This window comes from Dipodomys merriami, unplaced genomic scaffold (genome assembly GCF_024711535.1).
Source record: "Dipodomys merriami isolate MVZ:Mamm:240054 unplaced genomic scaffold, mDipMer1.0.p SCAF_57, whole genome shotgun sequence".
Classification (NCBI taxonomy): Eukaryota; Metazoa; Chordata; class Mammalia; order Rodentia; family Heteromyidae; genus Dipodomys; species Dipodomys merriami.
In genome coordinates, this window is record NW_027206146.1 from 7142061 (window position 1) to 7212804 (window position 70744).

The following is a 70744-nucleotide window of genomic DNA, read 5'->3' on the forward strand; positions in this document are numbered from 1 at the left end:
TTGTGTGAGAGGGTGGATTTGGGGTTGGGCTTATATGGATCTTAACAAAGAAGCAGAAAATAATAATATTAAAAAAACAGGCTATGGTCTCTTAGGGGCCAAGGGAGTCCCCACTTCTCCCTCCTTGACCAGACTGACAATGGAATGCTCCACCTGGGGTGAGGGAAATTCCAGCTAAACCAAGGTCTGACTGACTTGCCTGTGAAAAAATATTTACCAGCAATATATCAGACAAGGGGTTAATATCCAGGATAAACAAGGAACTCAAGAAACTAATCCCTCCAAACCTAACAAACCAATTACTAAATGGGCAAGGGAACTAAAGAGAGAATTCTCAGGTGAAGAAATAAAAATGGCAAAGAAACACATGAGGAAATGTTCACCATCCCTGGTTGTGAAGGAAATACAAATACAGACAAACTTGAGATACTACCTTCCCCCAGTCAGAATTTCCCACATCCTCAAGTCAGCCAACAACAAATACTGGGGGGTATACGGATATAGAGGGACCCTATTACACTGCTGGTAGGAATGTACACTTATACAACCACTTTGGAAAGCAGTCTGGAGGGTCCTCAGAAAGCTTTGACCTCCCTTATGACCCAGTCATACCACTTCTAGGCATCTATCCTGAAAAACATGACCAGTATATGAGGACATATGTCCCTCCATGTTTATTGCAGCACTGTTTATAATAGATAGGATATGGAAACAACCCAGATGTCCCACCACAGATGAATGGACGCAAATTGTGATATCTATGCACAATGGAATATTATGCAGCCATTAGAAATGACAAAATAATGGCATTTACAAGGAAATGGATGGAGCTAGAAGAAATCATGTTGAATGAGGTAAGCCAAGAGTGAAGAGACAAACGGTACATGGTCTCCCTGATAAGTGGATGTTAAATCCAAAATGTTAGGCGATATGACAAAATTAATAAGACTTAAGAAACAAAGGACTTCCACTCATCTGATCGAATCACTACTAAATAACCCCATGCTGCTGATCACATATATGGTATATATGTGCACACTGGAGGGAAACCAGGAGGACATCATAGAACCAGAAGAAATCAGGGAAAAACATACAGCAGTGGGACCCATCAGCTGCACTGGTCATTGACCAAAACAAACTAAGCAACACAATGGCAGTGATGGGAGGGAGGGAGCAAGCAGGAAAGAGGGAATAGTTGATGCTATGCAAAACAAAAGAAATGTACATATCACCCAATGTGGAAGAAATAACTGTATCGCAAAGCTCATAGAAGTCATAAATATTATAGAGTACAATAGACAATTTGCCCCATGAAGGTCAGAATGTGATTGTGACTTTAAGCATCACTATCCCACAATACTGTGAAATTTGGGGAATTATGTAACCACTCAATCACAATAAAGAATTTGAAACAAACGAATAAAAAAGAAACAAAAGAATAAAAAAGTTACATCCTTAAGTGTTTAGCCTGGACTAAATAAAAAGTGTTAGAATTTGAAAGGTGTCCACAAGTTCTCTATAGGGAACTTTAAAAATAGTGAGAAAAGCCAGGCACTGGTGGCTCACGCCTGTCATCCTCACTACTCAGAGGCTGAGATGTAAGGATCATGGCTCAAAGCCAGCCTGGGCAGGAAAGTCCATGAGAGTCTTTATCTCCAATAAACCACTCAGAAAACCAGAAGTGGCACTGGGGATCAACTGATAGAGCACTTGTCTTGAGATGAAGAGCTGAGGGACAGCGCCCAGGCCCAGAGTTCAAGCCCCATGACTAACAACAACAACAACAACAACAACAACAACAAAAAAGTTGACCCTGCCTGCCTGGCTCTTAGTCCCAGGCCACAGCCACAACCACCCAGGAGGGGGTGGCAGAGTCTGGGTTTCATCCGGGTGCTGAAAGTGGTCATTAACTGTCTTTATCTCTCTGTGAAAGTAACCCGCTTGCTCACCATGGCTGGATTCCTGGCCACCAGTAACCAGCCACCAAGCTGGCTGGCTTCCTTGCCAGGTGCCTGTGAGGAGCTGAGAGTTAATTCTGGCAGAGGAAGCGGGGCTTCAGCAAAGAACTCCACGCATATGGAAGGTAGCGGGGGTCAAGGCGAACATCTGCTTCCCTCAGGCTCAGGCACATGGAGAGTTTCTCAGCCTTCTTTTCTTTGTTCTGACCATGCATTTTTGAGGACTATCAAATACTTGTGTAACATCAATGGGATGGTGTGTGTGTGTGTGTGTGTGTGTGTGTGTGTGCCAGGGCTGGGGCTTGGTCTTAGGTCCTGGGCACTGTGCTAAGCTCTTTTGCTCAAGGTTAACACTCTACCATTTTGAACCACAGTCGCTTTTTGGTGGTTCCTTGGAGATCAGAGGCCCACAGACTTTCCTGCCTGGGCTGGCTTCCAACCTCAATGCTCAGATCTCAGCCTCCCGGGTAGTTGGGATGACAGGTGTGAGCTCATTGCCCGGCTTCACATGCCTTTGAGAGATCAGCTGTACAAGCCTCCCTTCCCCTCAGTCTCCTGAGGGGCTACTCAGCCTAGAGAGTGCTGGGAGATGGCAACCAGCAAGGAGAAGCAGGGACACAACGCTGGCATGACTGTCCCTGGATTACAGTCCCTGGGGAGTGATAGTTCTGAGGTGGCAGCCGCTGTGACCCCATGTCCCCATGCACATTTTCCAGCTGGCAGGTGGGTACACACCCAACCCCTGCAGCCAGCACTGATCCTTGGTGGTGGCAGTTGTGGTCCCCTCTACCCTGCCAGGAAAGAACAAAGAAAGGACCAGAGGTGATGCATGTAGACATTCATGCAAGCATGCATGCATGTATGCAAGCATTCATTCATTCACTCTGAGTGGCCCCTGCCCCACCTTGCCACTCAGCAATACTTCTACACCAGGTCCTGGCTGCAACCAGGGGTCAGGAGGCCCCACTTCCTCCTGAACACCTGGTCGCCCTCAGTGAACTCCTGGTAGATCACATGCCAGTGCCCGAAGGGGAAGATGCAGGGCTTGATGCCTGTGGAAGGTGGAGGTGCTTCTTAGCTGCACGTATGAGCACATGCCCGTGCACACACACACACGCACACATGCATGCTCTGCATTCCCAGTGTTCTCCTTGACACATGACCCCCTGGTCTGCCAGTTCCTTCTATTCACCAGAAGGTTTTTGGTTCCCAGCCATGTTCCATGACCATTCTTCTCCTTGAAATCATGCCTCCATGTAACACCAAAGTCATCCTTTCATTTTAAGATACCATAGAGCTCCACAAAAAAACCATTGTGTGTGTGTGTGTGTGTGTGCGGGCGCGCCCGTGCGCCAGTACTGTGTGCTCTCTTGAGCTTTTCCACTGAAGGCTGGAGCTCTAGCACTGACCCAGCTCTACCACTGGGTCTTCAATAATGAACTACTACAGTGTCCCCAGGCAAGAGGCTGGAGGGGGCACAGGCCTGGTCTTTCTCATGTAGCCTCAGTCCCATCTGCTCACCTGATTTGGGGTAGGTCACCATGATGATGTCCTTGTCCTTCAGCATCAGCTCCTCATGGGCTGCTTTTATAACTTGAGAGTTGAAACCCAGGGCAGGGAAAGGAATGCCCTGGTACCACACGTAGTCCTGAGCCATGAATGAGCCCTGTGTGCCTGGCTCTTGGGCCCAGGCCACTGGCACTGGGGAGGTGGTGACACCACTGACTGAAGCCAATCATTAACTTGTTTCATTTTGTTATGAAAGTGATTTTCTGATTAAAAAAAAACACAAAAGGCAACTGTGAAATTATTCAAGAAGATCTGTGATCTTCTGACTTTAGTTCATGGTAGGGAATCTCAACTACCAGAGGAAATACAAGGAAATAGCCTTGAGGGCTCTTTTTGGTTTTTTGTTTTTGTTTTTAGAGTTTAAGACTAAGAACTGTATTTGGAGCCAGGCACCAGTGGCTCATGTCTGTAACCCTAGCTACTCAGGAGGCTGGAGGTCTGGGGAATCAAGGTTTGAAGACAACCCAGGGAATAAAAGCCAGAAGACTGGTATCTCAAATGAACCAAGACAACTGTCAGAAGTGGAGCTAAAGCAGTAGAGTGGCTAAAGTAGTAGAGCACCAGCCTTGAGTGCAAAGACATAGTCCTGAGTTCAAGCTCCAAAACAGGGGGGAAATATATATATACACAAGAATGAGATTGTGTGGCTTCAGAGTCATATGACCTGGTGTCTGTGAACTGACTGAATGCTGTGCAGTGAATAAACACCTGGTGCACATGGCTCAGTCAGACCAGGAGCTTTTGTCCTCCAGACAGAAGTCCCTACTGCCCTGCCTGCCCACACCAGGCACAATGCACACAGTTGCCTGGGGGTAATGCTACCTAGATTTGTTGGCTTCTGAACCTCACAGGAATGGACTCCTGTGGTATGAACACACACACACACACACACACACACACACACACACACACACACATATGCATGTACAAACTCACCTGTGCATTTTGGTACATGCACACAGCACACACCATCCCAGTGATGTTACAGAAGTATTTGGTGTTGCTCAAACCTGCAAGGTCAGCACAAAGAAAGGAAGTCTGAGAAACTCTCTCTGTTCTCAGGAGCCTGAGGAGTCACAGAGATCCATGACACCAGAGATCGTGGTTGAGATCCCACAGCCGAGAGAGATCCTGGGGGAAACAGAAAGTCACAAGAAAAATGCACTTAGTGTTCTTAGCAATGAGTTTTGGGTGATGTTAGTGAATTGGACTTAGGATGTTGGGCCAGAAGTCCAGCCTCCCTCTGTGCAATTGTTGTGATATCTATACTTATTCCCAAAAGAAAAGATTTGTCAATTTAAGACAAAAACAATAATTTTCCCCCAAGCTTGCTTCCTTCTTCTTCCTCATCTAGTTCAGGTTCCCTGCCGTGAACTGAAAATCTCCCCCCTGAATGATTTTAGAGTTCAAAATCCCCTGGTGACCATCACACTGTGTTTGCCTTTACCAACAACTTAGTTTTGGAATGAAACAACAAGTTAATGATTAATTTTATCACCCAGAATGACAACCCAGAGGCTGCCACCACCTGTCCAAGTACAAGTGGTTTGTGATCTATAACGAGGCACACAGGGCTCCACCATGGCTCAGGACTACATGTGGTACCAGGGCATTCCTTTTCCTTCCAAGGTGTACACCCCTGAATCCATAAAAGCAGCCCAGGAGCTGGTGCTGAAGGATGAGGACATCATCACAGTGACCTACCCCAAATCAGGTGAGCAGATGGGGCTGCGGCTCTGTGGGAAAGGCCAGGCCTGGGCCTCCCTCCTTCCAGCCTCCTGCATGGGGACGGTGTGGTAGCTCATTTGTTTCTTTCCCTTCATGGACGAGTATCTCGCCAGCCCATTTCACAGGGATTGCCATGTGCAAGGTGGGCTGGTGAAAGTATTGGAGCAATGTGGTAGAGTTGAGCCTATGGCAGAATCAGGCATTTGTGACTGTCTGTGGGGCCAGGGGTGAATGATGGAGGGTGAACTCTGCAGAGCTCATAGAAGAATCATATCCAGTTTTTTCCCTTTTAAATATTATCCTTTGTTTTATTTTTATTTATTTATTTATTTATTTTGGGTCCGGTCGTGGGGCCTGAACTCTGGGCCTGGGCGCTGTCCCTGAGTTCTTTATCTCAAGCCTAGCGCTCTACCACTTGAGCCACAGTGCCACTTCTGGCTTTTTTTCTTTTTGCTTATGTGGTGCTGAGGAATTGAACCCAGGGCCTCATGCATGCAAGGCAAGCGCTCTACCACAGAGCCACCTTCCCAGCCCCTTATCCTTTGTTTTAATGTAATTAATTTATTTAGGTTTATAAAAATTACTTTTCAAACAGTCTGATGGTGATTCCTGTCTGTAATCCTACTCAGAAGACTGAGGATCTTGGTTCAAAGCCATCTTGGGCAAGAAAGGCCCTGAGACTCTTCTCTCCAATTAACAAATGGAGCTGTGGTTCAAAGTGGTAGAGCACTAGCCTTGAGCAAAGAGCTCAGGGACAGTGCTCAGGCCCCAAGTTCAAGCCCCATGATGGACAAAGAAACAAAAAAAAAAGCCTAAAAGACGTTTCAGCAGGTGTACCAACGGATTTCAGTGCCATGCTGCATATTTAGCAAGATGAGGTGTCTTGATCAATACCATCTCCTCATACATTTTGGGACAAGTGTTTCACACTATCAGCATGTGTGCACGTGCCAACTACAGCCCAGGTGTTGTTAATTGGGGTGGTATTTAATAATTGAGCTAAATTGGAGGCTGACATATGAGATATGTTGGCTTTCTCAGTCCATGCATACGGGGAAAAGCTTTTGTTTTTTGTTTTTTCAATATTTAAAAAAAATCTACATCAAGCACTCGTTGACATCTTTCCCCTCCGCCTCCCCAGTTCTGGGGCTTGAGCTCAGGGCCTGAACATTGTCCCTAAACTTCTTTTGCTCAAGGCTAAAACTCTAAAACTTGAGCCACAATCTCATGGACATCTTTTAGATATGTAGCAACATTTTTCATTTAGTATATGCCAAACACTTTTCAATTTTTTATGTTTGTGGTGGATGCAGTACTGGGATTTGACCTCAGGGCCTTGTACTTGCTCACCTTGCTCATTCAGCTGGCACTCTACTACTTGAGCCATATCTCCAGCACCTCTTCTTGTTCTTATATGTTCATTGTTACTAAAAAGGTGTTGTACAGAACGTTTCCGTTTCATAGGTCAGGTACAGAGTACATTTGGCTTTTGAGCACGTATCCAGGCCCTGAGTTCAATAAAAAGAATATTCATTGTGGGCAGTAGTTGGGAACTGGCAGAACAGGTTGTAATGGGGGAGGAGGTTTCCAGGGGAGGAACACCAAGTACTAGGATGGGGCACAGCCAGCTCAGAGCACTCAGTGCAAGGAAAATGGGCTGAGAATCAGGAGCCAGGAGCAGTGCCAGGGCAGGAGTTCAAGCCCTAGGAGTGGCACATATGCATGTACATGTGCACACACACACACACACATACACATACACGAATATGGACATTACATGATCAAAGATTGTATGACAGACAAAGATTATTTCGGTAAGGTTTGTGTTATGTATATTTTACCGTCACGGAATTTATACAATTCAGATAGAAATGAGTGACCTTCATTTTCCTTCTGTCTCCAGGAACCAACTGGGTGATTGAGATCCTGTGTCTCATTCACAGCAAGGGGGATCCTGAGTGGATCCGCTCTGTGCCTATCTGGGATCGCTCCCCATGGATCGAGACTGAAGTGGGATTCCAAACCATAAAAGACAGGAAGGAGGCTCCCCCCCTCATCTCCTCCCACCTCCCCATCCAACTCTTCCCCAAGTCTTTCTTCACTTCCAAGGCCAAGGTCAGGCTCAGTGCTCAATAACTACTACATCAATGCTCCTTTTTTTGTGTGTGTGCCTGTGCTGGGGCTTGAACTCAGGACCTGGGCCCTGTTCCTGAGCTTTTCTTCTCAATGTTAGAGCTCTGCCACTTGAGCTCAGCTCCTTGGTTTTTGTTGGTTATTTGGAGACTAACTGTCTCGCAGAATCTCCTGCTTGGCTTAGCTTTGAACTGAAATACTCAGATCTCGGCCTCCTGAGTAGCTAGCATGTCAGGTATGAGCCAAGTTTCCAGGCTCAACTGATGCTTTTGAGTCTTGAATTCTCAAACACATAGACCTGGAGATGAGGCCAAGCTGTGTTGGCCTTTAGCAGTTTTCCATGGCCCTGAAGTTGTGCTCATCTGCTGAGATACGTCAGACCCAAGATACGGACCAGTGCAGATGGGCCCTCACAGATGACCTGGGTGCCAGAATCTTCAAAACCACCATTTAAGCTCAACTAGAACTCACAATTCTCCTTTATAAACAATGCTTGCCTATCTGTTCTTTCAGCTTCATTTCATGAAAAGTGAATACATGCTAGGCACCAATGGCTCATGCCTGTCATCCTAGCTACTCAGGAGGCTGAGATCTGAGGATCATGGTTCAAAGCCAGCCTGGGCAGGAAAGTCCATAAAACTCTTATCTCCAATAAACCACCAGAAATCCAGAAATGGCACTATGGCTCATGTCTTAGAGCACTAGCCTTGAGATGAAGAGCTGAAGGACAACACCCAGGCCCAGAGTTCAAACCCCACAACCAGAAAAAATAAAGCAAATACATTACCTGTGTACCACGGCTCACATCTATAATGCTGGCTAGCTGCTCAGGAGGCTGAGATCTGAGGGTTGTAGTTCGAAGTCAGCTCAGGTGTGATATTCTATGAGACTCCAATTAACCACAAGAAAACCAGAAGTGGGGCTGTGGTAGAGTGAGCAAAAGAAGCTCAGGGACAGCGCCCAGGACCAGAGTTAAATCCCCATGATCAACCAAGAAAAAAGGAAAATGTGAATAAATGAGGCAGACACCAATGGCTAATAGCGGTCACCCTAGTTACTCAGGAGGAGGATGTCTGAGGATTGGAGTTCAAATCCAACCTGGGCAGAAAAGTCCAAAAAACTGTTATCTCCAAGGAACCACCACCAACTTGGCAATGGAGCTATGATTCCAAGTAGTAGAGTGCCAGCTTTGAGAGAACAAGCCCAGAGACAGTTACCAGTCCATGAGTTCAAGCCTCAGGACTGGCATGAACAACAAAAGCTATTAGAGTTCTAATTAGGACAATGAGCAGATAGATGGCTTATCCTTTGATATGGATCCTATCATATAGAACATGGATATGGAGAGATCAAGGCCTTGAATGTCAGAAAGATGGTAACGATTTTTTAGTTTTTGCCTTTCTCACTATAAGGTGATCTACGTCATCAGAAATCCAAAGGATGTCCTTGTGTCTGGCTATTATTACTTGGCTGGAGCAACGTACATGAAGAATCCACAGTCTCTGCAGCAGTATTATGACTGGTTCATTGAAGGCAGCGGTGAGTGGCTTGTGAAGTGAAGGGATCTAAACAGTGTGTGTGTGTGTGTGTGTGTGTGTGTGTGTGTGTGTGTGTGTGTGTGTGTGTGTGTGTGTGTGTGTGTGTACCCGCACCTGCGTGCTGGTCCTGGGGCATGAACTCTGGCCCCAGGCATTTTCGCTTGTTTTTTCACTCAAGGCTAGGGCTCTATTTCTGATGACCCTCAGCTCCACTTCCATCTTTTTAGTGGTTAATTGGGTATAAGCTTCTCAAGGACTTCCTTTCCTTGACTGCCTTCAAAGAAAGCTTCAGATCTCAGCCTCCTGAGTAGCTAGGATGACAGGTGTAAGCTACCAGTGCCCAGCTAAATCTATTTTAATTGGTAAATATGCACAAGATTTTTGCCAATTATACCTGTGAGAAGTGGACAGAGACAAGGGGAAACGTGTGGAGAATATAGACCACATCTGGACGTCCAGGAGTTGATTATGTATCCCTCATTTCCCACCCTGCAGTGCAGTTTGGGTCATGGTTTGCACATGTCCAGGGCTGGATGTCCATGAGGGAGAGGGAGAACGTGCTGGTGCTCAGTTACGAGGAGCTGAAGAAGGTAACGATCCATTTTCCCTGCACCCCACCCCACTGCCCCCTCACACTGACACACATCTCTCCTTCTTCATAGACCCCATTCCACTGGTCAGACTACACAATACCAGCTACTCAGGAAGATGGCATCTGTGGATTACAGTTCAAAGCCAGCCTGGGCAGGAAAGTCCATGAGACTCTTATTTCCAATGAACCATCAAAGTGCCAGAGTGGAGCTGTGGCTCAAGTGGTAGAGCTAGCCTTGAGCACAAAGGCTCAAGATAGTATGCACACACTGAGTTCATCCATACAACAGACACACACAACTCTCTCTCACACACAGCCATTAACAAAATCTGTGTTGTTCAGAAACCAACTGTGGTTCACTGTAGTACCTGGTGCATTGATCTTCCTGTGGTTAACTGTCAAATTATCACTTGATCATTGACCAAATGCCTTGCTCTAGGTCTGGGACATCTCCAGCCTCTGTTCTCTGGTTGTGCTTGGATCAAATCCTTCCAGTCCTCCTTCCTATCCTGTTTTCTCTCTTCCTCCCTCCCTGTGCCAGAGCCTGCCGGCATCGAAAGGGAATCCTGATTTAGGGGACAAGGATGAGAAAAAAAAGACAGAAGACAAAGGATGGGGTGGGGAGGTTTGCAGCTCAAGACTGCAGCACCGTTGATTTTTAGTTTCCTCCTATATATACTGTTAGAAGAAGTCAAGTAGTTGCATAAGGTTAGTATAGTCCAGAAAAACAAGGAATCTTAGGCTTAGTAAAAACAGAGTGCAATAAAAACATGACAAGGCCAACTGGTTAAATATAAAACAGAATCTACAGACATCGTAAAACAATCCCGGGCATCTAGTGTTTTTTAAGTAAGCCAGTTCTTTGTCTGTGCCTTAGAGCAAGCACAAGGGTTCAGATGACCTTTACTGTTGAGCTGTACCATCGGCTCCCTACATCCCTGCTCCCAGCTCAGCCTCTGACACATGAGTCTGTCTTGGAGCTTGGCTGTCTGTCTCTTCTTGTCCTCCCTCCAAAGCTCCCTTCTCCTGAGAGTCGTTCTGTGTTCTCCTTGTCCTGCTTTTCCTTCTTGCAGGACACGAGGAGCACTGTGGAGAAGATCTGTCAGTTCCTGGGGAAGAAGTTGAACCCCGAAGAGCTGGAGTTGGTCTTGGAGAACAGCTCCTTCCAGGCCATGAAGAAAAACACAATGTCCAATTTCAGCCTGCTGAGAGGGGATTACTTTTCTCCTGAATTCTTAATAACCAGGAAAGGTGTGGAATCACTCACTGTGGTTTATACACCTCAGAGACCAGGAAGGGAATTCTTGACAGATTATTGTTTCATGAGTATGGCTTTATCTTTGTTTTTTTTTTTTTTAAGGTTTGTTAGTCCTAGGGCTTGAACTCAGGGCTTGGGTAGTGTTTAATTTTTTTTTTTAATTTTGAAGGTTGGTGCTCCAGACTTGAGCCATACTCCATTTCTGGCTTTTGCATGGTTCCTTGGAGATAGAGTCTCACATTCTTCCCTTCAAACCTGACCCTCCAATCTCAACCTTTTGACAAGCCAGGATAACAGGTGTAAGCCACCAGGACCCAGTGGGTTCTATGTATTTATTAGTCATTTTTCTTTCTTCATATCAGAATAGCTTTTTTTTATTTCATTACTACATTGAAATCCTCTGTTTCTGCTAGGCCTGTGTTTCTTAACTTTGGTGTCTTCACTGTTGCCTTTTTTTTGTTTAGCTTTATTGGGCTCGATTTGCGCTTCTGTTTTCCTGTTTCATCCTTGCCTGTTCTAATGCATCTCCCTGATCTCGGAATCCCGCTGTTCTTTTCTTTTTCTTTCTTTCTTTCTTTCTTTCTTTCTTTCTTTCTTTCTTTCTTTCTTTCTTTCTTTCTTTCTTCCTTCCTTTCTTTCTTTCTTTCTTTCTTTCTTTCTTTTCTTCTTGCTTGCTTGCTTGCTTTCTTGATTTTTTTCTTTCTTTCTTTCTTTTTTCTTTTTTGCCAGTCCTGGGGCTTGAATTCAGGGACTGACCACTGTCCCTCAGCTTCTTTTTCTCCACGTTTTTTTTTTTTTTTTGCTCAAGCCTAGCACTCTGCCACTTGACCCACAACCACTTCTGGCTTTTTCCATGTATGTGGTACTGAGGAATCAAACCCTGGGCTTTATGCATGCTTGGCAAGCATTCTACCACTAAGTCACATTCCCAGCGTGTCCCCAGCCCTCCCCCTCCGTGTTCTGTCTTGCTTGGTTCTCTCTATGGAGGCATTTTCCTCATTGTTTTTAGGGCTGGACAACACCAAATCTATCATTGAATTCACTGATATTCTGGTGAAGTTCTTGCTTGGCCTGCTGCCGATGGCTCATGTCTGTAATCCCAGCTACTCAGGGAGTTGGAATCTGAGGATCATGGTCCAAAGCCCCACAGGCAGGAAAATTCTATGAGACTCTTATCTGCAATTCACCAGCAAAAAGCCAGAAGTGGAGCTGTGTCACAAATGGCAGAGTACCAGCCTTGAGGAAAACAGCTCAGAGATAGCCCCCAGGCCCAGTAATGGCACACCCTCCTGCACCTACACACATGGGCATGTGCACATGCATGCACACACACAAATGTAAGGGAACACCACACCTACGCCACACTGACACTCATGTGCACGCCACACATGGGTAGGCACACACCCTTACACACCCACATGTGTACACACATGTGCACTCATGCAGGCACAGGCACACATGCATGAGTGTACACACACACACACACACACACACACACACACACACACACAAATGTAAGGGAACACCACACCAATGCCACACACTGACACTCATGTGCACGCCACACATGGGTAGGCACACACCCTTACACACCCAGATGTATACACATGTGCACTCATGCAGGCACAGGCACACATGCATGAATGTACACACACACACACACACACACACACACACACACACACACACACACACACACACACACCCATACAGGTCTTTACAATTCTCCCCTCTGAGCTCCAGGGTCCTCCACAGTTGCTCAGCAGGGATGGGACAGGGAGGGAGCTGTAGGCTGGGCCCTCTCTGTGCTGGCCCCCTCTGATTGCAGCCTTTCTCCCTGGCTTCCAGGCATAACAGGGGACTGGAAGAACCACTTCACCGTAGCCCAGGCTGAAGCCTTTGAGAAAATATTCCAAGAGAAGATGGCAGGACTTCCTGTGGAGCTGTTCCTATGGGACTAAGTCCAGACTGCTGCCTGTGTCTGTGGAGACGAAGATTTGTGTCTCCTTGGGGTCAGGGCATAGAGCTGTCACTTGATTCTGATGGTTAGAATGTTCACGCTGTACATTTGATTCTTTGCTCGATACAAACCTCCATGGTGTCACCCTTGCCTTTATAGCACCGCAGCTATTCAGAAATCTTTCAAAGCCAGACACCAATGGTTACCTACGTTTCTCAGAAGTCTGAGAAATGAGGACCCAGGGTCAAAGCCAACCAATGAGGAAAGTCTGTGAGCCTGTTATCTTCAATGAATTAGCATGCACGCACACACGCTCGTATACACACACACATCATTCCACTCATGTTACTTTAAGTGTTTGTTGCTTCACAAACTTGGCCAGGCGAGGACAAAGAAAGGAAGTGTGAGAAACTCTCTCTGCTCCCAGGAGCCTGAGCAGCTATGGAGATCCATGATACCAGTGTCATAGATGAGATCCTAGAGTGGAGAGAGATCCTGGGGTCAACGGAGGAAATTGGAAGAAAAACGCATTGCGTGCTCTGGGCAATGAGTTCTGGGTGATATTAGCAGATTGGTCTTAGGGCCTTGAGTCAGAAGTCCAGTCTCCCCCTTTGCAATCGTGATGTCCATGCCAATTCTTAACATCAAAAAATTGTAAAATTAAAACCATTTTAAAAATGCTGCTCCCAAGCCTGCTTCCTTCTATTTCCTCGTGCAGTTCAGGTTCCCTGCCATGAACTGAAGATCAGATGAGCACAGATTGCCCTTGAATCAGGTCACAGTGGCCCAATATAAAGCACATTGCGCTTTTCTTAATCATTACACGCATTTCATAACCAAATGGAACAAGTTAATGATTGGTCACCACCCAGTTTGACAACCCAACTCTGCCATTCCCTCCACAATGGCAGTGGCCTGGGAATAGATCCAGGCACGCAGGGCTCTGCCATGGAGTCTCAGCAGACTGACCTGCTTGGGAGCCGTGGGCAGGGATGGAAGGCACCTCGTGTGTGTGTGTGTGTGTGTGTGTGTGTGTGTGTGTGTGTGTGTGTGTGTGTGTCACACCTCAGACCTTGTGCTTGGACTTCTGCTCTGTTGTGCAAATGATGGATTTGAGCCAACTTGGTGTAGAAGGCACTCAGCTTGGTTTTTTTTTTAATTGTGAGAATACTGTACAGAGGGGTTACAATTACATGGTCAAGATCACAAGTACATTTGTTATCAAGCATTGTTGCTTCCTCGCTGTTTCCCCATCAGCTTGGGTTCTGTGAGGGTCTGTGGAGCTCTTTGTCTGGTCAGAGGCATTGGTGATGCCCTTGGTGACCTGCCTCACATGGGCAAAGGTAGCTCCACCAGACAAGAAAATTATTTGGAAAGCCATGTCCTGGCTCCACAGTGCTCTCTCTTTGAGGCTATAAAGAGACAGGACTTATTTCTCAGTTGCACCCTGGTGAAGGTCACAGGGACCAGAGCAATCGGTGCTGAGACCACCATGCAGATCGGGAATGGTGGAGACTTTTCACACTGCCCCACTGTCCCCTCTGCAGTGCCATGTGGGTCATGGTTTGATCATATCTGGGGTTGGATGTCCATGAGGGAAAAGGAGAACGTGCTGATCCTCAGTTATGAGCAGATGAAAAAGGTAACGATTGATTTTACCTGCTCCCCACCCCACCACAGCCCTCTTCACCTCTTCTCCCATCTCCCCTGTTTCTCCAGTATCTTCTTCCCCAATATCTCCCTGCTCCCAGTCTCCATCCCACCTTCTATGTCAACTTTCTACATGCTGTTGTGTGTTATTCCTTCCTGCATTCCTCTCAGCCTCCTTTTCTTTATTTTTGTTCTGAGATGGAGTCTTGAACTCAGTACCTGATGCTTTGTTCTCTGGCTGGCGCTTTACCCACTGAGCAACACCTCCAACCCTGCATTCCAGTCAGCCTTTCTCCTGCCAGTGCCTTCTGCTGTTTCTCTCTTCTTCTGCTTTTTCCTCCTCAGACCTGCTCCGTGTTGTCCCCTCTCATACCGCTGGCCCCTGTTTGCCTCTCATTAGGACCCGAAGAGCATGATAGAAGATCTGTGGGTTCCTGGGGAAGGTGCTGGAGCCAGAGAGCTGGGCTTGGTCCTTGAGAGCAGTTCCTTCCAGATGATGAAGGAGAACAAGAAGTCCAATCTCAGCCACATGCCTGAGGAGCTTGTTCCTGCCACTGTCAAAATCACCAGGAAAGACATGCAAGGAAGGGCTCTGGGGAAGGAAGTGCTGGAGGCGAGGGAAGGGAAATCTGGTGTTCCCATGCCTGGCTGCTGACCAGAGGTCAGCCAAGGACAGGCTAGCTGTTCACTTCCAGCTTGGGTAAAGACAAAAGAAGTAGATTCTGGAAATGGGGCTGTGACTCAAGGGTTTAGGGCACTAGACTTTTTTTTTTGGGGGGGGGTGGTTCCGGTCATGGGGCCTGAACTTTGGGACTGGGCGCTGTGCCTCAGATCTTCAGCTCAAGGCCAATACTCTACCACTTGAGCCACAGCGCCACTTCTGGCTTTTTTCTTTTTGCTTAGGTGGTGCTGAGGAATCGAACCCAGGGCCTCATGCATGTAAGGCAAGCACTCTATCACGGAGCCACCTCTCCAGCCCCATAGGGCACTAATCTTGAGCAATAGAAGCTCAGGATCAGCCCCCAGGCCCTGATTCCAAGCCCCAGAACTTGCACAATGAATAAAGTAATAGATTTCTCTACGGAAGTGGTATGTCTACATCCCTAATGGGAGAATCTGCTCTCAGGAGTCTTTTTGTCCACCAGAGAGCCATGAACTTGCAAGACTCTTGAACTCTTGAGCTCCCAGTGATGTTAACCATCACCCTGTTCTGCCCAAATCAGTTCAGCTGCCATTTTGTACAATGTCTCATGTCTCTTGACTCTCTTCAGTTCACCATGGCGTTCTTCTTCAGCTCTCCATTAGATATGATCTGGCTTGTTAAGATAGATTTTCTGCTCTCTTTTTACTACCCTCAGGTCTCAGTTTCCTAACTGAGTTTCTTAACTCTGTTTTGAGCCTGCAAGTTTTGGGGGAACATGTGTCTGCTCACAATGGCTGGCTGTATAATAGACTCCTAATCTGACCTCTCAAAATGTGGTTTTTCTGTTATTTCGTGATCATATTCCTGTATAATATTTGGAGTTCCCAACGAGATCCCAGTGCCAATGGTGGTAGCTGGGTTCCTTGAAGCCACTGGCAAATGGCCTCGGCGATACTTGTTACCAGACAATGGGAGACTCCATAGAACAGGGGACATCTGAGTTTTCTTAAGGCCTGATGGCTCTTCTGCTACTCCAAGTGCCAGGATCATGGATGTCTGACATTCCACTAAATCTTTTTGGGGGTCCAGCTTTTTGGAGTCACTAAGGAATCATCTGGAGGTGAGTAAGTTTCTGTTTTTTCTATGTTCTTGTTTTCTGTTTTTCTGTGTTTCTGGCAAAGATCTATCCATTTGGATGTAAAGTGGGAGGGGGTCAGATGGGACCAGGCCCCAAGGAGGGGCTTTTCAGGCTGTGATGACAGTAGAGGATTTTGTGTTTTTCTGTTTCTGTCTTGGTCTTGTCTCATTCTGTTTTCTTAAGAATTGGTTCCAGTTTGTAATATGGGTCCTTGTTTTCTGTGTCAATGTCTTTGTTCTTTAGACATCTATTTGGGGGTAGAAGCCAAAGTTCCACTTGTATCTCCCTCCAGTGTATATTGGATAATTTTAAATTGGGATTTTCAGATGAGTATGGGGTAAACTCTCTAAATCTAAATTAAAAACAAATTTGTACAGTAGATTGGCTCACATTTGGGATTGGTTGGCTAAACCAAGTCTCCTTTGACCCCAAGTTAGTCCTGGTCATTTGGATTTGGGATGTAAAGTGCTCTAGTCTTAAAATGGGTAACAAAGTAAGGCATATGGTAGGTTAAGGGCTTAGATTCATGTAACCACCACCCTTCCACCAAGCTTACCCCTCCTCCAGCTATCTAGAAAGTATTCAAAGATCATTCATATGCTAATGTGCCTTGCTAGCAAAAGTTGTCTCTTCAGCAGGCACTGGAGACTGAAGTCCATCTAAGAAATATTGGAAGGTCCATTTGTATGTTAATGTGCTTTGCTATCAAAGTTGGTCTAAAGGTCTAGATCTTGGTTATCTCTAAGTGATTGTTTTTTTAGCAAAAGTATTCATTTTTATGTTTAAGTTTTGAGAAATGCTGATCACATGAATCTATAGTGCTATGGGAAGAAGTATCTGTCACCACTGTTATTGCAAGACACTGATAGCTGATATTCATTTTAAAATCTAAGTGCACTTTAAGCATTTTGTGCCCACCTGCCTATGGAATTGGAGGTTGTGTGAGAGGATGGATTTGGGGTTGGGCTTATATGGGTCTTTACAAGGAAGTAGAAAATAATAATTTAAAAAAACAGGCTATAGTGTCTTAGGAGCCAAGGGAGTCCCCCCTTCTCCCTCCTTGACCAGACTGACAATGGAATGCTCCACCTGGGGTGAAGGAACTTCCAGCTAAGCCAAGGTCTGACTGACTTTCCTGTGGTCAAGTGAATGATCCTTCATACAGGATCCCTGGCCTGCCAGTTCCTTGTATTTACCGGAAGCTTTCCAGTTCCCAACTATGGACCAAGATGATGCTTTTATGTGAAATCATCCCTCAAAGTAACCTCGAAGTCATCCTTTTCATTTTAATATGCAATGGAGATTCCTCAAAAACTTTTGTGTATGTGTGTGTGTGTGTGTGTGTGTGTGTGTATGTGTGTTCACGCGCGCGTGCCAATCCAGAGGCTTGAACTTGGGCCTTGGCTGCTGTCCTTGAGCTTTTGTGCTCAAGACTGACACTCTACCACCTGGACCACAGGTCTTTAATAATGAGCTACTAGTACAAGGTCCACATGGGAAAAACAGGAGGGAAAGGGGCTATGGCCTGGCCTTTCTCAAAAAGCCGCGACCTTATCGGCTCACCTAATTTGGGATAGGTCACCATGATGATGTCCTTGTCCTTCAGCATGAACTTCTCATGGGCTGCTTCTATGGTTTTGGGGTTGAAACCCACAAGTGAGAAAAAAATGCCCTCATACCACACATAGTCCTGTGCCATGGTGCAGGTCTTGTGTGCCTAGCCCTTGGTATCAGACCACTGCCACTGTGCAGATGGTGGCAGAGTCTTGGTTGTCATCCTGGTGGTGAAGGCAATCAGTAACTGTTTTCATTTTGCTGCAAAAAATAATTTGATAATTAACAACAACAACAACACAGTGTGATTGTCACCAGGGATTTTTATTCGGCAAATGTGAAATCATTCAAAAGGTGATCTGTCCTCATCTAGTTTTTACTTCACAGCAGGGAACCAGAACTACAAAAAAAATAGGCTTGAAGGTAGGTTTCATTAATTAAAAACATTACAGATACTTATTTTGAGAAGCAGTGTAGATATCACAAAAATTGCAGAGAGAGGTTGGACTTCTGGCTCAAGGGCCTATGTTTAATTCACTAATATCAACCAAAAATCATTGCAAAGAATCCTCATTAAATTTTTCTTCTGATTTCCTCTGCTTCTCCCAGGATCTCTCTCTACTCCAGGATGGCAGCCATGATCCCCCAGGTCATGGATCTCCATTGCTCCTCAGGCTCCTGGGGGCAGGGAGAGTTTTTCAGACATCCTTTCCTTGTCCTGACTGAAAGAGGTTTGAGCAACACCGAATATTTCCTGTAACATCACTGGGATGGTGTGTGTGTGTGTGTGTGTGTGTGTGTGTGTGTGTGTGTGTGTGTGTGTGTGTTTATGTGTGTTTCCGAGAGAGAGACAGAGACAGAGAGACATAGAGAGAGAGAGAGACAGAGAGAGAGAGAGACAGAGAGAGAGAGAGAGAGAGAGAGAGAGAGAGAGAGAGAGAGAATGTCCTGGGATTTGAACTCAGGAGCTAGGTACTGTACTTAAGCTTTTTTTGCTCAAAGACAGCAGTCTGCCACTTGAGCCACAGTTCTACTCCCAGACTTTTGCTAATTCATTGGAAATAAGGGGCCCACTGACTTTCCTCTCTTTATTGGCTTTGAACCTGGATCCTCAGATCTCAGCCTCCTAAGTAGCTACAATGTCAAAGCAGAAGCCACTGTCTCCTGGCTTTATAAGTTTTGATAATAACTGTGATGCTATAAATGAAAAGTTGTACCATAGTGATTTTTAATAGGCTAGGGATCAAATGTACCACCATCAGAATCAGGTGCCTCACAGAGGCACGAATGTTCGTGTCCACAGACACTGGGGTAAGTCTGTACCTTAGTCCCATGGGAACAGCGCTGGAGGAAATCCTGCCATCTTCTCCCACAATATTTTGTCGAAGTCTTCAGCCTGGGTTACAGTGAAGTGGTTCTTCCAGTCTCCCACAATGCCTGGAAGCCATGAAGAAATGCTGAGATCAGCTGGGGCAGGAATGGCCCAGCCCACCAGCTCCCCATCTGGGCCCAGCCATGCACCTGTTGTGACACTAGAACTCAGAAGGAAGAATCATCTAGAACTGTATGTGCATGTGTGTGTGCATGCGTATTTGTGTGTCTGTGTCTCTGTGTGCCAATAGTGGGTCTGAGCACTGTCTTTGAGTCTTTTTGCTCAATGCTGGTACTCTGCCACTTGAGTCACAGCTCCTCTTCTGGCTTTTTGCTGGTGAATTGGAGATAAAAGTCTCACAGACTTTTCCTGCCTGGGCTGGCTTTGAGCCTTGATCTCCAGATCTCAAAGTCCTAAGTGACAGGGATTTCAGGTATGAGCCACCAGAGACTGATAAGCCAAGTAGTTTACCAGGATCTCAGTGAATTCAAAGATGGATTTGGCGTTGCCCAGGCTTCAAACCTCTGAGGAAAATCCTGCCATAGAGGAGATCAAACTGAAGACAGAACACCAGGGTTCAGGGGTCTAGGAGGTACATGCAAACAGGCAATGAAGAAACAGGAAGGTAGAAAGAAGTAAGAATGGAACACGAGTAAGCAAGACACCAGACCTAAGAAACACAGGACTAGCAGAACCAGAGGATTTCATTGTGGTCCCTAAGCCTTTCATTTCACAGGGAAATCTCTCGATAGTAGAGATATACATGATTCTAAAGCCTAAGCCAATAAAAAATACAACAAATGGATGAATATGACTGGAAAAAATCATAAAAGTTCTTAGTCACAAAAACAAGAACAAGAAAACAAATGCAATTTTCAGACTGGGAGAGAATCTTCAGCAAGTGTTCATTGGATGCAGGGTAATTATCCAGAATGGACACAGAGCTTAAAGGTATATGGACAAAGAAAAAAATCTTTCAATTATTAGATGGGCAATGGAATTGAAAAGCTATTCTGAGATGAAGAAATAAAAATGTCTAGTAGATAAATAAAGACAGCTGGGTTCTGGTGGCTCACACCTGTCATCCTGGTGATGCAAAAGGCTGAGATTGAGGATAGAGGCTCTGGGCAGAAAAGTCAGATAGATTGTTCTCTTCAGTGAACCACTAAAAATCCAGAAGTGGAGTTGTGGCTGTAGTGGTAGAGGGCCAGCTTTGAGCAAAAATTTCTAAAGAAAAAAACAACAAAAAAACCTCAGGGACAGTGCCTAGGCCCTGAGTTCAAGCCCTTGTTACACATTTTTAAAACCCAGCCAAGCACTGGTGGGCTGTCATCTGTCATCCTAGCTACTCAGGCTACTGAGAACTGAGGATGGTGGTTCAAAGCCAGCCCAGCCAGGAAAGTCCATGAGATTCTTATCTCCAGTGAACCACCAGAAAACCCGAAGTGGCGCTGTGGCTCAAAGTGGCACAGTGTGAGCCTTGAGTAAAAAAGCTCGGGGACAGCGCCCTGGCTCCGATCTCAGGCTCTACAACTGACAAAAAAGAAAAGTCATAAAGCCAAATTCAGAAAGCAGAGATCTATCAAGAATTCCCTTTCTGGTCTCTGACAGTTGTTTAAACCACAGCGGTTCCACACCTTTCCTGGTCATTATGATGCCAACAGGAAAGTTATTCTTGTTCGCCATGCTGTAATTGGACATCGTATTTTCTTTCATGGCGTGGAAGGAGCTGTTCTCCAGGAACAAGTCTAGCTCTTCGGGGTCCAGCTTCTTCCCCAGGAACTGACAGATCTTCTCCACAGTGCTCCTTGTGTCCTGCAAGAAGGAAAAACAGGACACCACACAGAGCGGCTCCCAGGAGGAGGGAGCTGTGGAGGGAGGAGAAGAAAGGACAGACAGCCAAGCACCATGACAGACTCCTATGACAGAGGCTGAGCTGGGAGCAGGGAGGGAGGAAGGGATGAGAGAGGGATAGGAAGGAGGACCAGAAGGATTTGATCCAAGCACCAAGCACTGGGATGTCATTTTATGCTTTGTGGCAGCACAACCAGAGCACAGAGGCTAGAAATGTCCCAGACCTAGAGCAAGGCATTTGGACAGTGATCAAGTAATAATTTGTCAGTTATCCACAGGAAGATCAATACACCAGGTACTACAGTGAACCACAACTGATTTCTGAACAACACAGATTTTGTTAATGGCTGTGTGTGTGTGTGTGTGTGTGTGTGTGTGTGTGTGTGTGTGTGTTGTGTGTGTCTGTTGTGTGGTTGAACTCAGGGTGTGGGTGCTGTCCTGAGCCTTTGTCTTCACTCTACCATTTGAGCCAAAGCTCCACTCTGGCTCTTTGGTGGTTCATTGGAAATAAGAGTTTCATGCACTTTCCTGACCATGCTGGCTTTGAACCGCAATCCTCAGATCTCAGTCTCCCAAGTTGCTAGCATTGTGAAATCTGACAGGTGGACTGGGCTCTATGAAGAGGAGATGTGAGGCAGGATGACGGGACAGCAGTGGGGTGGGGTGCATGGGAAATGGATCGTTACCTTCTTCAGCACCTCATAACTGAGCTCCAGCATGTTCCCCTTCTCCCTCATGGACATCCAGCCCTGGACATGTGCAAACCATGACCCATGCCGCAAGGCAGGGTCCGTAATGAGGGATACATAATCAATTCCTGGACGTCCAGATGTGGTCTATGATCTCCACATGTTTTCCCTTGTCCCCATAGCTTCCTGCTGGTATAATTGACAATAATCTTGTGCATGTTTTTTTTTTTTTGTTTGTTCGTGGGGCTTAATCTCTGGGCCTGGGCGCTGTCCCTCAGGTCTTCAGCTCAGGGCTAGTGCTCTACCACTTGAACCACAGCAACATTTCTGGCTTTTTCTATTTATGTGATACTGAGGAATCGAACCCAGGGCTTCATGCATGCGATGTAAGCACTCTACCACTGAACCACCTTCCCGGCCCCACTTGTGCATATTTACAGGTTAAAATATCCTATTTCAGCTAGGGGCCTAGCTACTCAGGAAGGTGAGATATGAGGATCTCAGTTCAAAGCTAGCCTGGGCAGCAAACTCTGTGAGACTCTTATATCCAAGTGTTAGAGTGGTCACCTTGAGTCTATGGACATACCAAACCAAACATGCTGGATCTCGTCTGATCTCAGAAGCTAAGCTGGGTGGGGCCTGGATGGGAGAGTGGTCAACCTTGAGCAAAAGAACATTAGAGATAGTGCCCAGGCCCAGTGTTTAAGTTCCTCTACAAACAATACACATACATAGATAAATACATACATACATACATACATATACATATATGTATATATATAGATATAGATATTATATATATATCTATCTCATAGTTATCTGGGCGTCGGTGGCTCATGCCTGTCATCCAGGATACTCAAGAAACTGCCACCTGAGGCTCTTGGTTCTAAACCACTGCAGGAAGGAAAGTCTATGAGATCCTTACCTTCAATTAATCACAAAAAAATGGAAGTGGCAGTGTCGCACAAGTGGTAAAGCCAAAGCCTTGAGTGAAAAAGTAAGAGAAAGTGCCCAGGCCAAGGACTTAAACCCCAGGACCAGCACACACACACACACACACACACACACACACACACACACACACACTCACAACACACACACGTTTAGATCCTCTCATTTCACAACCCACTCACCACTGCCTTGGATGAACCATAATACTGCTGCAGAGACTGTGGATTCTTCATGTACTTTGATCCACCCCAGAAATGATAGCCAGACACAAGAACATCCTTTGGATTTCTGATGATGTAGATCACCTTGAAGGGAGAAAGAAGAAAACCAAAAGATCTTGACCATCTTTCCACATACAAGGTCTTCACCTCTCCTCAACCAAGCTCTACATGACGTGACCAGTATGGAAAGATCAATGATCTGCTCTGTGTGTGTGTGTGTGTGTCTGTCTGTCTGTGTCTGTGTCTGTGTATAAGTGCACGCGCGTGCGCGTGACAGTCTGGAGGCTTGAACTCATGGCCTGGGTACCGTCCATGAGCTTTTTTGCTCACAGCTACTGCTGTATCACTTGATCCATAGCTCCAGTTCCAATGTGATGTTTGTTTGGTGGAGTCTCTCAGACTTTTCTCCCCAAGTTGCTTTTGAACTATGATCCTTAGAACTCAGCCTCCTGAGTAACTAGTGTGACAGGTGTAAGCCACTCTTGCCTGGCTTATTTCTTCATTTTTTATTTTAGTTTAGTTTTTGGTCGGTCATTGGGATTGAACTGCAGGCCTGGGCTTGTTTTGTTTCAGGCTGGGCTCTACCACAGTGCCTCTTCCAGTTTTCAGGTGACTTGGAGATAAGAGTCTCATAGGCTTTCATGCCCAGGCTGGCTTTGAACTCTGACCCTCAGATCTCACTTACCTTGGCCTTGGAAGTGAAGAAAGACTTGGGGGAAGAGTTGCATGGGGAGGTGGGAGGAGAGGAGGGGGGCCCCTCCTTCTTGTCCTTAATGATTTTGGATCCATGTTCAGTCTCCATCCATGGGGAACCATCCCAGAATGGCTCAGACCAGATCCACTCAGGATCCCCCTTGCTGTGAATGAGACACAGGATCTCAACCACCCAGTTGGTTCCTGGAGACAGAAGATAATGGGATTGACACCCATTTCTATCTCAATTGCATAAAAATCTTGATGGTAAAATATATATAACATAAACCTTACCAATATAAACTTTGTCTAGCATACAATCTTTGGTCACACATGACCAGAATATGTGTGTGTGTGTGTGTGTGTGTGTGTGTGTGTGTGTGTGCGCGCGCGTGCGTCTGTGATCCCAAGAGCTTGATCTCCAAGCCTGGGGCTATCCCTGAGTTTTTCTGCTCAAGGTTGGTGTTCTACCACTTGAGTCACAGCTCTATCTCCTGCTTTTTGGTTGTTGATTGCCAAGTCTATCTTCGAACTGCAATCCTCAGATCTCAGACTCCTGAGCATGAGTCACAGAGTCTGGCTCACCACAATACCTTAACATTTTATAAGCCTATGCCATCCACATGTGCATAGTTGGCCCTGTCTCCTGTCCAGGCCCCCATAGTTCTCCTGTCTCTTCTAGGTTGTGGCGGCTATGTTGTTTGCACATGGTACAAGTCAAACACCATCTGTCTTCTCATGACGGCCTGCCTTTGTGTGCTTCCAGTAGCATTGGTAATCAGCGTCACTCTCCATTTATTCCCAGAGCCTATTGGGGTTAAGCAGCGAGTCTCTGTGGATAGTTGGGATGGATCCACCCCGTGGCTGTTCCTGAAATCCCTGCACTGCTCCTGGCTCCTGATTCTTAGAGCATTTCCCTTGCAGTGTGTGCTCTGTGCTGGCTCTGCCCAATCCATTGCTCCTCCCCTGGCCGCCTCCATTAGGGCCTGTTCTGCTACTGCCTTGAATTTGCTGGAAGTTTCCAGTTCCCAACTACTACCTAAAGAGAATATTTGTTTTCTTTTTGTGCCAGTCCTGGGGCATGGTCTGCACACTTTCCGAAAACAAATGTGCTTATTACTTGACTTCTGTAAAACACCTTAATAAGAACAAATAAAATTATATGAACAAAAAAGAGGTCCTGGAGATATGGCTCAAGTCATAGATTGCTAGCTGAATAGGCAAGCCAAGAGAGTAGAAGGCCCTGAGTTCAAATCCCAATACTACCTCCCACAGAAATAAACAGTTACTCCTTCAATGTTTTGCATGCACTAAATAAAAAAGCATTACACTTTATTTGAAAGGTGTCCATGAGGGCTAGATATAGAACTTTAAAAATATTGAGAAAACTAAAACACCAGAATAAAAAACTTTTCCAGGTATGTAGGAACAGAGAAAGCCAGCATGTCTTCATATGCCAGCTTCCAATGTAGCTACATGATTAAACAGAGCTTCAATGAAAACCACCTCGACCGAGTTGGCATGTGCACACGTGCTGATAGTCTGAAACATTTGTTCTAAAATGTATGTGGAGGGTAACATCGATCAAGATGCCTCCTGGAAAATGGGCAGCTTGACAGTGGAATCCTTTGGTACAGCTGCTGTACCACCTCCACTTTTCTGGAGGTTAATAGGAGATTGGAGTCCCACAGCCTTTCCTGCTTAGGCTGGTTTGAACTGTGATCTTCAGACCTTAACCATTTGCAGCTGTGAGCCACCTCGTCCAATTTGAAAGATCATTTTTAAAAAAACCTAAATAAATTAATCACATGGAAACCAAAATTTAAATTTAAAGAGGAAAAACTCACATGAAAATAAGTCATTTCTGCCCAACTAAGGATATAGTTACTAAACTAGAAAGACAGCCAACCGAGCTGGGAAGGTGGCTCAGTAGTAGAGCGCTTGCCTTACATGCATGAGGCCCTGGGGTCGATTCCTCAGCACCACATAACCAAAAAGAAAAAAAGCCAGAAGTGGCGCTGTGGCTCAAGTGGTAGAGTGCTAGCCTTGAGCTGAAGAGCTGAGGGATAGTGCCCAGGCCCAGAGTTCAGGCCCCACGACCGGACCCAAAAAAAACCAAAAACAATAACAAACAAAAGACAGCCAACCAACTTGGAAAAGATCTTTTCCAGGAATATATCAGGGAAAGTCCTAATAGCCAATAATATACAAGGAGCTCAAGGCAATTAAGGAGAGACTACTCAGAAGAAGAGGTAAGAAGAGTAAAGAAGCACATGCAGAAATGCTCAGCATCCCTGTCCTGAAAGAGCATACGAATAAAAGGATCCTGAGATGCCATCTCACACCAGTTAGATTGGCCAACATTTTGAATTCTAACAACAACTAATGTTGGCAGGGATATGGGGGAAAGAAACCCTGCAGCACCGCCGGTGGGAATGCAAACTAGTACAACCACTCTGGAGATCAGTCCAGAGATTCCTCAAAAACTAAACATAGATCTTCCTTATGACCCAGCCATACTACTCCCAGGCAGGTACCCTGAGCATCATAAGCCAGGATATGACAAGGACACCTGCACATCCATGGTCATCACCGCACTATTCACAATAGCCAAGAGAGGGAAGCAGCCCAGATGCCCCACATAGATGTGTAGCTATGTGCAATGCAATTTTACCCAGCCATTAGAAAGAATAAAATTATGTAACTTGCAGGGAAATGGATGGGACCACAACAAATCATGTTGAATGAGGGAAGCCAAGATCAGAGAGACAAACGACACATGATCTCCTTGGTATGCAGAAGTTAGATCAAAAACACTCTGGAATATGTCACTTTGCACAGCATTCTAGATATTCCTGTACAGTGAGATCAAAAGAGCTGTAGGAGAGAATAACAAAGCCCCTCTTCATATGAATATAAAATGATATGCTTTCTGAAATGAATCCTAAAGATATGGGAACAAAGGGCTTTTTGTTACTGTGCTTTTTCTTTTTGTGATGGCTCTGTATTCTTTACCTTATGTATTCACCCGCACATCTATTGGATGGTAGGGAAAGGGTAGAGAGAACCAGAACACAAATGATGAAAAAGTTCAGTGGTGGAGTGCACTGGACACTATGAAAGTGAGCTGTGCAACTCTCGGGTGGACAGGGGAGGGAGGGAATGGGAGAGAACGAGGGAACAGAAGATGCTGTGTGAAAGGAAATGTACTTATTACCAGATGTAGGTAAGTGTAACCCGGCTGTATATCACCTCTCTAACAATAAAGTAAATTAGAAAAAAAATAAAGGGGAAAAACTGGATGTGATTCTTCTAGGAGATCAGCAGCTTTCCTCCTCTGTCACTCACCCCCCAGCCCCAGACAGTCACAGATACCTAATTCTGTCATAGGCCCAACTCTACTGCACTTCTCCAACACCTTCACTGACCCACCACGCACACAGGAATCCCTGTGAAGTGGGCTGGTGAGAGATCCTCTTTTCAGAAGGGAAAGAAACAAATGAGATACTATATCGTCCCCACATGGGAGGATGGGGGGAGTAGGGCACGCAGCTACGTCCATCTCTGCTCACCTGATTTGGGGTACGTCCTCATCCTTCAGCACCAGCTTCTCGTGGGCTGCTTTTATGACTTGAGGGTTGTAACCCACGGCAGGGAAAGGAATGCCCTGGTACCATAAGTAGTTGTGAGCCATGGAGGAGCCCTGCGTGCCTGGCTCTTGGTCACAGGCCAAAATGCACTGCCACCGGGGAGGAGGTGGCCGAGTCTGGGTTTTTCATTCTGGGTGGTGAAAGCCATCATTAACGTTTTTTCATTTCATTTTGAAACAAATTTAATGATAAAAAATGCAATGCAAATGTCATGGAGTATTTTTATTGGGCAACTGTGAACTCATTCCAGGGCAATCTGTGTTCATCAGATTGTCAGTTCTTGGCAGGGAACCTGAACTACAAGAGGAAATAGAAGGAAGCAGGCTTGAGAGCAAGGTTATTTTTTATTTGGAAATTTACAAATACCTAATTTTAGAGATAGGTGTAGATATCTCAAAAATGGTCAAGAGTGAGGTCTGGACTTCTGGCTTAAGGTCCTAGGATCATTCTACTCATATCACACAAAAGCTATTGGCAAGAGCACTCAAGGCATTTTTGTTTTTTCTTTTTATCAGAAATGGGGCTTGAATTCTGAGCCTAGGCACTGTCCCTCAGCTCTTCAGCTCAAGGCTCACATCTACCACTTGAGCCACAGTGGCACTTCCGGTTTTCTGGTGGTTTATTGGAGATAAAAGTCTGGGATTAGCTCCATGGGACCAGCTCCAAGGAAGTCCTGCCACTTCTCCCAGAGTATTTGCTCCAAGGATTTGTTCTGGGCTGCGGTGAAGTGGTTCTTCCATTTCCTGGCAATGCCTGGCGGCTGGAGAGAAATGCTGAGATCAGATGAGGCCCAGCGCACCAAGGACCCAGCCCTACCTGACTCCCCATCTTGGTACTTCCACAGCCACTGGGTCTCAGAGGGAAGAATTGCTGAGAAATGTGTGTGTGTGTGTATGTGTGTGTATGTGTGGGTGTGCGCGCATGCGTGCATGCACCAGTACTGAGCCTGAACATTGGGACTGAGCTTTTATGCTGAAGGCTACCATCAAATCAGAGGTAAGAGGCTCACATACTTTTCCTTCCTGTCCTGGCTTTGAAGTTGATCCTTTAGATCTAGTTTCCTGAGTAGCTGGTATTACTGGGGTGAGTTCTTAGCCAAGAACTTTACTAGAATTTCAGTGAATTCAATGGTGGATTTGGTATTGTTCACACCTCAAATTACTGAGGACTATCCTTTGAGAGAGGAGACAATACTGAAGACAGAACACCACGGCTCTGGGATCAGGGATATGCATTAGGACAGGCAATGAAGAAACAGGAAAACACAAAGAAGTATAAGTGGAACACACACACACACACACACACACACACACACACACACACACACACACACACACACACACACACACACACACACACACACACACACACACACACACACACACACACACACACACACACACCCCACTGGGCCATTATGAATATACCAAAGCTAAGAAACTCAGGCCTAGCAGAAAGAGGATTTCAGCGTAACCCTGAAACCTAAAATTTCATGAAGGGAAATCTCTGAATAATAGAGACATAGGTAATAATTTTCTGCCTAGGGCTATCAAGCCTCTGCCAATGAGAAATGGAACAAATAAATGAGTGTGCCTGCATAAAATTGAAAAAAAAGTTTCTGCCCTCCAAAAACTCAAAGCAAACAACAAGAAGAAGAAAGCAAAACCAGTTTGAGGATTAATTTTACAATTCTTTTATTTTGAGAATTGGCATGGACATCATGATTGCAAAGGGGGGAGACTGGACTTCTGACTCAAGGCCCTAAGAGCAATCTGCTAATATCACCCAAAAATCATTGCCCAGAGCATGCAATGCGGTTTTCTTCTAATGTCCTCCGTTGACGCCAGGATCTCTTTCCACTCTAGGATCTCAGCCATGACCCTGGTATTATGGATCTCCATAGCTTCTCGGGCTCCTGGGGGCAGGGAGAGATTCTCAGACTTCCTTTCTTTGTCCTAGCCTGGCCAAGTTTGTGAAGCAACAAACACTTAAAGTAACATCAGTGGAATGATGTGTGTGTGTGTGTGTATGAGCGTGTGTACATACACACGGAATCATTCAAGGTAACAGTCTCACAGACTTTCCTGACTGGTTGGCTTTGACCCTGGGTCCTCATTTCTCAGCCTTCTGAGTAACTTAGGTAACCATTGGTGATTGGCTTTGAAAGACCTCCGAATAACTGCGGTGCTATAAATGCAAGAGTGACACCATGGAGATTTGTATCGAGGAAGGAATCAAATGGACAGCGTGAACATTGTAACCATCAGAATCAAGTGACAGCTCTATGCCCTGACCCCAAGGAGACACAACTCTTTGTCTCCACAGACATATGGAGAAGTCTGGACTTAGTCCCATAGGAACAGCTCCACAGGAAGTCCTGCCATCTTCTCCTGGAATATTTTCTCAAAGACTTCAGCCTGGGCTACGGTGAAGTGGTTCTTCCAATCCCCTGTTATGCCTAGAAGCCAGGGAGAAACGCTGCAATCAGAGGGGGCCAGCACACAGACAGCCCGGCCTACAGCTCCCTCCCTGTCCCATCCCTGCTGGGCAACTGTGGAGGACCCTGGAGCTCAGAGGGGAGAATTGTCAATACCTGTATGGGTGTGTGTGTGTGTGTGTGTGTGTGTGTGTGTGTACACTCATGCATGTGTGCCTGTGCCTGCATGAGTGCACATGTGTGTACACATGTGGGTGTGTAAGGGTGTGTGCCTACCCATGTGTGGCGTGCACATGAGTGTCAATGTGTGGCTTTGGTGTGGTGTTCCCTTACATTTGTGTGTGACAGTGTGCGTGTGTGTGCATGCATGCGCACATGCCCATGTGTGTAGGTGCAGGAGGGTGTGCCATTACTGGGCCTGGGGGCTATCTCTGAGCTGTTTTCCTCAAGGCTGGTACTCTGCCATTTGTGACACAGCTCCACTTCTGGCTTTTTGCTGGTGAATTGCAGATAAGAGTCTCATAGAATTTTCCTGCCTGTGGGGCTTTGGACCATGATCCTCAGATTCTAACTCCCTGAGTATCTGGGATTACAGGCGTGAGCCATCGGCACCAGTCCAAGCAAGAACTTCACACCAGAATATCAGTGAATTCAATGATGGATTTGGTGTTGTCCAGCCCTAAAAACAATGAGGAAAATGCTTCCATAGAGAGAACCAAAGAAGACAGAACACAGAGTGGGGGGGGGGGGGGCGGGGACACGCTGGGAATGTGACTTAGTGGTAGAATGCTTGCCTAGCATGCATAAAGCCCAGGGTTTGATTCCTCAGTACCACATACACGGAAAAAGCCAGAAGTGGCTGTGGGTCAAGTGGCAGAGTGCTAGGCTTGAGCAAAAAAAAAAAAAAAACATGGAGAAAAAGAAGCTGAGGGACAGTGGTCAGTGGTCAGTCCCTGAATTTAAGCCCCAGGACAGGCAAAAAAGAAAAAGAAAGAAAGAAAGAATGAAAGAAAAAAAGAAGGAAGGAAGGAAGGAAGGAAGGAAGAGAAAAGAAAAAAAAGAAAAGAAAAGAACACCAGGATTCCGACATCAGGGAGATGCATTAGAACAGGCAATGGCCAAACAGGAAAACAGAAGTGCAAATGGAGCACAATAAAGCTAAACAAAAACACAGGCCACAGTGAAGACACCAAAGTTAAGAAACACAGGCCTATAATCTAAGGATAATGGGTGTAGAGGAGCACCTAGAAACAGAAGTTAATGGTCTAGGAAATTTGTTTAACAGGATCCTAGCAGAGAACTTCCCAAACATGCAAAAAGATAGGCCTATTCAAATACAAGAAGCTTTTAGAACTCCAAATAGACCAGACCAGAATAGAACATCCCATTGTCACATAATCCACACAGGATCAATTCAGACCAAGGAAAAGATCCTTAAAGCTGTCCAGGAGAAAAGATTAATCACCTATAAAGGGAAAACAATTAGAATCACCTCAGATTTCTCAGCAGAGACAATCAAAGCAAGAAGAGCCTGGAATGATATATGGCATGCCCTAAAAACAAACAACTATCAACCAAGAATACTGTACCCAGCTAAACTCTCCTTCATAACTGAAGGCCAAATAAAAACCCTCCATAGCAAAGAAAAATTGAAACAATACATCTCGACCAAACCAGCCCTACAAAAGATTCTTAAAGACTTCCTACACATAGAAAACCAACAAGACCACAACAAAGGCCAAGAAACTGCACCCAAACTGAGAATCCAAGAACCATAGGAAGAACCCAGTTTTCCCAGCCCCCAAGAAGGTGGATAACATGGAAGGAACTGCCAAATACCTATCAGTCCTATCTCTTAACATTAATGGACTTAACTCTCCAATTAAGTGACATAGACTGTCTAGTTGGATTAAAAAACAAGATCCTTCTATCTGCTGCCTTCAGGAGTCACATCTTGCCTGTAAAAACAAACACATTTTCAATGTTAAAGGCTGGAAAAAAATCTACCAAGCAAACAGCCCCCATAAACAGGCGGGAGTTGCAATCCTAATATCAGATAAAATAGACTTCAAATTAAAATTTGTGAGAAGAGATAAAGAAGGTCACTACATACTAATTAAGGGATCTCTCCTTCAGGAGGATATTACAATTTTAAACATCTATTTGCCAAACAACGGAGCACCCAAATTTATCCAAGAAACACTACTTTCCTTCAAATCCCACATAGATCCAAAGATATTAATAGTTGGGGATTTTAGCACACCACTCTCCCCACTAGATAGATCAACTCGGCAAAAACTCAACAGAGAAACCGCAGATCTAAACAACTGCATAGATGAACTAGATTTAACAGACATCTACCGAATATTTCACCCAGCAGCATCAGAATACACGTTTTTCTCAGCAGAACATGGAACATTTTCTAAAATAGACCACATTTTAGGCCACAAAGGAAACTTGTCCAAATTCAGAAACATTGAAGTTATACCTTGCAGCCTCTCTGACCACAAGGGAATAAAATTAGAACTCAACACCAAAAGCCACCAAAGAAAGTCCGGTAACACTTTGGAGGCTGAGCAACACACTGCTGAATCACGAGTGGGTCAAGGAAGAGATTAGAAAGGAAATTCAAATGTTCATGCTATTCAACAAAAATGAGCACACAAATTACCAGCTCCTCTAGGACACAGCAAAGGCAGTACTCAGAGGCAAGTTTATAGCTCTGAGTTCTTACATCAACAAATTGGAGAGATCAAAAATTTAATGAGACATCTGAACCTCCTTGAAAAAGAGCAGCAAGATAAACCCCAATCCAGTAGATGGAAAGAAATAATTAAAATTAAATCAGAATTGAATGAATTAGAATCCAAAAAAACTATAGAAAGAATCAACAAAACAAAGAGTTGGTTCTTCGAAAAAAATAACAAAATTGACAGACCCTTAGCAAATCTTATCAGAAAAAGAAGAGAACACACCCAAATAAATAAACTCAGAGAGGAGAATGGAAACATCACCATGGAAACAACCAAGATTCAGAACATTTTAAGGGAATACTTCTCAAAACTTTATGCTAATAAGTTTGAGAAATTGGCAGAAATGGACATTTTCCTAGCAAATATTGACATGCCAAAACTAAACCAAGATGAGTTAAACTATCTTTAACAGGCCCCTATCAAGCATTGAAATAGAAACAGCAAGAAGAGACCTCCCAGCTGAGAAAAGTCCAGGACCAGATGGTTTTACAGCGGAATTCTGCAAGGCCTTCAAAGCAGAGCTCACACCAATACTCCTCCAACTCTTCAATGAAATTGAAAGAGAAAGTTCACTACAGAACACATTCTATGAAGCTATCATAACCCTCATCCCAAAACCAGGCAGGGACTCATCAAAGAAAGAGAACTATAGACCCATTTCTTTGATGAACATTGATGCAAAACTTCTCAACAAAATTTTGGCCAATCGACTTCAACAATTCATCCAAAAAATCATACACCACAATCAAACAGGATTCATTTCAGGGATGCAAAGCTGGTTCAATATACGCAAATCAATTAATATTATTCATCACATCAACAGGAGCAAGGATAAGAACCCACATGGTTATCTCAATAGATGCAGAAAAAGCATTCGACAAGATCCAACACCCCTTTATGATGAAGGTTTTGGAAAAATTAGGAATCCATGGGACATTCCTCAATACAATAAAGGCTGTATATGACAAACCTACAGCCAGCATTATACTTAATGGTGAAAAACTAAAGCTATTTCCTCTTAACTCAGGAACAAGACAAGGATGTCCACTCTCTCCACTTCTCTTTTTTTTGGGGGGGGGGTCCAGTCATGGGGCCTGAACTCTGGGCCTGAGTGCTGTCCCTCAGCTCTTCAGCTCAAGGCTAGCACTCTACCTTTTCTTTTTGCTTATGTGGTGCTGAGGAATCGAACCCAGGGCCTCAGGAATGCAAGGCAAGCGCTCTACCACTGAGCCAACTTCCCAGCCCTCTCTCCACTTCTCTTCAATCTAGTATTAGAATGCCTAGCTATAGCAATAAGACAAGATGCAGACATAAAGGGGATCCAAATAGGGAAAGAAGAAATAAAACTGTCCCTCTTTGCAGATGACATGATCTTGTACTTAAAGAATCCCATAGACTCCACTCCCAAATTACTCAAGCTGATTCAAAACTTTGGCAAAGTAGCAGGGTATAAAATTAACCCCCCAAAATCAATGGCTTTTCTGTATGCCAACAATGAGAAAAGTGGGGCTGAAATTAGGAAAGCAACTCCATGTATAACAGCCCCACAAAAAATAAAATACCTAGCAATTAACTTAACCAAAGAAGTGAAGGACCTCTATGATGAAAACTTTAAAAACTTGAAAAAGGAAATCAAAACAGAACTTAGAAAATGGGAAAAACTCCCATGCTCCTGGATTGGAAAGATTAACATCGTGAAAATGGCAATACTTCCCAAGGCTATCTACAAATTTAATGTGATACCTATCAAAATTCCAACCTCATTCTTCAAGGAAATAGAAGAGGCAATCCAAAAATTCATATGGAACAATAAAAGACCCCAAATAGCAAAAACTCTCCTCAACGGAAAGAACACTGCTGGAGGAATATCAATACCAAATTTCAAACTCTACTATAAAGTCATAGTAATCAAAACAACTTGGTATTGGCACAAGAACAGACCTCAGGACCAATGGAATAGAATTGAAAACCCAGAAATGAACCTACAGACCTACAGCCATCTAATCTTTGATAAGGGAGCTAAAACAATAGAATGGAAGAAAGACAGCCTCTTCAGTAAATGGTGCTGGCAAAATTGGTTAACTACTTGTAGAAAACTAAAGCTAGATCCTTATGTATCACTCTACACCAGAATCAACTCCAAATGGATCAAAGACCTCGGAGTCAAGGCAGACACTCTGAAAACATTACAGGATGGAATAGGAGAAACCCTAGGTCTCCTTGGCGCAGGCTGAAATTTTCTTAATAGAGACCCGGAAACACAACAAATCAAAGAAAGGTTGGACAAATGGGATTGCATGAAGTTGCAGAGCTTCTGCATGGCAAAGGTCATAGCTAGCAAGATCAATAGAAAGACCACAGATTGGGAGAAGATCTTCACTAGCCACACAACGAACAAGGGTCTCATATCTAAAATATACTTGGAAATCAAAAAATTTAATCCCCCAACAACAAATCCTCAAGGAAACAACTGCCCAATAAAATAAGAGGGCTAAGGCTTAAAGAGAAACTTCTCTGAAGAAGAAAGAAGGATGGCCAATAGACACATGAAGAAATGTTCAACATCCCTAGCCATAAAAGAAATGCAAATCAAAACAACATTGAGATACCACCTCACCCCAGTTAGAATGGCAAAAATCAAGAACTCTAATAACAACAGATGCTGGAGGGGATGTGGACAGAAGGGAACCTTACTTCATTGTGGGTGGGAGTGTAAACTTGGTCAACCACTTTGGAAAGTAGTATGGAGGTTCCTCAAAAGACTCCACATAGAACTCCCCTATGACCCAGCAATCCCACTGTTGGGCATTTACCCAAATGTTTACAAACAAGACCACACTAAAGCTACCAGCACAACTATGTTTATTGCAGCATTATTTACCATAGCTAAGATATGGAACCAACCCAGATGCCCCTCAGTAGATGAATGGATCAAGAAAATGTGGTATATATACACAATGGAATTCTATGCCTCCATCAGAAAGAATGACATTGCCCCATTTGTTAGGAAATGGAAAGACTTGGAAAAAATTATATTAAGTGAAGTAAGCCAAGCCCAAAGAAACATAGGTCCGATGATTTCCCTTATTTGCAATATCTAGTATATGTATGAGTCAAGCAGAAAAGGTCAGATAAGGTGATGTTAGGAAAATGAACCCTAAGATATGTATTTTAAATGTTTTTTTTTCTTTCATGCATTTGTTTCTACCGCAATTATAAAATTATTTCTTTGTTACTTTGTATGTCCCTCCCCCATAGTATAACCCCTGCTTTCACTGTATTTGATGTTGGTATAATTTGTGGAGGGGAAGGGAAAAAAACAAGTCATTTAAAAAAGGATACAGGTGGACCTGTCGCAACAATGAGAAGTACAATTTGTCATGTCAAAAATGAACTTTACAACTTGGTGGGGGAGCATTGGGGGGGGAGGGAGGATGCGAAGTGATGGGAAGGGTAAACAAAGGAGGAGGCTACAATGCTTGATAGGAAATGTACTCACTATCTTGCCCATGTAATTGTAACCACTCTGTACATTATTTTCACAATAAAAAACAGAAAAAGATAATTAAAAAACTAAAAAAAACCCCACAGGCCTAGCAGAAACAGAGGATTTCAATGTAGTAATGGAATAAAAAAAAGCTATTCTGATATGAAGAAATAAAAATAACTAATAAGAACATAAAAACCACTGGGTCCTGGTGGCTTACACCTGTTATCCTGGCATGTCAAAAGGTTGAGATTGGAGGGTCAGGTTTGAAGGAAAGACTGTGAGACTCTTTCTCCAAGGAACCATGCAAAAGCCAGAAGTGGAGTATGGCTCAAGTGCTGGAGCACCAGCCTTCAAAATTAAAAAAATAATTAAACACTACCCAAGCCCTGAGTTCAAGCCATAGGACTAACACACATTAAAAAAAAACAACTATAGAGCCAAGAATTCCCTTCCTGATCTCTGACAGATGATTAAACCACAATGAGTGATTCCACACCTTTCCTGGTAACTAAGAATCCAGGAGAAACGTAATCCCCGCTCAGCAGGCTGAAATTGGACATCGTGTTTTTCTTCATGGCCTGGAAGGAGCTGTTCTCCAAGACCAACTCCAGTTCTTCGGGGTTCAACTTCTTCCCCAGGAACTGACAGATCTTCTCCACAGTGCTCCTTGTGTCCTGCAAGAAAGAAAAGCAGGACAAGAACACAGGGCAACTCTCAGGAGGAGGGAGCTTTGGAGGGAGGACAAGAAGAGACAGACAGCCAAGCTCCAAGACAGACTCATGTGTCAGAGGCTGAGCTGGGAGCAGGGATGTAGGGAGCCTATGGTACAGCTCAACAGGAAAGGTCATCTGAACCCTTGTGCTTACTCTAAGGCACATACAAAGAACTGGATTACTTAAAAATCACTAGGTGCCCGGAATTGGTTTAGGATGTCTGTAGAGTCTGTTTTATATTTAACCAATTGGCCTTGTCATGTTTTTATTGCACTCTGTTTTTAAAAAGCCTAAAGATTCCTTGTTTTTCTGGACTATACTAACCTTATGCAACTTCTTGATTTCTTCTAACAGTATATATAGGAGGAAACTAAAAATCAACGGTGCTGCAGTCTTGAGCTGCAAACCTCCCCACCCCATCCTTTGTCTTCTGTCTTTTTTTTCTCATCCTTGTCCCCTAAATCAGGATTCCCTTTCGATGCTGGCAGGCTCTGGCACAGGGAAGAGGGAGGGATGAGAGCAGGATAGGAAGGAGGACTGGAAGGATTTGATCCAAGCACAACCAGAGAACAGAGGCTGGAGATGTCCCAGACCTAGAGCAAGGCATTTGGACAATGATCAAGTGATAATTTGACAGTTATCCACAGGAAGATCAATGCACCAGGTACTACAGTGAACCACAGCTGGTTTCTGAAGAACACAGATTTTGTTAATGGCTGTGTGTGAGAGAGAGTTGTGTGTGTCTGTTGTATGGATGAACTCAGTGTGTGCATACTATCTTGAGCCTTTGTGCTCAAGGCTAGCTCTACCACTTGAGCCACAGCTCCACTCTGGCTCTTTGGTGGTTCATTGGAAATAAGAGTCTCATGGACTTTCCTGCCCAGGCTGGCTTTGAACTGTAATCCACAGATGCCATCTTCCTGAGTAGCTGGTATTGTGTAGTCTGACCAGTGGAATGGGGTCTATGAAGAAGGAGAGATGTGTGTCAGTGTGAGGGGGCAGTGGGGTGGGGTGCAGGGAAAATGGATCGTTACCTTCTTCAGCTCCTCGTAACTGAGCACCAGCACGTTCTCCCTCTCCCTCATGGACATCCAGCCCTGGACATGTGCAAACCATGACCCGAACCGCACTGCAGGGTGGGAAACGAGAGACAAATAATCAACTCCTGGACATCAGATGTGGTCTATATTCTCCACACGTTTCCCCTTGTCTCTGTCTACTTCTCACAGGTATCACTGGCAAAAATCTTGTGCATATTTACCAATTAAAATAGATTTAGCCACTGGTAGCTTACACCTGTCATCCTAGCTACTCAGGAGGCTGAGATCTGAAGCTCTCTTTTCAGGCAGTCAAGGAAAGGAAGTCCTTGAGAAGCTTATACCCAATTAATCACTAAAAAGATGGAAGCGGAGCTGAGGGTCAGCAGAAATCGAGCCCTAGCCTTGAGTGAAAAAACAAGGGAAAGTCCCCAGGGCCAGAGTTCATGCCCCAGGACCAACACACAGGTGCAGGTGCACACACACACACACACACACACACACACACACAAACACACAAACACACACACACACACTGTTTAGATCCCTTCACTTCACAAGCCACTCACCGCTGCCTTCAATGAACCAGTCATAATACTGCTGCAGAGACTGTGGATTCTTCAAGAACTTTGCTCCAGCCGAGTAATAATAGCCAGACACAAGGACATCTTTCGGATTTCTGATGACGTAGATCACCTTAAAGGGAAAAAGGCAAAAATGAAAAAATCATTACCATCTTTCTGACATTCAAGGCCTTGATCTCTCCATATCCATGTTGTATATGATAGGATCCATATCAAAGGATAAGCCATCTATCTGCTCATTGTCCTAATTAGAACTCTAATTGCTTTTGTTGTTCATGCCAGTCCTGAGGCTTGAACTCATGGACTGGGCACTCTCTCTGGGCTTGTTCTCTCAAAGCTGGCACTCTACCACTTGGAATCATACCTCCATTGACAGGTTGGCAGTGGTTCCTTGGAGATAACAGTTTTTTGGACTTTTCTGCCCAGGTTGGATTTGAACTCCAATATTCAGACATCCTCCTCCTGAGTAACTAGGGTGGTCGCTATTAGCCATTGGTGTCTGGCTTATTTATTCACATTTTCCTTTTTTCTTGGTCAATCATGGGGATTTAAATCTGGTCCTGAGCACTGTCCCTGAGCTTCTTTGCTCACTCTACCACTTGGAGCCACAGCACCATTTCTGTTTTTTTTGTCGTTAATTGGAGTCTCATACAATTACAAACCTGAGCTGACTTCGAACTACAACCCTCAGATCTCAGCCTCCTGAGCAGCTAGCCAGGACTACAGGTGTGAGCCGTGGTGCACAGGTAAAGTATTTGCTTTATTTTTTCCGGACGTGGGGTTTGAACTCTGGGTCTGGGTGCTATCCTTCAGCTCTTCATCTCAAGGCTAGCTCTCTACGACGTGAGCCACAGTGCCATTTCCGGTTTTCTGGTGGTTTATTGGAGATAAGAGTTTCACGGACTTTCCTGACTGGGCTGTCTTTGAACCCTGATCCTCAGATCTCAGCCTCCTGAGTAGCTAGGATGACAGGCATGAGCCACTGGTGCGTGGCACATATTCACTTTTGATGGAATGAAGCTCAAAGAACAGACAGGGAAGCAGTTGTGTATAAAGGAGATTTGTGAGTTCTGGTTGAGCTTAAATGGTGGTTTTGAAGATTCTGGCACCCAGGTCATCTGTGAGGGCCCATCTGCACTGGTCCATATCTTGGGTCTGAGGTCTCTCAGCAGATGAGCACAACTTCAGGGCCATGGAAAACTGCTAAAGGCCAACACAGCTTGGCCTCATCTCCAGGTCTATGTGTTTGAGAATTCAAGATTCAAAAGCATCAGTTGAGCCTGGAAACGTGGCTCATACCTGTCATGCTAGCTACTCAGGAGGCCGAGATCTGAGTATTTCAGTTCAAAGCTAAGCCAAGCAGGAGATTCTGCGAGACATTTAGTCTCCAAATAACCAACAAAAACCAAGGAGCTGAGCTCAAGTGGCAGAGCTCTAACATTGAGAAGAAAATCTCAGGAACAGGGCCCAGGCCCTGAGTTCAAGCCCCAGCACAGGCACACACACAAAAAAAGGAGCATTGATGTAGCAGTTATTGAGCACTGAGCCTGACCTTGGCCTTGGAAGTGAAGAAAGACTTGGGGAAGAGTTGGATGGGGAGGTGGGAGGAGATGAGGGGGGGAGCCTCCTTCCTGTCTTTTATGGTTTGGAATCCACCTTCAGTCTCCATCCATGGGGAGCGATCCCAGATAGGCACAGAGCGGATCCACTCGGGATCCCCCTTGCTGTGAATGAGACACAGGATCTCAATCATCCAGTTGGTTCCTGGAGACAGAAGGAAAATGAAGGTCACTCATTTCTATCTGAATTGTATAAATTCCGTGACGGTAAAATATACATAACACAAACCTTACCGATATAGACTTTGTCTGGCATACAATGTTTGATCATGTAATGTCCATATTCGTGTATGTGTATGTGTGTGCGCGCACATGTACATGCATATTTGCACTCCTAGGGCTTGAACTCCTGCCCTGGCACTGCTCCTGGCTCCTGATTCTCAGTGCATTTTCCTTGCCGTGAGTGCTCAGTGCTGGCTCTGCCCCATCCCAGTGCCTGGTGCTCCTCCCTCAAAGCCCCCTGCCCCCATTACAGCCTGTTCTGCAAGTTCCCAACTACTGCCCACTATGAATATTCTTCTTATTGAACTCAGGGCCTGGACACGTGCTCAAAAGCCAAATGTACTCTGTACCGGACCTATGAAACGGAAAGCCTTCTGTACAACACCTTATTAATAACAATGAACATATAAGAACAAGAAGAGGTGCTGGAGATATGGCTCAAGTAGTAGAGTGCCAGCTGAATGAGCAAGGTGAGCAAGTACAAGGCCCTGAGTTCAAATCCCAGTACTGCAACCACCACAAAAATAAAAAATTGAAAAGTGTTTGGCATATACTAAATGAAAAATGTTACAGTATATCTAAAAGATGTCCATGAGATTGTGGTTCAAGTTTTAGAGTGTTAGCCTTGAGGAAAAGAAGCTTAGGGACAATGTTCAGACCCTGAGCTCAAGCCCCAGAACTGGGGAGGCGTAGGGGAAAGATGTCAATGAGTGCTTGATATAGAGTTTTTTTTTTAATATTGAAAAACAAAATACAAAAGCTTTTCCCCGTATGCATGGACTGAGAAAGCCAACATATCTCATATGTCAGCCTCCAATTTAGCTCAATTATTAAATACCACCCCAATTAAAAACACCTGGGCTGTAGTTGGCACGTGCACACATGCTGATAGTGTGAAACACTTGTCCCAAAATGTATGTGGAGGAGATGGTATTGATCAAGATGCCTCATCTTGCTAAATGGGCAGTGTGGCACTGAAATCCATTGATACACCTGCTGAAACGTCTTTTGGGCTTTTTTTTTTTTTGTCCATGATGGGTCTTGAACTTGGGGCCTGAGCACTGTCCCTGAACTCTTTGCTCAAGGCTAGTGCTCTACCACTTTGAACAACAGCTCCATTTGATAATTGGAGAGAAAAATTTCACAGCCTTTCTTGCCCAAGATGGCTTTGAACCAAGATCCTCAGTCTTCTGAGTAGGATTACAGACAGGAATCACCATCAGACTGCTTGAAAAATCATTTTTATAAACCTAAATAAATTAATTACATTAAAACAAAGGATAAGGGGTTGGGAAGGTAGCTCCGTGGTAGAGCGCTTGCCTTGCATGCATGAGGCCCTGGGTTCAATTCCTCAGCACCACATAAGCAAAAAGAAAAAAGCCGGAAGTGGCGCTGTGGCTCAAGTGGTAGAGCGCTAGCCTTGAGCTGAAGAGCTGAGGGACAGGGCCCAGGCCCAGAGTTTAGGCCCCACGACCGGACCCAAAATAAATAAATAAGTAAGTAAATAAATAAATAAAAATGAAACAAAGGATAATATTTAAAAGGGAAAAAATCTGGATGTGACTCTTCTATGAGCTCTGCAGAGTTCACCCTCCATCATTCACCCCTGGCCCCACAGACAGTCACAAATGCCTGATTCTGCCATAGGCTCAACTCTACCACATTGCTCCAATATATTCACCAGCCCACCTTGCACATGGCAATCCCTGTGAAATGGGCTGGCGAGATACTCGTCCATGAAGGGAAAGAAACAAATGAGCTACCACACCGTCCCTATGCAGGAGGCTGGAGGGAGGGAGGCCCAGGCCTGGCCTTTCCCACAGAGCCGCAGCCCCATCTGCTCACCTGATTTGGGGTAGGTCACTGTGATGATGTCCTCATCCTTCAGCACGAGCTCCTGGGCTGCTTTTATGGATTCAGGGGTGTACACCTCGGAAGGGAAAGGAATGCCCTGGTACCACATGTAGTCCTGAGCCATGGTGAAGTCCTGTGTGCCTGGTTATAGATCACAGACCACTTGTACTTGGACAGGTGGTGGCAGCCTCCAGGTTGGCATTCTGGGTGATAAAGTTAATCATTAACTTGTTGTTTCATTGCAAAACTAAGTTGTTGGTAAAGGGATATACAGTGTTATCATCACCAGGGTATTTTGAACTCTAAAATCATTCAGGGGCAGGATTTTCAGTTCACGGCAGGGAACCTGAACTAGATGAGGAAGAAGGAAGCAAGCTTGGGGGAAAATTATTGTTTTTGTCTTAAATTGACAAATCTTTTCTTTTGGGAATAGGTATAGATATCACAACAATTGCACAGAGGGAGGCTGGACTTCTGGCCCAATGTCCTAAGTCCAATTCACTAACATCACCCAAAACTCATTGCTAAGAACACTCGGTGCATTTTTCTTGTGACTTTCTGTTTCCCCCAGGATCTCTCTCAGCTGTGGGATCTCAATCACGATCTTTGGTGTCATGGATCTCCATGACTCCTCAGGCTCCTGAGAACAGAGAGAGTTTCTCAGACTTCCTTTCTTTGTGCTGACCTTGCAGGTTTGAGCAACACCAAATACTTCTGTAACATCACTGAGATGGTGTGTGCTGTGTGCATGTACCAAAATGCACAGGTGAGTTTGTACCTGCATATGTGTGTGTTCACACCACAGGAGTCCATTCCTGTGAGGTTCAGGAGCAAACAAATCTAGGTAGCATTACCCCCAGGCAACTGTGTGCATTGTGCCTGGTGTGGGCAGGCAGGGCAGTAGGGACCTCTGTCTGGAGGACAAAGGCTCCTGGTCTGACTGAGCCATGAGCACCAGGTGTTTATTCACTGCACAGCATTCAGTCAGGCCACAGACACCAGGTCACATGACTCTGAAGCCACACAATCTCACTCTGGTGTATATATATCTATTTCCCCCCAGTTCTGGAGCTTAAACTCAGGACTATGTCTTTGCACTCAAGGCTGGTGCTCTACCACTTTAGCCACAGCTCCACTTCTGACAGTTGTCTTGGTTCATTTGAGATACCAGTCTTCTGGCTTTTATTCTCTGGGCTGGCTTCAGACCTCCAGCCTCCTGAGTAGCTAGGATTACAGACATGAGACACTGGTGCCTGGCTCCAAAGACAGTTCTTAGTCTTAAACTCTAAAAACAAAAACAAAAAACAAAAAGAGCCCTCAAGCCTATTTCCTTGTATTTCCTCTGGTAGTTGAGATTCCCTACCATGAACTAAAGTCAGAAGAGCACAGATCGCCTTGAATAATTTCACAGTTGCCCTCTGTGTTGTCTTTTTTTTAAATCATCAAATCACTTTCATAACAAAATGAAACAAGTTAATGATTGGCTTCAGTCAGTGGTGTCACCACCTCGCCAGTGCCATTGGCCTGGGACCTAGAGCCAGGCACACAGGGCTCATCCATGGCTCAGGACTACGTGTGGTACCAGGGCATTCCTTTCCCTGCCGTGAGTTTCAACTCTGAAGTCATAAAAGCAGCTCTCGAGGAGCTGATGCTGAAGGATGAGGACATCATCACGGTGACCTACCCCAAATCAAGTGAGCAGACGGGGCCGAGGCTGCGTGGGAAAGGCCAGGCCTGTGCCCCACTCCCTCCAGCCTCTTTTGTGGGGACGGTGTATCAGCTCATTATTGAAGATCTGTGGCCCATGTGGTAGAGTACCAACCTTGCGCACAAAAGATCAGTGACTATTCCCAAGCCCTGAGTTCAAGCCCCAGGATTGGCACCAAAAATATAAATGAAAATTTTTGAGGAGCTGCCATCATAAATTAAAACGAAAAGGATGCTTTGACGTTACTTGGAGGAGAGGGATGATTTGAAATTGAAGACTCGTTGTTGGGCTGCAGTTGGGAACTGGGAACTTTCTAGTAAGTAGAAGGAACTGGCAGGCCAGTCCCAGAATTCAGAGGCAGAGGGTGCACGGAAGGGATTTCACGAACTGCTGAGAAGTAGATTAAACCCAAATATCCCCAGAGAAATGGCTGCGTAATCCCAAACAGATTGAGAGATCAAAGTAGAATATTACTTTGGAGACAACTAAGACCCATGCTCTTCTATTTTCAGGATATGTGGACATTTGAAGCACATGAGACAAGGCCACAGTGCAAAGCACAAACTGTGTGTGATTGCACTCACATACAAGTCCCAGAACTCTCAAAGTCCAGGAGGAGAAAAGTGGATGGTGGGGGTCAGGACAGGTGGCAAGCAAATCATTATTCAGTTGTCATAGACAATGTAGATTTATAAGATGTCAGAATACTGGCGTTGAGTTAGCCATGATTGAAATAAACTAAACACTACTTATCTGCACCAGAGTGCTTGCTTGAGAAAGTTTACATCATTAAGGTTTATGGTATGTATATTTTACCACTATGAAATCATATATAATATTGTTATTCAGATAGAGTGACTTTTGTTTTTCTTTCTGCCCCCAGGAACCCACTGGTTGATTAAGGTTCTCTCTCTGATTCACACCAAGGGTGATCCCAAGTGGATCCGATCTGTGACCTCATTTAATCGCTCCCCATGGGTTGAGACCACATGTGGATCCCAAATCATAAAAGACAGGAAGGAGGGTCCCCCCCCCATCTTTTCCCACCTCCCCATCCAACTCTTCCCCAAGTCTTTCTTCACCTCCAAGGCCAAGGTCAGTGCTCAGTGCCCAATAACTGTTCCATCAAGGACTTTTCCACTTAAAAATGCACATAGCCAGCAGGTCTGGCATTCTCCCTCTGTAGTTCACAGAGGACTGAGACTCTCCTATATGAGGTGAGGGTCCTCAGACCAAACCAGAGTCCTGGCTGCATAATCCCTGACAGATGAACTGGATGCACTGAAAGACTAACCAAACTGTATTTTAAGCAGATACCCAGGCCTCATGCGGTCAACCCAGCTAAACAGGAGGCTGAGATCTGAGGTTCAAGATCAGAAGTCAGCCTAGGCAGGAAAGGCTAGGAGACGCTTATCTCCAATGTACAATCAAAAAAAAGCTGGAAGTGGAGCTATGGCTCAATTGGTAGAGCATCAGACTTGAGCACAAAAACTCAGGTCAACACCCAGGCCCTGAGTTCAAGCTCCAGGACTGGCAAGAGGAAATTTTTAAAAAGAGCCAAGTGAGATTGTGTTTTTTCAGTGTCCTGTGGCCTGGTGCCTGTGGCCTGAATGCTGGAAGAGTGAATAAACACCTTGGTGTTCATGGACAGATCAGACCAAGAGCCTTTGTCCTCCAGAGAGAGATCCCAGTTCCCTGGCCCAGCCCACACTCTTACTTACTAACTCTGTGCAATGCTACCTAGATGTGTTTGCTCCTGAATATCATAGAAATGGGTGCACAGGGGGTGAACTCTCTTCTGCTGCAATAGTTCATACTCCCTGACCCCAACTTGAATGGCTTTTTTGTTTCTGTTTTTCTACCACTCCTGGGGCTTGAACTCAGGGCCTGGATACTGTCCTTGAGCTTTTGTCCTGAAAGCTGTCACTCTGCCACTTTGAGCCACAGCTCCCCTTGTGGTTTTCAGGCAGTTAATTGGAAGTAAGGGTCTCGTGGGCTGTTCTTCCTGGGCTTACTTGGAACTGTGCTCCTCAGATTTCAGCCTCCTGAGTAGTTGGGATTACAGGCGAGGGCCACCACCACTTAGCCCCTTCAATGATTTTTTACAGAACAACTCATAAATCTATGGCCAGCAAATGATAACCAGCATCTGCTCTCCTGTGCTTTGTAGGCATTGTCCTTCCATTGTTTTATTCCTGGCAAGGTAATTTGTCTGGAGGAAATCTGAAATGTATTTGAAGAATGAATGCCCGACCAAAAGACCCATTGATATTTTGATGTTTGAGAGCAGTTTTAGAGACTTGATCTGAAACGTGCAACATGCAACATCATGCACGTGAGACATTATGGGAATGTTTTTTGTTTTCTGTTTGTTTAATTCTTTTCCTTCTCTCTTTAAGGTGATCTATGTCATCAGAAACCCTAAGGATGTCCTTATATCTGTTATTATTTCTGGGGTTTTACAAATCTGGCTAAGAAACCAGAGTCACTGCAACAATATTTTGAATGGTTCTTGCAAGGACTCGGTGAGTGGCTTGTGAAGGGGGCAATCAGTGCTGAGACCTCAGGGCAGATCAGGAATGGTAGAGACTTTTTTTTTTTTTTTTACCAGTCCTGGGGCTTGAACTCAGGGCCTGGGCATTGTCCCTGAGCTTCTTTGGCTCAAGGCTAGCACTCTCCCAATTAAGTGCCCCTTCTGCCTTTTTCTGTATCTGTGGTACTGAGGAATCAAACCCAGGGCTTCATGCATGCTGGGCAAGCACTCTACCACTGAGCCACCTTCCCAGTCCTGGTAGAGACTTTTTATACCATCCCCGCTGTTCCCCCTGCAGTGCCATACGAGTCATGGTTTGATCACATCCGAGGTTGGATATCCATAAGGGAAAAAGAGAACATGCTAGTCCTCAGTTATGAGCAAATGAAAAAGGTAACGATTGATTTTACATGCACCCTACCCCACCACCCTCCTCACCCCTTCTACCACCTCCCCTCCCTAGAATCCCCGCTAGTCTCCACCCCACCATTCCTGTCACATTTCTGCATCATGTTGTGTGTTATTCCTTCCTGCGTTCCACTCATCCTCCTTTCCTTTCTTTTTATTTCTGGTCCAAGGTGGATTCTTGAACTAAGTACCTGATGCTGTGCTCAACCCACTGAGCCACGCCTCCAATCCCCCACTCCACTCATCCTTTCCCCTGCCAGTTCCTTCTGTTGTTTCTCCCTCCTCCTGCTCCCTCCTCCTAAGACCCATTCCCTGTTGTCTCCCTTTCATACCTGTGGCCCTATTTTTCTCTCCTTAGGACCCGAAGAGCATGATAGAGAAGATCTGCCAGATCCTGGGGAAGGCACTGGAGCCAGGAGAGCTGGACTTGGTCCTGGAGAACAGTTCCTTCCAGGCGATGAAGGAGGAACAAGATGTCCAATCTCAGCCATGTGCCCGAGGAGCTTATTCCCACCAGTATAAAACTCATCGGGAAAGGTATGGAAATGCCCCAGGGAAGGAGGGGCCAGAGGCTGGGAAACGGAAGTCAGGTGCTACAACCACAAAGTTGTGGCCTGGGCTGGGAAGTTGGCTCAGTGGTAGAGCGCTTGCCTTGCATGCATGAGGCCCTGGGTTCGATTCCTCAGCACCACATAAGCGAAAAAGAAAAAACCCGGAAGTGGCACTGTGACTCAAGTGGTAGAGGCTAGCCTTGAGCTGAAGAGCTGAGGGACAGCGCCCAGGCCCAGAGTTCAGGCCCCACGACTGGACAAAAGCACAGCAGCAGCTGCAGCTGTTCCTGGAAGTAGAGCTGTGGCTCAAGTAGTAGAGCATGAGCTTTGGGTAAAAGAAGCTCAGGGGCAGCACCCTGGCACAATGAATAAAATATTTCTCTACAGATTAGTAAATAAATCCCTAGCAGCAGAAAAAAATCTGCCCTCAGGAGTCTTTTTGTCCACCAGAGGGCGGCAGAGGGGATAGATAGTTTGCGCCATGGCCAAAAGGACAGAAAAGAAAGACCCTGGAAGTTAGCAGCCAGCATTCTGTGGCAGAGACAAGTAGAGCTGATGCCACAGGACCCCAGTGCCCAGGCTACTGAGAATCTCAGTTTTTCCCTCCGTGTGGGTGCTCAGCTCCCCCAGAGGCTGCCATCCCGGCCTTGCCTCCCTCCGTGCTCCCCATGGTGACCCCATAAGGTACAGAGAGCCAGGCACCATGAGTGTTCATGGAGATGGTGACAGCAGCGCTGTGTTGGGGCTCCTGGTGCTGAACGCTGATTAGACCTCATCAGCAGTTCATAATGGGCTCTAACACTATGACACAGGTGCTGTGTTTTTATATTTGTACACAGCATCATCTTTGAGGGCTTTTTTTTTTTTGTCACTTCAGAAAAGAGTGGTCCCAGACAATGCTTAAAAAGCATGTCAGAAATAAAGAGCTGGGCGCTGGTGCCTCATGCCTATCACCCTAGCTACTTAGGAGGCTGAGATCCGAGGATCACATTTCAAGGCTGGCCTGAGCTGGAAAGTTCGTGAGAAACTTATCTCCAGTAAACTAGCCAAAAAGCTGGAAATGGAGCTGAGGCTCAAGTGCAGAAAACAACTCAGACACAACACCTAGGCCCTGAATTCGAGTCTCTGTACTGGCTACCCCTATCCATGCATGCGTGTGTGCGTGTGCACATGCGCATGTGCACGTGCGCGCGTGCACGCACACACACTTAACATTATAGTATAGAAGAACTCTATTGCATACAGGCAGATATTGAAGGTACCAGAGTCCTCTGAGAACCCAGTATGAGATTCCTGACTCCCCACACCTGGGGCAGGAACAGCACCCATAGTGGCAGAGGGCAGAACTTCAAAGGAGAGCACTGCACATGGAGCATGTGGAGTCCATCTCCCAGGGGAGAGCTGTGGCTTCACTCCCAGGGAGGGCAGAGGGCAGAGGGGACACAAGGGGACAGCACCGTCCTGCCCTGGATTAGTCTGATGTCATTGTTTTTCCATGGCTTCAGGCATCATAGGAGACTGGAAGAACCACTTCACCCCAGCCCAGGCCCAAGCCTTCGAGGAAACATTCAGGGAGAAGATGGCGGGACTTCCTCTGGAGCTGTTCCCTTTGGGACTAAGTCCAGACTTATCTCTATGTTTGTAGAGACAAACACTTGTGGCCCCCCCCTCACCTAATAGAGGTGACAGGATTGGGGGGGCGGGGATCATAGCATAAATCCGTAACTCAAATCTGGAGGTCTAAAGTTTCATATTGAAGCCTTAATCCAATCACCACGGTGCCCATTAACTCTATTCCATCCAGGGCATACGAGGCTTTTTTCTTTAAAAAAATAATAACCTTATTGGTATAATACAGGTGATGTACAGAGGGCTTGCAATGACATGAATAAGGTAATGAGCATATTTCCTATCTGGTGTCTTCCCTGCCCTTGCTTTCTCCATCCATCCTTCCTGTCTCCACCCATGAGTTGCATAGCTCACTTCATCCATGTCCACTGAGCCCCACGGCTGCACTTGTTTACCCTTTTCCCCTTGAGTTCTGGGGTCTCCCCCCACCTTCTCATAGATATACACATGAATATACCAGACATAGGTAAAGAAAACAGAATCATCAGCAAATAAAATTTTTTAATCTAAAAAAAAAAGTAAAAGATGTCTTGTTTCCATAACTTGGGAGTTCATTTCCATAGTTTTCTTATTTTATCTAGACATAAAGAGCTTTGTAGGCATTGTGCTTCTCTCCTAAGAGTATCCTCTTTTGGTCTCATTGTGTGTGACTATCTAGAATCCTCTATCTGTTATCATTGACCAGTGTATTTTAGAACTAATAGCTTCCTAGGAGACAAAACCTGCTCCATTAGCAACTCTGAGCTTGGCTTCTCTTAATTAACATCATTTGCTCTAGTTCCATCCAGTTCCCTGCAAATGACATAACTTCATGCTCTCTAATGGCTGTGTAAAATTCCATTGTATATAGGTACCACATTTTGGGGATCCACTCATCTACTGTGGGGCGCCTGGACTGTTTCTTTCTTGGCTATTGTGAATAGGGAGCATGGACGTGCAGCTGTCTTTATAAAATCCAGGCTCGTGATGTTCTGGGTACATGCCCAGGAGTGGTATGCCTGGGTCTTAGGGGAAAAAAAAAATCTATATTTAGTTTTGGATGCTTTTATAGTTACATGCTACATTTTAATGCAATGGCGACATTGGTCAAACATATTAGAAACCATAAAAAATTAAGAACCAAACTATACATCATACACTTACCTATATAAATATATTACATATACACTATATATAATATAGCATATATTATATATAATATAAATATATATTTTATATATTTTTAGATATTATATATTTTTTACATGGGTAAAAAGTCATATAAAAAACAAAAGAGGGGCTGGGAAGTTGGCTCAGTGGTAGAGCGCTTGCCTTGCATGCCAGAGGCCCTGGGTTCGATTCCTCAGCACCACATAAGCGAAAAGAAAAAAGCCGGAAGTGGCGCTGTGGCTCAAGTGGTAGAGCGCTAGCCTTGAGCTGAAGAACTGAGGGACAGCGCCCAGGCCCAGAGTTCAGGCCCCATGACCGGACCCAAAAAAAAAAAAAAAAAAAGATACCAGGGACCCCAAAATGGTGCGTACTACCTGGGAACCACCCTCATTGTCTTCACCCAAACAGGGGGTGGGGGGGTCCCAACACGCAGATCCCCCCAAGATGCTGACAACAGCGGGAAAATCCGACAACAGAGAACCGCAGGAACTGAGAAGGAAGGAAGGAAAAGCCTCCTCCATTGCACACACAGAGACAGAAGCCCGCGAAGCCCCCGCCCCGGCCCACGGCCGTGCAGACTTCAGAACCCAGACACCAGAAATACCCACCGCGAGGAATCCCGGGCTGGCCATCCAGAGGAGCCGCGCGCAGGCGCAGCCGGGAGAGAAAGGGCCCTTCCCTCCCCCCTTACAGGATCTACCAATCAAGTGCGCCGACGCCACAGCCCCCATAGGGAAGCACGAATCAAATCGTGGCAGCGAGTACAGCACACACACACACCCGCCCCCCCATTGGGAGATGCTGGTCCCGGGAGGGAGCCGCTGAAACCCCGCCCTGTCTAGAACAGGGATCTGTGTGACATTTAGTCAGCGTTTTAGAACAGTCGTGTAACAGTCTCATTAGATAGGGCAGCAAGCTAAACCGCAAAGAATATGCTGGCAATGCAACGCTTCGAATCTCAGGGGACTTTCCGCCTTCTCATTCATTGGCTGTTGCTAGGGGAACTTATGGGGTAGGGTACAAATGGGACGTCTGCAGGCATTACGAGGACCTAAGCTCATATGCGGGAAATAGGCCTTGTCTCAAATTGGAGTTTTCATGCACAAAATGGTGATTCTCTTGCTAGAGCGAATTCATTGCTCTGAGCCCACACATCAAGGAAACAGAAGCTGCTCAAGTAAATAATCTCATAATGCAATTAAAACTACTAGAAAAGCAAGAAATCATTGCATCTAAAGTTACTAGATGGAGCGAGATAACCAAGATAAAAGAAATTAATGAGATAGAGATTTTTAAAACTATAAATAAAATTAATGACACAAAAGCTGTTTGGGGGAAAAAATTATAAAACTGACAAAACTCTTGCAAGAGTAGAAAAAAGAAGAAAAGAGACCCAAATCAATAAAATAAAGGATGCCACAGGAAAAATTACAACAAATAGCTGAGATATCCAAATGATCATAAATATTTCCAGAATCTATACTTACTTAAGAAGGACAACCTAGCAGAAATGAATGAATTTCTAGAGAAATACAAATTGCCCAAACTAAACCCAGAAGATATAAATGAACTAAATGAGCCAATAACATACAACGAGATAAAGGAAGCAATTAGAAGTCTTCCAACAAGGAAAAGCCCTGGCCGAGAGGGATTCACCATGTAATTTTATAAGACCTTTAAAGAGGAAGTAATACCCATACTCCTCAAAGTCTTCCATGAAATAGAAGCAGAGGAGAAATCCCAAACTCATTCTATGAAGCCAATATCACACTCATCCCCAAACCAGGCAAAGATCCAAGAAAAAAAGAGAACTACACACCAATCTCTCTGATGAACACAGATGCAAAGCTCCTCAATAAAATATTGGCAAACAGAATCCAGAAACAAATTTTAAAAATAATACACTTCATTCTATAGATGCAAGGCTGGTTTAACATGCATAAAGCAATAAATGTAATTCACCATATTGATAGAGCCAAGGTCCAGAACCACATAGTTATCTCCACTGATGCAGAAAAAGCTTTTGACAAAATACAACATCTATTCATGTTAAAAGCTTTGGGGAGAATAGGAATAGAAGGGACATTTTTTGGTCTGTCGTGGGTCTTGAACTCTGGGCCTGGGTGCTGTCCCTCAGCTCTTCAGCTCAAGGCTAGTAGTGATCTACCACTTGAGCTACACCACCACTTCCGATTTTCTGGCGGTTTATTGGAGATAAGAGTTTCACAGACTTCCCTGCCTGGGCTGGCTTTGAACCTCAATCCTCAGATCTCAGCCTCCTGAGTAGCTAGGATTACAGTTGTGAGCCACTGGCACCCAGCTGTGATTTTAATTTTCTTTTGCTGTCCATTTCAGAGTTTCTCACTTGAATTTGGAATTGCTGTGTTTCTAATCATGCAGAAGTTCTGGGTCATTCCCCATGTTTGTAATTTTGTCATTTCTCCATGCTCTGTCAGGGCTCCATGGCCTGAGTTGGGTATGAAGGGTAGGAGTACCTCACATCTGTGTTTTATGTACCTCATCATCTGGTGCCTCAGGCCCTATGGATTTAGCTTTATAACCAGTAGAGGTGCTTGATGAACTGTTTCTCCTCTAATCCAACATGTCTTACCAATTGGAACTATAGCCCAGCGCTGGTGGCTCATGCCTCTAAGCTGAGCTATTCGGGAGCTGAAAACTGAGGATCACAGTTGGAAGCCAACCCAGGCAGCAAAGTCCAGGAGACTCTCATCTCAACTTAATCCTCACAATGCAGGAAGTGGAGGTGTGGCCCAAGTGATAGAGCACCAGCCTTGAGCACAAAAATTCAGAGACAGTGCACAGGCTCTGACTCCAAGCCCAGAAATGGCACCAAAAAAAAAAAAAATCAGTTGGACTATGATCTGCAAAGTGCTGTGTATTTTTGCCAAAATCAGACATAGATTAGTATTTCACTGTGTCTTGCAGTGTTTTTAAGTAGAATAAAGCACACCAAGGCCTCTGCAGACTGACCTGCTGGGAGCCATGGGCAGGGATGGAAGGTGCCTCGTGTGCGTGTGTCACAGCTCAGACCTTGCACTCGGACTTGTGCTTGGTTGTGCAAATGATGGATTTGGGCCAACTTGGCATGGAAGGCACTCAGTTTGGGTTCTGTGAGGGCCGGTGGAGCTCTTTGTCCCAGTCAGAGGCATTGGTGTGGCCTTTGGTGACCTGCCTCACATGGGGCAAAGGTTGAAGGGCAGCCTTAAGAAGGAAGTAACTCCAAAACAACACCCAGGCACTGAGTTCGAGCTCCTGTACTGGCACTCTCCTCCCTCACCTGCCCCCGCACACACATGCACATGCACACACAGTGAACTCTCTATTATATAAGAACCCTATCACATGCACGCGAACACAGAGGGGACCAGAGACCTCTGAGAGCCCAGCCTGAGCTTCCGGACTCCTGCACACAGCAAGAAGAAACGGCGAGGACAGAACTTCCCAGAGGAGCACTGGAATGGAGCATGTTCGCTATGGAGTCTATCTCCCAGGGGAAATCTGTGGCTTCACCTCCCGCCCAGGGTGGGCAGACGGTGAAGGGGACACGAGGGGACAGCGCCTTCCTGCCCTGGGACAGTCTGATGTCAGTGTTTCTCCATGGCCTCTAGGCATCATGGGGGACGGGAAGAACTACTTCACCCAGCCCCAGGCCCAAGCCTTGGAGGAAACATTCTAGGACAAGATGGCGGGACTTCCTGTTCCCATGGGATGAAGTCCAGACTGACCTTGTACTAAGGCTTGTCAAATCTCATTATCTTCAGAGATTACTCTTAGCTGGAATAACTCTCTTTTGTTTTGGTGACTCCATCTTAGAGGACTGCACCCCACTCATGAGACTAGTTCCTTCTAGTTTGACACTTAAAGATATATGTAGCCATTGTTCCACTTCTGTTTCTAGGTAACAATCGTCGTAATGAGTTAGAAGAAGGTTATGGTAACAGGTCATGTTGCTCTCGCTCGTGCTTGTTTACAGCATTGTTTTAGCTTCTATAACTTCATGTTTGACATGTACCTGCAGGAAAACAATATCAGGGACTTTCCACCCTGAGTGAATAAGGGAGAGGGAGGTCTGCTTTAAAAAAAAATAAAAAGGCCATGAGGCCTTTTGGGGCACCCAAAGCCCCAGTGCAGTCCCGGCTGGTAATGAAGACTTTCTATTGGCTTTACTGTGTCTCCTGGTGGTCTTCCCCACCACAATCTCTATGTCTGTAGAGATGAAGCCTTGTGCGCTCATCTTATAGGACTAGTGGGGTGGGGGCGGGGAGGGAGGGAGCATAGCATAACTCTGTCACTCAAATCTGGAGGTCTGAATTTTCACATTGCATCTTTGATCCAATCACCATGGCACCTATGAACACTCTTCTTTCCAGGGCATCCTGGCTTTTTAAAATAATTATTTAAAGCCGGGCACCGGTGGCTCATGCCCGTAATCCCAGCTACTCAGGAGACTGAGATCTGAGGATCATGGTTCAAAGCCAGCCCAGGCAAGAAAACCTGTGAGACTCTTACCTCCAACAACCCACCAGAAAACCAGAAGTGGTGGTGTGGTTCAAGTGGTAGAGCACTAGCCTTGAGCTGAAGAACTGAAGGACAATGCCTAGGCCCTGAGTCCAAGACCCATGACCTTCTGATTTGGTGTCTTCACCACGGCCCATGTTTTTGTTTTTGTTTTTGTTTTTTTGTGTTCTATGTTTTTTGTTTGTTTTGTCGGTCATGGGGCTTGAACTCTGGGCCTGAGCACCGTCCCTCAGCTCTTCAGCTCAAGGCTAGTGCTCTACCACTTGAGCCACAGAGCCACTTCCGGTTTTCTGGTGGTTTATTAGCGATAAGGGTCTCCCACTTTCCTGCCCGGGCTGGCTTTGAATGCGATCCTCAGATCTCAGCCTCCTGAGTAGCTAGGATGACAGGCGTGAGCAACTGATGCCTGGCTTGTGTTCCACTTTTACTTCTTTCTATTTTCCTATTTCTTCCTTGCCTGTGGTAACACACCTCCCCAATGCTGGAGCCCTGGTGGAGTACATCACCACTCCCAAATCTGTTGAATTTATTCACCGCAACAGAGTATTTACTTGTAAAACCACTGAGAGCTAGGTGCCGGTGAATCACACCTGTAATCCTCAGGAAGCTAAGGATTGTGATTCAAAGCCAGCCCAAACTGGAAATTCTGTGAGACTCAGATTATTGCCAATTAATCACAGAAAAACTTGGAAGTAGAGTGCTACCTTGAATGAAAAAGCACAGACACAGTACCTAGGCCCTGAGTTCAAGACCCATGACTGACCAAAACTAAAAAAGGAGATAACTGAGCCTTAATTTCAGATTAACTTGTGAGAATCAGGAAAAATTATTTTTTGTGTTGGTCCAGGAGCTTGAACTCAGGGCCCTGGGCTCTGTTCTGAGCCTCTCTGTGCTCAAGGCTAGCGCTCTACCACTGGATCCACAGTGCCACTTCCAGCATTTTTTTTTTTGAGTAGTTTATTGGAGATAAGAGTTTCATGGCGTTTTCTATCTGGGATGACTTCAAACCACATTCCTTAGATCTCAGCCTCCTAGGATGACAGTTATGAGACACCAGTCCCTGGCTCTCCCTTATCTTTATTGCACTCGGGACTTCAGGGTCATGGAAAGGACTTTTCCAGTCTGCAGTGGCATTGGGAAAATGCTGGTCATGCTGAGCTCTGTAGGAGTGTGGCCTTTGTGGGACACAGGAGTCGGTGTGGACACCGTGGGCAGTGCACTGCTGTCTAGCTGGCAGGTGTTTGCTCTGTTGGAAGGACAGGCTGGAGCTGTCCAGCGTGGAGAGCAGCCAAGAGCTGCCCCTGGAGATCCATGCAGGAAAAGGGAATCCCTTCCCCAGAATAACCAGCAAAACCTCAGGCAGCCTCCTGCCCTGGGGAGCCCACTGTCCCCGCCCAAGGGACCTCCTCGGCCTTTCACCTAGGTCATCTTTGCTAAACAGAACACTAAGGCATGTTTGTCAGCCCTCGGTGCCGTGGCCCCATTTATTTCAGCAAGAACACACACGGATCCCTTTGTGCTCCTCACCCGCAGGTGGCTGCCACCCGTCTTCGTGATTGCAACAAAAAGACAACAGGAAAGGTCAGACTGGGAATGTGGCTTACTGCTTGCCTAGCATGCATGAAGCCCTGGGTTCGATTCCTCAGTACCACATACGCAGAAAAAGCCAGAAGTGGCGCTGTGGCTCAAGTGGTAGAGCACTAGCCTTGAGCAAAAGCTCAGAGACAGTGCCCAAGGCCCTGAGTTCAAGACTCATGACCAACACAAAAAAGAAAGAAAATTCAGATCTCCAGATTTGAGTGACAGATTTATGCTATGATGCACTCCCAGTCCTGTCACCTCTGTAAGATGGGGACACATGTCTCCATCCCCACAGACACAGAGTTAAATCTGGGCTTAGTCCCACGGGAACAGCTCTGGAGGAAGTCCCGCCATCTTTTCCCGGAATGTTTCCTCGAAGGCTTGGGCCTGGGCTGGAGTGAAGTGGTTCTTCCAGTCCCCTGTGATGCCTGGAGAAACAATGACATAAGATTGGGTCAGGGCAGGAAGGTGCTGTCCCCTCAAGTCCCCTCTGCCCTCTGCCTGCCCCAAGGGTGAGGCCACAGATCTCCCTGGGAGATAGACTCCACAGCAACCACGCTCCATGTCCAGTGCTCTCCTCTCAATTCTGCCCTCTGCCACCATGGGTGCCATTTTGCCACAGGTGTAGGAGAGTTAGGAAGCTCAGGCTACATCTCAGAAGATTCTGGTCCAGTTAATGTCTGTATGCACACCATAGTGTTTTTATATAATAGAATGTTAAATGTAAGTGTGTGTGTGTGTGTGTGTGTGTGTGTGTGTATGCAATAGAGTTCTTACACAATAGAATTGAATGCGTCTGTGCATATGTGCGTGCACATGTGCATGTTTGCGAGTGTGCATGGGTATTTCATAGAGTTCTATAATAGAGTTAAATAAGTGTGTCTCTGTGGATGGGTGTGCATGTGCGTGCAAGTGTGTGCCCATACAGGAACCTGAACTTAGGGCCTGGATGCTGTTTGGGAGTTATTTTCTGTTCAAGCCTAGTGCTCTACCACTTGAGCCACAGTTCCATTTGGGGGGGGCAGTTCTGTTTTATTTTTGGTAATTAACTAAAGAGAAGAGATCTCTTGCATTTTCCAGCCTGAGCTGGCTTTGAACTGTGATCCTCAGATCTCAGGTTCCTGGGCAGCTAGGATTGTAGGTCTAAGCCACGAGCACCCAGCTGAAATTTATATTTTCTTTTTTTTCAGATCTCATTACTTCTTTGTTTGTTTGTTTGTCTGTTAGTTGTGTGACTTGAGCTCAGGGTCTGGATGCTGACCTTGATCTTCTTTTGCTAAAGATTGGCACTCTGCCATTTGATCCCTGGCCAGGAGCCTGTGGTTGGAGACCAGATTTCTGTTTCCTGAACTCCAGCACCTCCTTCCCCAGAACCCATCCATACCTTTCCTGGTGATTTTGACACTGGCAGGAACAAGCTCCTCTGGAACATCAATGATATTGGACATCTTGTTCTCTTTCATCGCCTGGAAGGAACTATTCTCCAGGACCAAGTCCAGCTCTCCCGGCTCCAGCACTTTCCCCAGGAACCAGCAGATCTTCTCTATCATGTTCCTTGGGTCCTAAGGAGAGAAAAACAAGGGTCTGAGAGGGAGACAACATGGAGCAGGTCTCAGGAGGAAGAAGCAGGAAAAGAGAGAAACAGCAGGAGGAACTGGCACTAGAAAGGATGAGTGGAGTGTGGAAGTTGGAGGTGTGGTTCAGCGGTTAGAGCGCCAGACAAAGATCAAAATATCAGGTACTGAGTTCAAGACTCCATCTCAGAACAGACATAGAAAGAAAAGGAAGATGAGTAGAATTCAGGAAGGAATGACACACAAAATGATGTAGAAAATTTGTCAGAGAAGGTGGGATGGAGACTCTGTATGTGTGTGTGTGTGCGTGTGCGTGTGTGTGTGTATAGTGGGGGAGCATGGTGAGAAGGGGAGATGGGAGAAGGGATAAAGAGGTGGTGGTGGGGTGGGGTGCATGTAAAATCAATCGTTACCTTTTTCATCAGCTCATAACTGAGGATCAGCACGTTCTCATTTTCCCTTATGGACATCCAGCCTCGGACGTGATCAAACCATGACCCGAACGGCACTGCAGGGGGGACAGGAGGGCAGTGTGAAAAGTCTCCACCATTCCCGATCTGCCCTGCGATCTTGGCACTGATCGCTCTGGTCCCTGTCACCTTCACCGGAGTATAACTGACAAATAAGTCCTGTCTCTTTATAGCCTCAAAGAGAGCACTATAGAATCAGGACATGGCTTTCCAAACAATTTTCCCCACCTGTGGAGAAGCCTTTGCCCATGTGAGGCAGGTCACACAAAAGCAGCACAACGCCTCTGATCGGGACAACGAGCTCCGCAGGCCCTCACAGAACCCTAGCTGAGTGCCTTCCATGCCAAGTGGGCCCAAATCCATCATTTGTCCAACTGAGCAGAAGTCCATGTGCAAGGTCTGAGCTGTGACACATGCACACAAGAGGTGCCTCCCATCCCCGCCCACGGGTCCCAGCAGGTGAGTCCGCAGAGCCGTTGTTTGGTTTATTCTACTTGAAAACACCATTAGACACAGTGAAATACCATTCAATGTCTGATTTTGGCAAATCACCATTTGTTTACCCTAGTCAAACAGATGGTTTTCAAACAGATGGTTAAAACCATCTGTTTATATGACAATCCAAGGCTGAAACAGGGCCTGAGCACTGTCACTGAGCTTTTATGGTCAAGACTGGCTCTGTTCCACTTGAGCCACACCTCTACTTCCTACATTATGATGATTGTGTGAAGATGAGAGCCCCATAGATTTTCCTGCCTGGGTTGGCTTCCAACTGTGACCCTCAGATCTCAGCTCCCAAGTAGCTGAGATTCCAAGTTTGAGCCAAGCTATACTCCTGAGTGGTAAGAGATGTTGGCTGAGGGGAGAAACAGCTCATCAAGCACTCTACAGGTTGTGAAGCTAAACCCACAGGGCCTGAGACACCAGATAACGAGGTACATAAAGCACAGATGTGGGGTCCCCCTCCCTTCATAACCAACTCAAGCCATGGACCCCTGCCAAAACTGTGGAGAAATGACAAAATTACAAGTATGAGGAATGACCCAGAACTTCTGCATGACTAGAAACACAGCAATCCCAAATTCAAGTGAGAAACCCTGAAATGGACAGCAAAAGGAGATTAAAATCACATAAATAAGGCTGGGAAGGTGGCTCAGTGGTAGAGCGCTTGCCTTGCATGCATGAGGCCCTGGGTTCGATTCCTCAGCACCACATAAGCAAAAAGAAAAAAGCCAGAAGTGGCACTGTGGCTCAAGTGGTAGAGCGCTAGCCTTGAGCTGAAGAGCTGAGGGACAGCGCCCAGGTCCAGAGTTCAGGCCCCACGACCAGACCCACAAAAAAAAAAAATCACATAAATATATAGGGAAGGTAGAGTTGGGTTGTCTGGGAAGCCAGTGAGAAGCTGTCAGTCAGCACCTGAGAGTAGAGCACACAGGAGGGGGCGGGTCCTCCCAGGGCTACGGAAGCTCCAGGGGCTCAAAACACCTTGGGACCTTCCATCATGGGAGAAGTCTGGTGCTGCCTTTAACAAATGTGAGTTCTAGGATGAGGAAACATTGGATTTAAAGATAAAACATGGTGGGAGGGGAGGGTCACATGAGGTCTTAAAAGATGTTTAAATCCTCGTCTGTCTCCTTCACAACCCACTCACCATGTCCTTGCAAAAACCATTCAAAGTATTGTTGCAGTGACTCTGGTTTCTTAGCCAGATTTGTAAAACCCCAGAAATGATAACCAGATATAAGGACATCCTTGGGATTTCTGATGACATAGATCACCTTAAAGAGAGAAAGGAGAGAATTAACAAACAAGAAACATTTCCATCATTTCTTGCATTTTTGGTGTTCAGAGAAATTCTAGAATATTTCTCTCAAACATCAAAGTATCATGGCAATTACATTGGCAATTGAGAATTATCATTGGCAATTACATTGCAGAGTTCCTATGATGCAATCAGTTTGCCCAGAATAAAACAATGGAAGGACAATACATTTCTTAAATGCATCTGGGATATTTGTCTACAAAGCACAGGAAAGAGTTGGATGGGGAGGTGGGAGGAGATGAGGGGGGGACCCTCCTTCCTCTCCATTGTGAATTTGAATCCTCTTTTACTCTCTAACCACGGGGATCGATCAAATATAGTCACAGATCAGATCCACTTGGGATCCCCCTTGGTGTGAATCAGAGAGAGAACCTCAATCAACCAATGGGTTCCTGGAGCAGAAAGAAAAGCAGAGGTCACTCATTTTTATCTGAATATAGAATATAATATATATACATACATATATAAATGGTAAAGTATGCATGCCATAAGCCTTAGTGATATAAACTTTCTCAAGCATGCAATCTGGTGTAGATAAACAGTGTTTAGTTTTTGTGGTTTGTTTTTTTTTTTTGCTAGTCCTAGGACTTGAACTCAGGGCCTGGGCACTGTCCCTGAGCTTCTTTGTCTTGAGGCTAGCACTCTACCACTTGAGCCACAGTGCCACTTGTGGCTTATTCTGTGTATGTGGTACTGAGGACTGAGGAATCAAACCCCGGGCTCATGCATGCTAGGCAAGCATTCTACCACTAAACCACATTCCCAGTCCTAGTTTATTTTAATCAGAGCTCACTCATCACCAGTATTCTGACATCTTATAAATCTTCTCTGCCCACAACAATTGAATATGGATTTGCTTGCCACCTACCCTGACCCCCACCATCCTCTTATCTCCTCCAGGACCTTCTGGGCCTTATAGGTGAGGGCAATCACACACAGTTTGTGTTTTGCACTATGGCCTTGACTCATATGGTTCAAGTGGCAAAATGTCCTGAAAATAGTAGAGCATGGATCTGAGCTATCTGCATTTTCTTTTTTTTTTTTTTGGGGGGGGGGGTCCGGTCATGGGGCCTGAACTCTGGGCCTGGGCGCTGTCCCTCAGCTCTTCAGCTCAAGGCTAGCACTCTACCACTGGAGCCACAGCACCACTTCCAGCTCTTTTCTTTTTGCTTATGTGGTGCTGAGGAATCGAACCCAGGGCCTCATGCATGCAAGGCAAGCGCTCTACCACTGAGCCACCTTCCCAGCCCGCTGTCTGCATTTTCAACAGTGTATAGTAGTTCATTTTTATTTCTCAATCTGTTTGGGATTGTGCAGCCATTTCCCTGTGGATACTTGGGTTTAATGCAGCTGTTAGCTGTTCCTTTAAATCCCTGCAGTGCCCCCACTGGCTGTGGTTTTCAGCACATTTCCCTTGCAGTGTGCCCTCAGTGCTCCCTCCCCACTCCCCGTGCTCCTTCACACAGGCTCCCTGGCCTGCCAGTGCCTTGTATTTACTCCAAGTTTTCCAGTTCCCAACTATGGCCCATCATGATTCTTCTATTTGAGATCATGCCTCTTCTCCAGGTAACCTCAAAGTCATCCTTTTCATTTTATATACCATGGAGCACCTCAAAAACAGCTTTTAAAAAATGGGTGCCAGGCTTGGAGTTTGAATAGGGCCTGGGCACTGTGCCTGAGATTTTGTGCTCAACCCTGGCACAATACCACATGAGTCACAGGTCTTCAATAATGAGCTACTACACTTTCCCCACATGGGAGGCTGGAAGGAGTGGGTCACAGGCCTGGCCTTTCCCACGCAGCCACAGCCCCGTCTGCTCACCTGATTTGGGGTAGGTCACCGTGATGATGTCCTCATCCTTCAGCACCAGCTTCTCATGGGCTGCTTTTATTATTTCAGGGTTGAAACCCCCAGCAGGGAAAGGAATGCCCTGATACCACAAGTAGTCCTGAGCCATGGCGAAGCCCTGCATGCCTGGCTCTTGGTCCCAGGCCACTGGCACTGAGGAGGTGGTGCAGAGACAGTTGTCATCCGGGTGGTGACCAATCATTAACTTTTTTTCAAACTAATTTGATGATAAAGAAAAAAAATAGTATGATTGTCCCTGGGGATTTTGGGGGGGGGGGGGGGGAGATCCGGTCGAGGGGCCTGAACTCTGAGCCTGGGCGCTGTCCCTCAGCTCTTCAGCTCAAGGCTAGCGCTCTACCACTTCAGCCACAGTGCCACTTCTGGCTTTTTTCTTTTTGCTTATGTGGTGGTGAGAAATCTAACTCAAGGCCTCAGGCATGCAAGGCAAGCACTCTACCACTGAGCCACCCTCCCAGCCCATCCCTGGGGATTTTTATTGGGTAACTGTGAAATCATTTAAAGGGCAATCTGTGCTCATTAGATTTTCACTTCATGGCAGAAAGCCAGAAATACAGAAGAAATAAGACTTGAGTCAAGAATTAAAAAAAAATACTTTTAAATGCATCAATCTGCTGGGCACCAGTGGCTCACACCCGTAATCATTGCTGCTCAGGAGGCTGAGATTGGAGGATCACAGTTCAAAGCCAGCCCAAGCAGGAAAGTCCTTGAAACTCTTTTCTCCAGTAAAACACCAAAAAACTGGAAGTGGCCCTGTGGCTCCAGTGGTAGAGTGCTCGTCTTGAGCTGAAGAGCTAAGGGACAGTGCCCAGGCCCAGAGTTCAAGCCCCACAACTGACCAAAAAAAAAAAAGCCCTAATCCTTTAATTTGAGAAGAGGTGTAGATAGCAGAAAAAATGCAGAGAGGGAGGGCTGGACTTCTGGATATATGCCTAAATTCAATCTTCTAATATCACTCAAAGATCTTTGCCAAGATTCCTCAATGCATTGTCCTTCCAATTTCCTCTGTTTCTCCTAGGATCTCTCTCCACTCCAGGATGGCAGCCATGATCCCCCAGGTCTTGGGTCTCCACGGCTCCTCAGGCCCCTGGACGCAGGGACAGTTTCTCAGACTTTTTTTCTTTAACCTGACCTTGCAGATTTGAGAAACAACAAACACTTCTGTAACATCTTGGGGATGGTATGAGTGTGTGTCTGTGTGTCTGTGTGTGAATATGGGAATGTGCATATCTGATTGTGTACCTGCACACATGTGTGTATGTGTGTGTTCACACCAAAGGAACCCATGTCTGTGATGTTCAGGGGCAAACAAATCTAGGTCCCATTGCACTGGGAACTGTTTGAGTTGTGCCTGGTGTAGGCTGTACCCAGGAAGTGGGATGTTCTCTCTGGAGGACAAAGCCATTTGTTTTTCTTGGCCACTCCTGGGGCTTGAACTCAGGGCCTGGGCACTGTCCCCGTGTTTTTGTGCTTAAGACTGGTGCTCTACCACTTTAGCCACAGCTCCACTTCTGGTCTTGTTGGTAGTTCACTGGAGATAAGAGTCTCCTGGTCTTTCCTGCCTGGGTTGGCTTCCAACCTTGATCTTCAGATCTCAGCCTCCTGAGTAGCTGGGATTACAGGTGTGAGCCACTGGTGCCTGGCTTAAAATACACCTTTGGTAGTCTTTTAGTGCATCTAGCCAAGCAGAACACCAGAAGTGGAGCTGTGATTCAGGTGGCAGACCGTGAGCCTAGAGCAAAACACTAAGGGCAGTGCCCAGGTCCTGAGTTCAAGCCTCAGGACCAGCACACACTAAAAACAGAAATAGTGTATGGTTTGATACATTCACAATGTACATTCCTCCTTGGCATTCTTGTGCCAGACCCGGTGAAGTATGGAACCCACAGTACATGAATGACTCACAGAGCATCATGGGAGCAGTGACCACACATCCACCCAGGGCCTGGGCTGTGCGCCATGGTAAGCTCTCAGTCAGGATGGGGTCACTGTGTCTTCTCACTCTCCTCTCCTCTCCTCTCCTCTCCTCTCCTCTCCTCTCCTCTCCTCTCCTCTCCTCTCCTCTCCTCTCCTCTCCTCTCCTCTCCTCTCCTCTCCTCTCCTCTCCTCTCCTCTCCTCTCCTCTCCTGGCACTGTGCAGCCAGGATGTAGCTTTCCAAACAATCTTTGGTGGTAGGAGTGGAGGTTTTGTGGGGGTGGGGGTGGGGGTCTTAGTCTTGGTCTTGGTCATGGGGCTTGAACTTGGCCAGGACGCCGTCCCTGAGTTCTTCAGCTCAAGGCTAGTGTTCTAACACTTGAGTCACGGGGTGACTTCTGGTTTTGTGGTGGTTAAATGCATGTAAGAGTCTCACAGAGTTTCCTAATTTGGAAAGTAGGCTTTGAACCATGATCCTCAGATCTCAGCCACCTGAGTAGCTAGGATTACAGGCGAGAGCCACAGACGCCTGGATTCTTCTTTTATTTATTTTTTTGTGGAGCTACCTTTGCCCCATATGAAGCAGGTCACCAAAGGCCACACTAACACCTCTGACCGGAACAACAAACTCCGTGGGCCCCCACAGAACACAAGCTGAGTGCCTTCCATGCCAAGTTGGCCCAAATCCATCATTTGCACAACTGAGCACATGTCCAAATGCAAGGTCTGAGCTGTCACACACACACACACACACACACACACACACACACACACACACACACACAAGGCGCCTCTCATCCCTGCCCACGGCTCCCAGCAGGGCAGTCTGCAGAGGCGTTGGTGTAGTTTATTCTACTGGAAAGCATAAGACATAGTGAAATAACATTCGATGACTGCTTCTAGCAAAAAAACAAAAATCACTTTGCTGGTTAAAGTCAAACTGATTGTTCTGTCCCACTTCTAGACTTGAAGTCAGGGCCTGGGCAATGACCCTGAACTTTCATGCTCTAGTTTGACACTCTACCACGTGAGCCACACCTCCTCTTCTGGGGTTTAGATTAACTGGAGGTGAGAGCTTCATGGACTTTCCTGCCTGGGTTGGCTTCCAGCTGTGAGCCTCAGCTCTGAGTCCCCTGCTGTGTGCTCTGCTCCCAGGTACTGACTGACAGCTTCTCACTAGCTTCCCAGACAACCCAACTCTATCTTTTCTATATATATTTTTCCTTTCTTAACAAAATTATTTGCTGTGGGTTTCAGGGTTTCTCACTTGAAGTTGGGATTGCTGTGTTTCTAGTCATGCAGAAGCTCTGGGTCAGTCCTCATGCTTGTAATTGTGTTATTTCTCCACAGTTTTGGCAGGGGTCCATGGCCTGAGTTGGGTATGAAGGGTGGGGGGACCCCACATCTGTGTTCTATGTACCTCATCATCTGGTGTCTCAGGCCGTCTGGGTTTAGCTTCACAACCAGTAGAAGTGCTTGGCGAGCTGTTTCTCCCCTGATTCAACATCTCTTACCACTCAGGACTATAACTTGGCTCAAACTTGGAATCTCAGCTACATGGGTAGTTGAGATCTGAGGGTCACAGCTGGAAGCCAACCCAGGCAGCAAAGTCCATGAGGGTCTCATCTTCACTCATCATCATTATAATGCTGGAAGTGGAGATGTGACTCAAGTTGTAGAGTGCCTGACTTGAGCATAAAAATTCAGGGATAGGGGGCTGGAAAGGTGGCTCAGTGGTAGAGTACTTGCCCTGCATGCATAAGGTCCTCGGTTCAATTCCTCAGCAACATATAAGCAGAAAAATCCAGACGTGGTGCTGTGGCTCAAGTGGTAGAGCACTAGCCTTGAGCTGAAGAGCTCAGGAACAGCACCCAGGCCCTGTCTTTAAGCCCAGAAGTGGAATAAAACAAGTAAACAATCAGTTTGATTAAGACCTACAAAGTGGTTTGGGGTGTTTTTTGCCAAAAATTAGACATCAAATGGTATTTCACTGTGTCTTGCAGTGTTTTTAAGTAGAATAAAGCACACCAAGGCCTCTGCAGACTGACCTGCTGGGAGCCCTGGGAAGGGATGGGAGGTGCCTCGTGTGCGTGTTTCACAGCTCAGGCCTTGCACTCAGACTTGTGCTCAGTTGTGCAAATGATGGATTTGGGCCAACTTGGTATGGAAGGCCCTCAGCCTGAGTTCTGTGAGGGCCTGCGGAACTCTTTGTCCCCTTCAGTCATGGGTGCTGCCCTTGGGTAGCCTGCCTCCGAAGGGGCAAAGGTTATGCTACAAAAAAGAAAAATCAAAAGAAGAAGAAGGAAGGAAGATGGAGGCCTCGCAATAGGGAATGGCTGCAGCTCCTTCGAACCCAACAGAGATCTGAGTTCCTAGCACACACTTCTCCCCAAAAGATCGACAACCACAAACATATCACTAAACACGCAGCCAGTCACAAGAACTGAAAAATGAAATCAACTTCTGACTTCTACACATAAGGAAGGAAAATCAGGAAAAATCTCTCTCCCAACCCCATGCCGCTTGGGCAGACTGGCTTGGCCTTGGTCTCCAGGTCCCACCTCGGACTGCAGAGAAAACCCCCACAACAGCCTGGACTGCGCAGATGGAGACGGGGAGCAGCAGGGAGCCAGGGACTGCAGGCTGGAGAACCCACGGTGACTACTACGACCCAACCCGCATGGCAGGGCTGTGAGACAGCGCCCACAGCTGCAGGGGTGGAGGCAGGAGGGACCCCAGGGTGGGAGCGGCCCAGCCCAGCCCAGTGTCCCAGCAGCCAGGCAGGTGGCAGAAGAAGCCCAGTGCTGGTCCAGTCAGAGACCCACATCTAACCTTTCCAGCCCCCGCCGCTGCAGACCAGATCCAGCTCCCTCACGCTAGCTCAGGGCTGGACATTGGTTTGCTGACCCTGGGGCCCTGTGCAGGCTAGCCTGGCCAGTGTGAACTAGTCCAAGCCAAGAGTGCTGCCACTCAGCAGGCGCAAACAAGCCAAGCTGGGTCCACGGCCCCGACCTTCTGTGAACCCAAATGTCTAAGTCACGATGATAGATTACAAGGTTCATGAGCAATCAAGACAGCGCACTGAATCCAATAGCCAAGGACAATCTGTTGTGCCCAGGTCGCAGGACCCCCACCAAGAAGACCACCCAGAGTCAGACTACAGCTGTTCAAGGTTTTATTTAAACAGGCTGCAGCTCGGGCCTCGTCCTACACTCCGACACAGTGGAACCTAGAAGGAGAGCCCCAAGCTAAATATTTGCAGGGTTTATAAAGGCACACAACCAACCAGGTGTTTGGATTACCACCACGTGTTACTCTGCTAGACAGAATTTATTGATCTTAGGTTTAGTTTAAACAAGCAACAAGTGGTCACTGCCTCAAAACTTTAACCGTTCATATACAGGAAAGGACTCCAGTGAGAATGTAGAAGAGAGGAATAGCAAAAGAACCATGAAAGAAACAATGACTGAATTGGTCAATAAAAGGGGAAGCTGGGAGCAGGTGGCTCATGCCTGTAATCCTAGCTACTCAGGAGGTTGAGATCTGAGGATTGCCATTCAAAGCCAACCCGGGCAGGAAAGTCTGTGAGACTCTTATCTCCAATTTAAAAAACCACTAAGGTGGGAAGGTGGCTCAGTGGTAGAGCGCTTGCCTTGCATGCATGAGGCCCTGGGTTCCATTCCTCAGCACCACATAAGCAAAAAGGAAAAAGCCAGAAGTGGCTCTATGGTTCAAGTGGTAGAGTGCTAGCCTTGAGCTGAAGAGCTGAGGGACAGCGCCCAGGCCCAGAGTTCAGGCCCCACGACAGGACCCCCCAAAAATAAATTAAAATAAATTATAAAAAACCGAAGTGGTACTGTGGCTCAAGTGGTAGAGGGCTTGCCTTGAGCTGAAGAGTACAGGGACAGTGCCCAGGCCCAGAGTTCAAGCCCTATGACCAACAATAAATAAACAAAGAAACAAACAAATAAAAGAAGACCTGTGAAAACAACTTCAAGAACTCCAAGAAGAAATCACAAAGAAAACCGAAGACTAAGCCGGCACCCGGGCTCACACCTGTAATACTAGCTACTCAGGAGGCTGAGATCTGAGGATCAGGGTTCAAAGCCAGTCCAGGCAAGAAAGTCCATGGAACTATTATCTACAATAAACCACTAGAAAACCAGAAGTGGTGCTGTGGCTCAAGCCTTGAGCTGAAGACCACAGGGACAGTGCCCAAGCCCAGAGTTCAAGCTCCACGACCAACAAAAAAAGAAAAAAAAAGAAAGAAAGAAAACCAAAGACTCCCAGAAAATTAAGGAGAGAAAAATAGACACACTATACACCACATTAAAAGATGAAATGGAGCTGGGCACAGCTGTAATCCTAGCTACTGAGGAGGCTGAGATCTGAGGATGGATGTTCAAAGCCAGCCTAAGCAGAAAAGTCTTCATGAGACTCTTATTGCCTATTAACCACTCAAAAAATGGTAGAGCACTAGCCTTGAGCACAAAGAGGCTGAGGGATAGCGCCTAGGCCCTGAATTCAAGCCCCACAACCAACAAAAATGTAGGCTGATAGTGGAGCTGTGGCTCAAGTGGTAGAGCACCAACCTTGAGCAAAAGAAGCTGAGGAACAGTGCCCAGACACCGAGTTCAAGCTCTAGGACTGGCATAAACATTAAAATAATGGATTTCTCTACAGAAGTAGTATAGCTATGTCCTTAACAGGAGAAAGAATCTGCCCTCAGGAGTCTTTTTGTCCATCAGAGGGTGGCAAAGGGAATAGATTGTCTGTGTGGTGACCAAAAGAACAGAAAGGAGACAAAGGACCTGGGCATGAGCAACCACAATTCTCTGGCAGAGACAAGTAGAGCTGATGCCACAGGACCCGGTGCCCAGGCTGCTGAGAATCTGTTTTCCCCTCTGTGCGGGTCCTCAGGTCCCCCAGAGGCCATGGTCCAGGCCTTGCCCCATTCTGCATCCCTCATGGAATGCTGTGAGTGTTCGTCGTGATGGGGACAGCAGCTCTGTGTAATGGGACTTGCGGTGCTGAGCACTGATTGGACTCCTCAGCAGTGGTTCTAACATCATGACATGGGTGTTACTCATAGGACCCAGCACTCTGCGCCTCATGGAGTCACCATGAGGGGACTGGAATCCTGAGACCCCAGCCCGAGCTTCCTGACCCCCCCGCCCCCCACACACACATCTGGGGCAGGAATGGTGCCCAGAGTGGCAGAGGCAGAACTTCCCAGGAGAGCACTGGACATGGAGCATGGTCACTGTGAAGTCCATCTCCCGGGGGAGATCTGTGGCTTCACCCCCAGGATTGGCAGAGGGCAGAGGGGCCATCGGGATGGAGCCTTTCTGCTCTGGCCCTGACTGGTGTCAGCGTTTCTCCACAGTCTCCAGGCATCATGGGGAACTGGAAAAAACACTTCACCCCAGCCCAGGCCCAAGCGTTTGAGGAAAACTTCCGGGTAAAGATGGCAAGACTTCCTCTGTCACTGTTCCCATATGACTAAGTCCGGACCTATCTCTATGTCTGTGGAGATGAAGACTTGTGTCCCTGTCTTATAGAGGTGATGGGACAGGGGCGGGGACTTGGATCTGAAGGTCTGAATTTTCAGGTTGCATCTTGGATCCAATCATCACAGTGCCCATTATCTCTTCCATCCAGGGCATCCTGGATTTTTTTTGCCAGTCCTGGGGCTTGAACTCAGGACCTTGGCACTGTCCTTGAGTCTTTCTGTGCTCAAGGCTAGTACTCTACCACTTGAGCCACAGCACCACTTCTGGGTTTTTCTGTGTATGTGGTATTGAGGAATCAAACCCAGGGTGCTCCATGCATGCTAGGCAAGCACTCTACCACGAGGCCACATTCACAGCTCCAGCATCCCAGCTTGTCAAAACATTTATTTAAGTCAGGTGATGGTGGCTCACACCTGCAATCCCAGCTACTCAGAAGGATAAGATCTACAGATCACAGTTTAAAGCCAGCCTGCACAGGAAAGTGTATGATACTCTTATCTCCAGTGAACCACCATAAAACCAGAAGTGGAGATTTCAGGGTAAAACCCTAACTAGCCTCGTGCAAATGCGCTCAGGGACAGCATCCAGGCCCTAAATTCAAACCCCACAACCAACCAACAACAACAACAACAACAACAAACTATCGATCTACCTATCTACCTATCTATCTTGTTGGGAAGTGAAGGTGGAATTCAAATAGTAAAGCCAAGACAGATCAGAGGCCCTGAGTTTGAGCCCTGATATAAACACAAAAAATAAATAAATAATTTTTTTAAATCTTGTGATCGCTGGGCATTGGTGACTTACATCTTTAATTCTACCTACTTAGGAGGCTGAGATCTGAGGATGGAGGTTCAAAGCCAGCCCAGGAAAGAAAGTCCATGAGACTCTTCAATTAACCGCCAGAAAAGTGCAAGTGGACTTGTATCTCAAAGTGGTAGAGCACTAGCCTTGAGAGAAAAGAGGTCAGGGCCGGAGGGTAGGGAAGGAGGAGGAGAGGGAGGAGGAAGAGGAGGAGGAAGAGGTTGTAGAGAAGGAGGTGATGATTATTGTCATGTACATCCACCCTCAGGAAAAGTCTGGATGTTGGGTATGAGGACAGCAGGGTGCCCCTGAAGGGCAAGTACCTGGATTGCTTCACAGGATGTGGACTCCTGTATGTGCTTTAACTCAGGATGAGGTCTGGGTGGCCACGCCCCTCCACAGATGCACAGAGCCCTGACTAGTAGAAACCATCCCCAGAGTCCCTTGTATTCTTAGCAACCTGTATTCAAGCTGTCTTCCCCAGGTGTTGATTTCCTGTCCCCTCCCCCACCCCCGCCTAAATTCCCTACAAAGGCATTTTCAATTTAATACTTGAAATATTGGAGGCAAATTTTTAGTTTGATTAAGCTGTTCCTATACTTGGTTATACTTGGTTTTTTTTGTACTAGTACTGCTATTTTGCTCAAAGCTAATGTTCTACCACTTAAACCAGACTCCCACTTCTGACTTTTTTTGATGATTATTTGGAGATAAAAGTCATTTAGACTTTCTTGCCCAGGCTATATGGCTTTGAACCTCAGATCTTAGCATCTTGAGTAGCTAGGTATATTGGCATGAGCCACCAGCACCCAGCTGTGATA

At 46.1% G+C, this 70744-nt stretch overlaps 3 protein-coding genes and 2 pseudogenes across 3 annotated transcripts; 2 read left to right on the plus strand and 3 right to left on the minus strand.

The window, feature by feature from the left end:
- The first annotated feature begins 5058 nt into the window (after positions 1-5058).
- LOC138812854 (sulfotransferase 2A1-like) lies at positions 5059-13414 on the plus strand. The gene is made up of 6 exons (XM_070001076.1): positions 5059-5241; positions 7159-7370; positions 8801-8927; positions 9422-9516; positions 10592-10769; positions 12625-13414. The coding sequence occupies exons 1-6, from the start codon at positions 5109-5111 to the stop codon at positions 12735-12737; spliced, it is 858 nt and encodes a 285-aa protein (XP_069857177.1). The 5' UTR covers positions 5059-5108; the 3' UTR covers positions 12738-13414.
- A 5631-nt stretch (positions 13415-19045) lies between these two features.
- LOC138812487 (3-beta-hydroxysteroid sulfotransferase-like) lies at positions 19046-27195 on the minus strand. Its single transcript, XM_070000420.1, has 6 exons — positions 27074-27195; positions 23494-23665; positions 22770-22892; positions 21634-21696; positions 20731-20908; positions 19046-19158 (listed from the first exon to the last, which is right to left on the minus strand). Exons 1-6 carry the CDS (start codon positions 27193-27195, stop codon positions 19046-19048), a joined length of 771 nt encoding a protein of 256 aa, XP_069856521.1.
- Positions 27196-28828: 1633 nt separating this feature from the next.
- LOC138812855 (sulfotransferase 2A1-like) lies at positions 28829-42063 on the minus strand. The gene is made up of 6 exons (XM_070001078.1): positions 41852-42063; positions 39718-39929; positions 38151-38277; positions 37579-37673; positions 36328-36505; positions 28829-29609 (listed from the first exon to the last, which is right to left on the minus strand). Exons 1-6 carry the CDS (start codon positions 41982-41984, stop codon positions 29497-29499), a joined length of 858 nt encoding a protein of 285 aa, XP_069857179.1. The 5' UTR covers positions 41985-42063; the 3' UTR covers positions 28829-29496.
- A 1355-nt stretch (positions 42064-43418) lies between these two features.
- On the plus strand, positions 43419-48705 carry LOC138812488 (sulfotransferase 2A1-like; annotated as a pseudogene).
- A 7253-nt stretch (positions 48706-55958) lies between these two features.
- On the minus strand, positions 55959-61782 carry LOC138812564 (sulfotransferase 2A1-like; annotated as a pseudogene).
- Between the last annotated feature and the right edge of the window lie 8962 nt (positions 61783-70744).

Excerpts from the sequence above, each read along its gene's own strand:
- LOC138812854 (XM_070001076.1), top strand. The coding sequence starts at position 5,109 with ATGGCTCAGGACTACATGTGGTACCAGGGCATTCCTTTTCCTTCCAAG. Across the intron at positions 5,242-7,158 it reads AGTGACCTACCCCAAATCAG|GAACCAACTGGGTGATTGAG; the intron begins GTGAGCAGATGG and ends TTCTGTCTCCAG. Across the intron at positions 10,770-12,624 it reads ATTCTTAATAACCAGGAAAG|GCATAACAGGGGACTGGAAG; the intron begins GTGTGGAATCAC and ends CCTGGCTTCCAG.
- LOC138812487 (XM_070000420.1), bottom strand. The coding sequence starts at position 27,195 with ATGGCTCACAACTACTTATGGTACCAGGGCATTCCTTTCCCTGCCGTG. Across the intron at positions 21,697-22,769 it reads ATGGTTCATCCAAGGCAGTG|GGCTGGATGTCCATGAGGGA; the intron begins GTGAGTGGGTTG and ends GCACATGTCCAG. Across the intron at positions 20,909-21,633 it reads GTTATGAGGTGCTGAAGAAG|GACACAAGGAGCACTGTGGA; the intron begins GTAACGATCCAT and ends TCCTTCTTGCAG.
- LOC138812855 (XM_070001078.1), bottom strand. The coding sequence starts at position 41,984 with ATGGCTCAGGACTACATGTGGTACCAGGGCATTCCTTTCCCTTCCGAG. Across the intron at positions 39,930-41,851 it reads AGTGACCTACCCCAAATCAG|GAACCAACTGGATGATTGAG; the intron begins GTGAGCAGATGG and ends TTCTGTCTCCAG. Across the intron at positions 36,506-37,578 it reads GTTACGAGGAGCTGAAGAAG|GACACAAGGAGCACTGTGGA; the intron begins GTAACGATCCAT and ends TCTTTCTTGCAG.